The following is a 72089-nucleotide window of genomic DNA, read 5'->3' as shown; positions in this document are numbered from 1 at the left end:
TAATTTTGATTTCTTCTTCTTATAACTAAATTTAATATTTATTTATTCTACTTGAAATATATCTTAAATGATTAGATATTTTTATCTATTTAACAATTTGTCTAATTTAAAAAGCTGTGGAAATATTTATGAAAAATGTTAAAGTATTTGATTTCCTTGCAATTAGGTAAAAATAGGATTCTTATATATCATTTACATGAAATAGTTCAATAAAATAAAATTATGCTGAGTTTTTAATTAGTGTTTCAAATTGTAAATATTACAAAATTCATACTTAGCATTACCAAAATTTAAAAAAAAAATACAAGTTAAATTCAATAAAAGGCTAAGAATCATGATCTTTTAGGAATTAACTCAAAAAGAGACGAATAATGAACAACTTTCTTTGCCTCGAAGAAACAGAAAATGCCTAAACAACTTGGCATAGGATAAGTTTGAGAGTAATTCCAGTACATCAAACAAACAGCAAATTAGACGTTTAAGAAATTTCGAGCAGGCAACTAAGAAGATATTTTGAAGCAAAACGACTCCAAAAGATTTCGATGGCCAGAGAGTCGCAATCAATAAAAGCCTGTAAGGCCCCATTTTATCAACATGGGATGCTTTAAGACCACAGTTTTCACCACCTTAACAGCTGAAACTTTAGACCTTATATAAATATATATACTTAAATAGTTTTGCTTTGCTATCCTTAAACGTGAAAAGGCACCCATGCTTGAGATTACGTAAACCATTTCCACACTCTACTTTGATAATCTTTTTTAAATAAATCTTTTCAGTTATTGAATAAATATTTAAAATATGATAATGCTTCATTTTTGTTATTTTTCTTATATCATTCAAATATATTTAAAATTAAATATTTTTTATGTGGATGCGATCTGAATTAATAAAAATGTCATCAACTGGTCTTTCTTTTACTACATTATGATTAGGATGTGCAAATTATTCTAGTCCTTTTACTTTTCTTTTTTTCTTTTCTCTTTACTTGGTGTAAAAGTAAGTTCTTAAGGGAACCTAAATTTCATAGTTTAATCAGAGTACGAGACATGCACATCTTTATCTCCTAAAATCTCTGTTCAACCTTATCTTCACATACTATATTGCTTTGGGATTTTTGTGTTTCTTAATAAATGAGAAATAAATTATATTACTTAATTAAAAGTTAATGTGAAATATGTATTGCTTGTTAATGGAGCCTACTTTAAAGATATGGGACTTTTCTTTCCCCACTTCATGCATAGATTGTACTACTATACATTTATGATTAGTCAATAATGAATATCTCAACCTCAAATGGATTAATTCTAGAATTTTTCCTTGCAAGAAGTTCTTCACTATAAGAAATGGAAAATACAAGTCCTATAGTAAGAAAAGAATAAAAGAAATGAACACTGATAAAGCCCCATTTGGATTTGAGATGGGAAAAGAGTGCTTTCAAAATATTCTTTTTGAGTTTCCAAAACTACTTTTCATCTTTTAATTCTTCTTAGAAAACAAATAAATCGATATTTTCTCAAAAGTAAATTTAATAAGAAAGAGTTATGAAAACTTAAGAAATTTATTAAATTAAAATTAAAATAAAATATATTTTTTTACCACCTATCGACAATTCTAAACAGACTTTAAATAAAAAAATTAGAATAAAATCCTCCCATGAAAATTGATCAATGTTTCATAAGTAATTAATATAAATAACTTTTATTACAGACTTAGAGGTGTATATTGGAGAATAGTTATTTCATTAAATTCATATAAAAAAATGATAAAATGATTATCTTTATCATTGATAGCTAGCAACAGCCATATATTCAATAAAGTATTAGTGTTTGACAAAAAAGAAAAGTCCCATTTAAGTAAAACTAAACAGGAATTGATCAACCCAGAAAAAAAGAAAAGTAAAAGTAAAGAAGAAAGATGTGAAAGGGTACCTATGCCATTTATGCAAATGGAGGCAAATCTAAGTGTGGAATGGAGACATCCAAAAGGCAAAAGGTGGGCTGTGTGGGCCTAATTTTTAACCAAATTTAGAAAGCAACACAAAAGCCAACTTGCCACCACAATATCTCTATCCCAATTCAACTTTTTCCTCTCAATGTTTACCCCTCAATGCTCATAGATTCCTTATTTCTCTTCCTAATAGCCACTAATATTGACCCGAAAGTCATTTTATTTTTTAACCAAAGAATCCAATCTTGACACTCAAACCAATAAGAATATGACATGTCAAAATAATCAGCTGGGTTTTACACCCACTTGATTACACCTCACTGCCTTTATCCCCTAAAAATAAAACCCTAATTCACTTCTTTTTTCTATATTTAACTTACTGTCTTCTACTACTAGTAGAATTTTGAGAGAAGCTAAAACCTAAAACCCTTTACCAGAAAGAAAAAAAAAAAAAGAAAAAAAAAAAGAAAAAAAAAAAAGAAAACCCAAAATCAAAATTTAACCGAACCTTTAGAAAGAATTCACCTTTCCTATCTTATCCCAAATTTCTAATTTTTTTCTCTGGGCTGTAACTTTTTTCTCTTATTTTTTTCTTAAAATTATTGCCTTGGACATGGAAATTTCAACCTTACCGGAAAATTCAAGAAGTGGCGTCGCCGCAACCGGCAACCGTGAGAATGAGGAGAATGAAGAGAGGGTTAAAGTTGAAGAGGCTGACCGTTACTTAATGGGCAATAGGTGGCCAAGGCAAGAAACTTTAGCTTTGTTAAAGATAAGGTCTGATATGGATTTTGCATTTAGAGAAGCTGCTCTTAAAGCTCCTCTTTGGGATGAGGTTTCCAGGTCAGTCAGTTTTATTTATCTATTTATTTATTTATTTACTTATTTATTTCATTTCTAAGCTTGCTTGAAACCAATAGGTGTTTACTTTTCTTTGTTTTTTTTTATAAAAAAAATTATTACGTAATGTTTGTTACTTTGAAAATGATTGAAAGTAACTTTGTCTTTATCAATTCTCACTTATGTAATTGTTCTTTGAGGAAAATATTACTTGCCCACTTCAAAACTAACACCGAATTAGGTTCTTTTATGTGTTTTGTTCAGTTTATGTTTATAAGCGTTTGGTATGTTGGTATTAAACTGTCTGTCTTGTTAATTATTTGGTTATGTTAGATATTGCTAATTGGTTTTGACTAAGTTAAAGATTTTGAAGTGATTCCAAGGAATTCTTTCTTATTTTTTTATCATAATTGTTGCTATCAGGAAATTAAGTGAGCTTGGTTACAATAGAAGTGCCAAGAAATGCAAGGAAAAGTTTGAGAATATTTATAAGTACCATAGAAGAACAAAGGAAGGTAGATCCGGCAAGGCGAATTGCAAGTCATATAGGTTTTTTGAGCAATTAGAAGCTTTAGACAACCACCAAGTGCTCCTTTCATCTTCATCCCCGGATAAGGTGCACTCTTCCACAGTTGCATTCGCGGTAAACCCAGTAAATGTTGTTCCAAGTTCTATTCACAGCCCTAATATGAATTTTGTTGATAATCCCTCTACCTCTAGCACCTATAGTTCGAGTGAAGAATCAGAAGAAACACAGAAGAAGAAAAGAAAATTAATGGAGTTCTTTGAGAGGTTGTTAAAAGAAGTGATTGAAAAGCAAGAGAGTTTGCAAAGGAAGTTTCTAGACGCAATAGAGAAGTGTGAACAAGATAGGATGGCAAGAGAAGAAGCATGGAAGATGCAAGAATTAGATAGGATTAAGAGAGAACGTGAATTGTTAGTTCAAGAGAGATCAATTGCAGCTGCGAAAGATGCAGCTGTGCTTTCAATTTTACAGAAGTTCTCAGACCAAGCTAGCTCAGTGCAATTGCCTGAGAATCAAATAGTTCAAGTGCAACCGACTGAGAACCAAGTAGTTTCTATAGAGAAAGTAGTGAAAGCACAGGAAAATAATAATGTTGAGAATTATGTTCAGCTGGGCTCAACAAGATGGCCTAAAGAAGAAATTGAAGCATTAATTAGGCTGAGGACTAATCTTGATATACAATATCAAGACAGCGGGCCAAAAGGGCCTCTGTGGGAAGAGATATCAGCAGCAATGAAAAAGCTTGGATATAATAGGAATGCGAAGAGGTGCAAAGAGAAATGGGAGAATATGAACAAGTATTTCAAGAGAGTAAAAGAGAGCAATAAGAGAAGGCCTGATGACGCGAAGACTTGTCCTTATTTTCAGCAGCTTGATGTTCTATATAGACAGAAGACAAGGAAAGTTGATAAATCGGTTATTTCTGGTCAAGAGTTGAAGCCTGAAGAACTTCTAATGCATATGATGGTTGGACAAGAAGAACGACAGCAGCAGGGATCAGCAACAACAGAGGAAGGAGAAAGTTTAAATGTCGACCAAAATCAAGAAGATGATAGAGAAAATGACAATGAGGATAATTTTCGAGTTGTTGCTAATGATCCCTCTTCAGTGGCAATGATAGACTGATTAGACAAGAGGATGCTGCTATCTTTTAAGACCTAAACGCTGTCTGGTTTGTTCTGAAATTGTGGTCAGAGCCATTGCGGAGACCTTTTCACGGTTTTATAAGCATATTTAGATTGAAGTCCTTAGATGAACCTACACGAAGGCGTATGATTGAACATGATATCTATATCTATATATATATGTATATTGTCATTTTTTGTTGAATAAATGTATCACAGATGAAGAGAGAGTAGCAGAATTAGAATAAGCAGGTTGATCTGTAACATATAATTAATATACTTTTTTCGGTTTTGGCAGTTCACACATGTGCAGAAGTTGAGAATGTAGTATGCTTAAATTTCCTGAATCTGTATTGGGTAGCTTCACTTTTTTCTTATGGGAAGAAAGAAAATGTTTGGTTATTTTGCTGCATCAATCAATTACCGGAATTTCTGGGTACCAGTGTGGTTAGAGCATCCAAAGACCCCACCAACCCAGCCAAAAGGCACAAACCAAAGATGGGTGGGTAAAAAGAATAGCAGACAGAAGTGTGTTTAGGCCTTCCTGACTGTAGTATCTGGAAATTTCACCATTGCACTTTTCTTCAGCCGTCCTTTGGAAACTACAAGAATGGTACTGTGATAATTAACTTTGAATCTCACTCCGAATCCCTTAAAAATATTCATTTTGTCAATCATGCAACAGGGTGCAGCAATGTAGTTTTCCACGTAAAGGTGTTTGTATTTCCTCACTTTTCTTAACTTATTGTAAGCGGAGAAGAGAAATAAAAGAAAGCCAATAAGTCATTGACGTAGTTTATCTAATTGTTGATGTGAAGTCGGGCTAATAATTGACTTTTCTTTTGTTCTCCAGAAGAATGATTATTGTGGGGATCTTCTTTTAGAAAGCGGTGTGCTCCCCCTACAAGCTGCTTTCATCAAGTAAAAGTTTATTTGGAAAATTATAATAACTTATCGTGTTGGTTGGGGCTTTTGCACTTAAAAAATGGTATTTTTTTTAGACCTAATAGCTTAAACAATTTTAATTTTTATAAATTTTTTGTTATTTTAGTCAATTTTTTTAAAATTATCAATTTAGCCATGATTAGCAAATTGAGTATAATCTTGGCCTAGTTGAATTGTTTGTCAAAATTAAACAACGCAGAAAGTGACATGAATACCAATTAAAAAATAAAAAATCCAAATTGATAAATTGTCATATTATTTATACACGTTATTTAATTTTAAATTCTTATTTTCTAAATTGTGTCCACATTACCATTTACGTTACTTAATTTGGACAAGTAATTCAATTTGGCCAAAATTGCATTTAATTAGCCAAATCATTGGCTAAATTAACAATTTTAAAAAGATTGGCTAAGATAGTAAACTATCATAAAATTATGAAATTTTTAAACTGTTAGACTTTTTTTATGATAAAAAAGTACCTCGTGGTTTAATTTTTTTATATTTTACTATCTTATAAATTAATATCTTTAAATTTTTATAATTCAATATTAGAGTATAATATTTATTTTCAATAATAAAATCACTTATTAGGTGATATATCATATAATTAACCATATTAAATTTATGTCAAATAAAGTTAGTATATGTTTTTTAATTTTATTAGGAATGAAATGATAATTTTTAAAATAAAATCATAATATTCTTAAAAGTATTCTAATAGTTAATTTAATGGTAAATTATTTCTAAAATAATTTTATTATTAGAATATGAGTATTATACTAATATTAAATTATGAAAATCTAAAGATATTAATTTATAAAGTAAAAATATAAGAAAACTAAATTATGGGGTACTTCTTTGTTACGAAGAAACACAGCCCTTTAATTGTGAAAACGCCTAACTATAAAATATATTTTTGTAATTTTTTAAATTTGTTTATATTGACACTTTATTTGGATTGAGGTATTTTGCAAAATGAAATTAATGAATTTTAAATTTCATAATTTATATTAAACATAAGATCCTTTAATAAGGGTAAATTTGAAATAAAATAATGTTATACCAATCCATCATTCATTAAAAATGGATGAGATGGGAAATTAAAATATTTGAAAATGAGAAATTGTGGAGGACGAAAATATAGGTGGTCGGGTTCAGTACCGCCCAAGACTTTAGCAATTATATTACTGATCACTAAAACTCACACGAAAAATGGAAACGCCATTTACATAATCTGGCTAAGATAATCATTTTTTAACAACTCGAATTACTTAAAAAAATTAATTATCCATCCAGAGATTTGAAAAAAGCCAACTTCTTTTAGATATATGTATTTTAATTTTTAATTTTATTATTTAGCAATTTACTCTTATTATGAAGACAACATTGTATAATTTTAATTTAAAGTTCACTATACAATATTAAATTAGATAATTGGCTGCCCTATAGACGATTTAATTTTAATATCAATAAAAATTATAAAATTATTAATATTAAAATTAAATAATACTATACCACAAAGATTTAGCAAAAATACTAAATTAATTGACTATATAACTAACTAACTAACTAACTATATATATTATGTTGAGTCTTTTATTGGATATATAAATATGTTATATCTTTTTAAAATTTTAAAATATTTATTAATTTTGATGAGATAAATTCATTCGCTAATTCAATAATTTTCTACAGTTTGAACTCTATAATTTTCTTTTACTATAGTCATAACATCTATATGAAAATAAAAAAATAGAAATATCTCATAAAGTTAAATAAAATAAATATGTCATGAATATGAATCGAATCGAATTAAATAATTATGTTATAACTTGACTTATATTAGATTATTTCATTTATTTTTTAATATCTTTTTATTGATTTAGTATTTTATATATTTTAAGTTTATAATTCAATAATTTTTTCTTACTTTTATATATAAAAATAAAAATATTTTATGTTTTCTTTTTAATTTACCAGATTATAGAAAATCCAATCTAAAACTATTTTTTAATTAACTGAATTCTTTACTTGAAATTCAACTACATCAAAATAATTTCGTTGGAATATATTTAAGATATAATACAATGATGGATGAAAAGTGTAAACAAATATAAATATTATAATTTAAAAATAGTTCTTCAATTGATAAGATAATTATTCAACTATGAGAATAAAAAATCTTAAAAGGTCTAATAAAAAATTAAATATAAAGAAAAACTTGGAGGAAAAAAGGACTATTAAGTACTTAAAATTTATAATTAAGGTGTTGTATATTGTAATACAATATTTGAAAAGGAAATTATTTAAAGTGAAAGTTATAAACAAGAATTCAAAAAGGTAGAAGAATATGAAATAATTAAATATTCTAAATAAGGTGTTGGAAGTTGTAACATAATACTCTTTAAAATAGTAGAAAAATATGTTAAAATAGTTTAATTCTCTATAGTTTAGAAATCATATGACATGCCATGTAGGATAGAGAAAAGTAATATTAAAATAATGCTCTCACATATATATACATATATTTATTTATTAAATTGTATAAAAAAATTAATTAGAATTTTTTTAATAAATACATTAAAGATATTTTATTTATTAATATAAAAATTAATTCTATTTATAAAGTCCTTTTACTTGAAACTAAACTTTTTCAAAATAATTTCAATGAAATATATGTAAGATAGAATGAAAAGAGAGACGAAAGGTATAAATGAGTACAAATGTGACGAGTAAAAAGAAAAAATATTTTCTTAATTAATAAGATAATTATTACATTATGAAAATAAAAAAAATTAAAGAAAATAATTAAAAGTTGAAATTATAAAAAAATAATTTGAAAAAAGATTATAAAATAATTAAGATTTATAATTAAATTATTATATTGCAATACAGTACTTAAAAGAAATTATCTAAGGTGGAAGTTATGAAAATAATTTTAAAAAATGGAGAAAACTGAGATAATTATATATCATAATTAAGGTGTTAAAATTATAATATAATGCTTTATATAAAATAAAAAAATATTAAAATGATTGGATTTTTAAAAATTAAAAAAATAATTTAAAATTTATATAATATACCATGTGGGAGAGAAAACAATATTAAAATATTGCTTTCATATATATATATATATATATATATATATATATATATATAGACACTTATAACCATAGAAATATGTTTTTAAATCACTCGTATTTGCTTTATCTTTATCCATTATATTTATGAATATTTTCTAATTAACCTAATAAATTCATGAAATGAGCAGTTATTGAATTGATTTTAATTTGGATTAGTCTAACAAATTAATTAAGACATTTCACTGTGATTTAATTATAGCCTAAAAAGAATGAAGGATTACGAAAAGGGTATACAAGCAAATAAAAAATAATTAAAGAAAAGTTAACAAGTATAAATAAAAATTAAAAAGTTAATTGCAAAAAAAAATCATGACCTTTAATGCATTTTGTGAATTTAACATTACTTTTTATTTGGCAATATTATTACAGAAATTTTAAAATTTCTATAATTTAAAGCACCGTTCAAAAATTTGACAAAATTTTACTGATGTGACAATAGAGTTGGCTGAGCTACCCCACGTCAACGCCACGTCAAGGATTCTACTTTTGATTAATTTTAAAGAAAATTATGAACTTTTTTCCTTGTAGTCTTTTACAACTTTTGAAGTGATTTATTATGGGTTTCACACCTGTCTAATTACTTTATGAAAGATAAACCTACAACAAGTAGAAGTTTTCTTTGATAGAGTAATTAGATAAAATTTGAAAAATAAAATTGTGAATTATTTTTTACAATTTTATGAAGATATTTTAATTTTGACAAATTGATATAGAAATTTAATTATTTAATATATAATTCAATAAGAATAAATAAATAATAAATTTAAGTACAGTAAAAAAAATCAATTTTAAAAAGTTGATATGTAAATTTAATTATTTAATGTATAATTCAGTTACAATAAGTAAATAATAAATTTAATTATAACAAAAAAACACATACTTCTTAAGTCTTTATGAGGGATATTTATACTCATACCTACCTCTTAGAGATGTTCCAAAGAAACTAAACTCATTAAATGCAATTTAGGTGACATGGCAAGAAGTTGCATGTAGGCATGAAAACCGCTCCAACGACTCCAACGGCTCCAGACACGTAGTTCTGATTGGTGGTTGAGATTACAACAATTACCGACATCGCATTAAATGCGAAAACCGCCATCGCGCTTGTCTTAGTGGTGCTTTTATAAGTGCCCTCGCGCTCCCCATCGTGAAACCATCTACCACTTTGAGTCTTATGCCTCAAATTAGAGCACCCTCGCGCTTCTTGAGGTGTTGACCAGTTGACTGCCAGGTGTCATTCCATCATTGTAAAGTTGTCAGATGGAATTTTCAACAGCTTGGATAATTTTGACCACATGAAAAGCGCCCTTGCGCTTTTCAAGACTTTTTACAATCCTTTCTTGAAACCTTAGGGAAGCTTTGGCCAATTTGAAATCCTTTGATATTCTGTCATACAGACACTCAAACATGAAGTTAACAATATTCAATTTGGATATTAAAATCAAAATGGAGATCAATTGACTCTTAGGACAACAGATACGTTGTGTAATGATCCCAACATGAGCTGTGACTTAATGCAAGCTAAGTTATCACACAAATGGGGCATATAAGTGCCTATGTGGTAGTTGTATAGGGCTAGATCCTCAAGGAGAGAGGTTAATGAAGGTTAGCCATATGGACTCATACAAAAAGTGAACACTTATATTTCGTATTTGAAAGATATCAGTCCAGGTTAATGGAATTTCAACCCAGAACTGACTTTGATATTCCACCTACTTTCAAGTACTTTTATTTGAGCTTTGAGCCATTGGTGAATGGTTTCAAAGAAGAATATAGGCCTTTCATCACGATTGATGCTACCATATGAAAGGACCTTTTGGTGGATATATATTATCAGTAGTTTCTCTTGATGGTAATAAAGGAGTTATACTATTAGCAGTGGCAATTATGGAGAATGAAAGTATAACGAGCTATATGTTCTTTTTACAGATTATTTAAAATAATGCTTGAGAGATGAAGACAAAACAACTACCTTTTATTTCAAACAGGCAAAAGGTATAAGCTAATTGACTTTTAAATTAAATTTATGTGTTTCATATTATAAGCAAAATATTTATGGATGTCTAATTTTATGTAAGGAAATTAAGGATGCAATTGAATTTTCCTTCCCACGAGCTACTCATAGATATTATTGTCAGCATATATATAGGAACTTCACAAAGAAATTTCCTATACTAGTACTATAAAAAGAATTATGGATGGTTGCAAAAGCAAATAATAGGTTTGAATTTTGGAAGGTAATGAAATGTATCAAGCCAGTTCATGAAGGTAAGGCCTTTAATTGGCTATTAAAATACCTCTAAGTTAGTGGGCTACGCATAATTTTATGGATGAAGCAAAGAGTGATCCATGTGACTAATAATATGATAAAACCATTCAACTCCTCCGGTTTGCCTATTGTACATCAATAAACATACTTAGGCAAAAATGTGTGATAAGGCTGTATAAGAGGTATGCAAGGGCTTGCACTTGGGAGATCGCTTAACACCTGAAGCAATAAAAAGTCTTAATAAAATCATTAAGGATTGTAAGAAGTATAGTCTACTAGCTGGAAAAAATGATGAGTTTAAAGTGAAGGAAGGTCAACCTAAGTTAGCATTGAAGTTAAATTAGAAGACTTGTAGTTATTGATTTTGAGAAATTACTGAGTTGCCATGTAAGCATGAAACTTTGGCTATTGGTTATAAGCGTGTAAATATTGAAAAGTATTGTGATGAGTATTATAGTGTGAAAACCTATTTGAAAGTATATTTTGGTGTGCTTCACTCTATGTCTGATCATTGATCTAGACAATCTCTCAACATATATTTTACCACTTCCTTTGAAAAGGCCCCATGCATACCCAGAAAAGAGAGGGTAAGGGATAAAGATGAAGAAGCCTCTTCTAGAGTAAAGAAGAGATCATATACAATAAGGTTTCTCAACTACAAATCTTTAGATCGTAACAAAAGGACTTGTAAAGAAACACATGTTAATATGAATTTATATCTAAATTATTGGTTAGTTTTAAACTCTAAATTTTGTATAGTTAAACTCAAATCTTTTTTTGGTCTAAAATTATTGGTTAACTTTAAACTCTGCTATTTTGTGATCAATTGTACTAAATCATTAGTGTAAAAATTTTGTAATATTAAAATTCATTTGATAATTAGTGAAATTTTTATTTCATTATCGGGTTTCCTCTTCTTAATAAAATCTTACAACTTACAAGGTAATACAGCACACAGATTTAATGGGTAATATAATGAATGTTTTACATAATATAGGAGAATTAGTACAATAAATGTACACTAGAGGGATATTATAGTCCTATAATGTTAAAACCAAGGGGGATATAGCATAATTTTATACTTTCAGAAGGATGAAACAATTAATTTTTATTCATAAAACCGTTTTCAAATCTTTACATCACCGACTATAAGAAATATTTGCAGAAATGCCTCTAACTACTAACTTACTAATTAGTCACCTATCCAACACATATATCCAATGCTAGCCCTTTTCATGATCTTTTGAACCCCTTCCATCTTTAAGAAACTCCTTCTACATAATCTGAACTTTTTTAATGAACATCCTAACCAAGAAAATAAAAATGAAAATACTAAATGCTATGACACTATAATTAAAATTTTTAATAACCCTATAGTAATATGCAAAATCTCATACCGCAAATAGTAATTACTTTTTATTAAATTAAATTAAAATTAAAGTGTTAAAATTATTATCATTCCAATTCCTCCATCACAGCTAAGGTTTTGATTTACCTTGGCTTAATGTATAAATCAACCCCTTAACTTTAGAAACTTTAGTCTGAAATGCACATAGCACCCCAACCTTCATTTTTCCTTATGCAGACTCTAATCCTTTTCATGTTTTATAATTCATGCTCGATATTTAACAACGTCAATTTTTAGTTCACATATTTAGCTTCTTTCGTTAACTGGGATCCAGGCATTAAATTAAATTGGCTAAAAAAGGATTGTTGTTTATAGATATTAAGAAATAAGAGAGGAAGAGATTAAAATTTTCAAATTAGAAAACTAAACCCTATAATAAGAACACAGATATTGATTGAATTTTACGAATAAATCCTAAAATTCCCAAAAACTGTATTCTTAATTTAGGATTTAGTCTTCTAATTTGGAAATTTTAATTTTTTTCCTCTTTCATCCCTCAACGTTCACAAACAATAATCCTCTTTCTAGCCAATTAGATTTGATTCATGGGTCCCACACTTGCTTTACATGTCAGCAATTGAAGATTGGGTGCTATGTGCATTTCGGGCTAAACATTAAGCCGATTTACCTTAGGGCCGGCAAACAATTAAACTTGGGCTGTAAATTCTGGCCTGGAGTCAAGCCTGGCACAGAGAGATGTGCAAATGTTGACTGACAGAGGGACAGGTGACACAGCCACACAGCAGGGAAACGGTAAAATCTTCACAGTCCCGAGCCTTTTAACCGTTGATGTATGTAAAAAAAAGTTCACACCCTTGTGATCTGTGCCATAAAATAATTAAACAGAATATAAGAAACTCCATTAAACCTCTTCTACATCTCTCTTTTCTCAAATTTTCTCTTACTATTTTCCCCCACCTCCATAATGGCAGACTACGATGGAAACCACCACCACCAACAACCAATCCCTAAAGAAACAGCACTGCAAGCACTAAACACAATAATCCAACTTCATTTTGAGAAGACCCTCGAAAAGAAAAGAGCAATCGACCTACAAAAGAAAGAACTCCACAAGCTGTTCCTTCTTTTCTTCATCTTTCTTTCTCTTATGTTCATGGCAGAGACACAGCCTAACGGTCTCCAATGCCGCCACTGCTGGGCACCCATAATCCTCCTTTCTTTAGCACATCTGATCTTTTATGTATCTGTGGCTCAAACACTCAGGTGCATCAATGGGTTCAAGTACCAAAGAAGGTGCCATAAGCTCACTCTTGGGTTAGCCACAGAGAAGTTAAGAGAATTAAAGATGAGACTGATGGCCAGTGGGGGCAGTGAGTACGGTGGCGGCGGCGATCATGTTATTAGCGATGAAGGTGAACTTGAGATTCATTATCAAGAACCGCCTGAGAGTTATTTTGGTAAATTTAAAAGGAACTGGGCTTTGCATTTTGGTTTCTTGATCTTGATTTATGGGTGTATGGTTTCTTCTTCTGTTGTGATTCTTTGTTATTAATTGGTTAGCTTATATTTTCTGGGGTTTTTATTTTTGGGAAATTCTCAATTCTTGTGTAACAATGTGAAAAATTCTTGACTAGATTCAATTCCAATCTTGAATTCTTGTTTCTTGGTACATCTTGAGTGCTCCCATTTATTTCACTGAATGAAAGAAGATGAAATTGTAGATGGGTTTTTTTAATGATGAAAAGGGCCATATGCTTTGAAGGAATAATTTTATGTTTTTGGGGAGTACTTTTGTCACTTTCTCTGTGGTGTGTGAAAGTGGAACTGAAAATCTACTTTTTCAAGTCTGATGATGGCAGTTTGTATTATGAAAAGAGACAGAAGTGAATTTATTTATATATTTGTTTGTTTAACTTTAAAGTTTGAACTTTGAATAAAAAGGATCCGTTGAATCAAGTTAAGACCAACCGTACCTGATAACTACCTTTTCAGTTTTGTCACAGAGTGACATTGCCTCGAGTTGCCCTTACCTCGGGAGAGAGCCTTGGGTTCAAATTTTATTAGGGAAAAGGATAATTTTTTTTTTTTTTTTAAGAAAAAGGTTAATTACTATAACCTTCAGGCCGACCACGGATTAATTCAATTCAGTTATCTATAAATCACCAGTATCATACTAAATCTCGATTCTTTTAAAGTTAAATATACTAGTACCATACCAAACATAAAAGGATTTATACCGTATTGTACCAATTTTTACAGTTCAATACAGTTCAGTTCGGTACTATTTTCGATTTTAAAAAATTTTAAAAATATAACTTTAATCTCATCTTTAATCAAATATATTTAGAGAAAATATGATTACCAACCTAAAGAAATGAGCATGAAAATCTGAATTAGAATTGTAATTACATTCTTGAACAATATGTTTTGCAATTCAGTTACTTGTAAGTATAATAATTCATTGAATGTTCAGATATAAACTATTAAAATATATTACTGCTAGCATAAAAATATTTTATAGATGGTAATCATTAAAACAAAATATTTTTTACAGTTACAGCCAACAATCTACCCAGTAAAAACAAAAGTAAAAAAGTAAAAAAGAAAAGAAAAATATCCGAGACTGAGCAATAGTGGCACAATTATGGAAAGAGAGAGCACTAAAGAAGAAGACGTCTACGCGAGTCAATTCTTGCTTCTGCCTTTCTGCGAGCCAATTATGTGTGGTGCTAAAGAGGTACACGTCTAGGCGAGCCAATTTTTTCTTTCTTCCTTTTGATTTTATCTCCAGAAATTTATTTTAGGGATTTTGTCTTTCTGAATTGAAAATTGAAAGGTGCGGCGTTGTGTTCTAAATAGGAAGATGTCTACGCGAGCCAATTTTTTCCTTCTTCCTTTTGATTTTATGTCCAGAGATTTGCCTTAGGGATTTTATCTTTCTGAATTGCAAAATGAGAGGTGCGGTGGTGTGTTCTAAAGAGGAAGACAGTGTGTTCTAAAAAGGAAGACAGTGTGTTCAAATTGTTAAGTATAGGCTTGTAGTATATGGTAAGAAAATATATTAGGGTTAAGTTAGTAAATAGTAAATTATAAATTTAGTATTAGAATAATATATATTAGTATCAGTATACTATATGATATACTAAAACATAATTTATATTTTTTTATAGAGTATAAAGTACATTATAATATTATAGTTACGTGAATAACACATCTATCTCGTCTCTAACTCTTTCAATATTTTCATTTCCATTTTCTCAAAAAAAAAAAATTCATCTTTCTTTTTTCACGTTAGCCAAACACTATACTCTCATTTTTTTTTTCAATTTATTTATTGATATTTCTTTTTGTAATGATTTTAAAATAAAAGTCAATCATTAAATAGAAAAAAATCAGATATGAGATTTTCATTTTTCTTCATTGAAAGATAGATCGAGTAAATCTCAGTTTTTTTTTTTTTAAGTAGATCTTTGATTGTTTTGGTTGAAATTGAGTTATAATTGATAAATTAATGTCATCTTAGAATGTTGGTAGCAGTTTAAAGGGTTTTGAGTTGAATTTTGAATATCATAATTGAAAATTGCAAGTAAATGTAAAACCTAGAAAAATGGTGTATGTTTTCTGCAAAAATGTAGAAAATGGTATATCCAAATGTTGTAAGATTTAGAATCTTTTTAAAATATTTTATGAATCATTAATGTTAAATTACAAATTGAATTTATATTGTTGTTGAATTTATTAAGAATATAATTCATTTAATGTATAAGTCAATTTTATTTTAAAGAGAAATATGAAGAATAACTTTTTTTTTTTTTTACAAATGTACAATAAAAAATATATGTTAGGCATATTTTAGGTATATGTTAATCAAAATGTTAATTTATTTAATTAACATATTTTAATTTCAATAATATTTTTCTAATAGTAATAGAAATAAAATTAGTTTTAATTGATTGATTTAGTTAAAATTTATATATAATTTCACTACTATTAGAAATTAAAAAAATGTCATTACGATAATTATTTTATTATTATATAATGAAATTTTTAAAAGTCTTATATATGTGACATAATATAATAAAAAAATAGAAATAAATGAGATCTATTCAAAAAAATATGAAATACATTAAATATATATTTGATATCTGAAATATATATATATATATATATATATATATATGTATGTATTTTAAAGATAGAAAATTAAAAAAGTAAAACTCTCAAAAAATATTATACAATGCACTTATTTTAGTATCTATTGCATATATTTATAGTATACTTCAAAAATTTACTCTTTTAAAGAAAGCATAAAGTAGCACTATACGCTCAACAAATATATGGTATATATTAAATATATTTGGTATATGTAACTATTTTAATTTATATAGATTGTAGATTTATAAAAATAAAAATGTAAACTCTTAGAAAATAGTATATAATACATTTTATCTTTTATGTCTTAAGTATGAAATATGTATGTCAGCTATATGTTACGTGTACATTAGGTATTTCTCGAAAAAAATATATGTTAAGTAACTTTTAATCAAAATTTTTAATTTGTTTAACATTTTTTCATTCGAATTTTTTTTTAAGTAGTAATAGATATAATATTAATATTCATTCAATGTGATGGAATACCTTTAATTTATGTTAATATATGTTTCTTATATATAATATACTTACTATATTTATATCTTTACAAAAATATAAGTAAAAGTTACAGTATATAGTATATAGATTGTGATATATATATTTGGTATACGTATAATATATAAATGGTATATGAAACTGTTGTTTAATTTTTATTTTATACCTTTGGTATCTACACAATTATAAGTTGGATCACTATTTAAAAGTTTAGCTAAGTTTTTAGAACAAGTATATTATCAAACATCATCAATGTATAATATAATTACATTTAATCTAATTTATTGGCCAACTCAAATGGTCATTTCATTGCTTGTCCGTACTAAATAACTAGCCAACAAGTCTTGAATTAATGGTTCATATCGTCTCATTTCTTTACTAGTTGTATAATGATCCACTTACTCTTTTTTTAATCATTTTATATATTCATTCTCTTTCCTCTCATTCTTCACTATATATTTCTATACATAGAAATAAAAAGAAATAATAATGTATGCACAATATATATAAAAATTTCTAGCATATCAAAATAGTATTTATATATATATATTTTTTGGTATCTCTTAGTATATATATAGTATATGTATACTATTTCGAGTACAATATCAAATCCATCAGCATCACAACCATTAAAATTATCACTAAGAGCAAAATAAAATTCATTCGGAAAATTTATCAAACACCTTAAGTGCATGTTCAAAATATTAGTTGCAATCATTTATTTCTTTTACTACAAATGAACAAATCAAATTCTCACAAATTTCTTCTAAATTACTACATGTAACGAAGATTTATTCAGATAAAATTAGTTTGTCAAACACCCATAATACATCACTCACCATTTTCTTAGAAAATAGTAAAAAAAGGCTATAGCCAACTATAAGAAAGTAAAAAAATCCATTACTCTTTCGACGTATTCATATAAATCATTATTTATATTATTTCATGTTTCTCTCTTTTAATCTCTCTAATTACAAAATACCAACCCACTACTCATTTGACATTTATTTTGAAATCACAACAACGTCAAGACCCTTATAACATTATTTGCGTAGTCCTTAAGCTTGTGCATGTATTAGCCACAATAAATACAATCGAATTTTGATGATGAAACTCGAATTTTTTTAGTTTCAACTGAACATTTTTGTCCTCTTCACCTGGATAAGATTTAACCATTAATTTGTAGCCATTCTATTTGAAAGAAATTTAAGATGAAGTGAAAAAAAAAAAAAAGTAGGCTACGTATCAGCCTATTATCAACGAGAGAAAGAAAGAAAAAAAAAACTAAAAAAGAGTAGTGTTGAGTAGAATAAGAGAAAGAAGATAATAATGAAAAAGAAGAGTAAAAAAAAAAAGGTTATATCATATACAAACCGTAAAAAAGAAAAGAAAAGAAAAGTTTATAGTATTTTTGAAAAAGAGGCCAGTATGTATTTGAAAGAAAAAAAACACATGATATTATTTCAGAAAACACCATATTCTATATAATTTCCTTATAATAAAATGATAAGGCATTGAACTATCCGAAGTTACATATAATTAAAACCAAGTTAACAATATTGTAATCCTAACAAATAAAAGGAAGAGCAGCGCTGTTAGTGCTTGAAGAACATCGCCATGGGAGAGGATCCTCCAATGTGTAAATCCAAAGAGGGAATAGTTGTTACTATGCTTTTGCACTTTAGATTAACTCCAATCTAGAAAAATTGCAATTAAATCATGCATTGATATATAAATAATATTAGCTTTAAATAATAGAGTATGTGTTGATGATTCAATATCAAAGTATAGAATATCTATATATACGTGTGATATTCTTCTATTTATTATGGTGTATATATCAAAATTAATTAAAAAAATTCTATTAATCACTTGATATGTTCAATTATTAGGATTTATATTAAGAGTTATTTATGGGATAGTATTTGGTGGAGAAAATGATACCTATATTCTTATATATCATATAGACTTATATTGATATAATTATCTCTAGGGAGACTTACTTAGAGGATGACTCTTCTCTATATATATCTCTACAAACCTAGTTCTAGAAGGAGGAGAGCTTTTTCCTATCTGCTCTCTGCATCTGTCCACCATTATTTTTTTCACAGTTTTTCCATAAATAATTTAGTTTAGTTTTCATTACTGTTTTTAAGATCTAATGAGCTTTTCAAGAAGTGAAAAGTGATGACTAATCATCTTCCTACTTAAAGAAATTCTGGATCTATAGGGAGCTTTTACTTTATTATTTTATGCCTTTCTATTTAATACCATGATATTTGGATTAAATATGTTAGGCTAGTTGCTATAAGTGTTTAGTTTAGCCTTTTTATTTTTGTATGAATCTTGTTATTTATTTATTTATTTAATAAATGATTTCTTTACCTTCGTATCTTTATTAGTTTTAGTTATTATTATTAGTTAACCATTATATTAATTTAGCAATAGTAATTGTTATGAACATATTTAGGTTGAATGTATTAGAGATATTAACTTTGCTTCAATCTATACAGGTATAAGAAACTTTAATTACATTATTGGTTTGTGTGACTAAAGAAAAATGCACATCACCATCTTAATTATTAGATCTAGGCTTAAAATAAAACAAAGAAATTATTAAGAAAATTGCTAGATTAAATACTGTCTTTAACATATAGTTTAAAATCATAAGCATTTGCATTACATATTTATTTATTGTTTGGTTACTTTACTTTATAAATATTATTTTTTCAAAAATACCGATTTAGAGTATTTAGATTTACTTTTATTATTTATATTGATAATTAATTTTTATAATAAGTGACCTCATAGTTTCTTAAGAAATCAATCTCGTGCTAAAATTATCCTTACTACAGAAACGGTTCGTGCACTTGCGAATACTAACTTAGACACGTCATCAACCAATTAAAAGATTTACAAATTTTCTATTAATCAACCAATTAGAAAGCTAGTGATTTTAAAAAATTAGTGGGTCAATTTACACCCTCAACTTGTGTTAACAAAGTAAAAAGTCGATTTTGAACTTCTTCAGCAAATAACACCAAAAATTTTAATTTTAAGATCATTCAAATTTTGGTTGAATGAGAGCGTGTACTATAAATTCTATCTTTTAGTTAATTAGATAAATTGAAATCCATGTAATAATTTTTCTAATATTAGAAAAATCTTAACTTTTCAATTTGAATTTTTTAATTTAAATTATTAATAAAAAAACACTAAACCCACCACTGCTCTCACACCACCGTCACCACCTCTATAGCTTCACCACTGCTGCCATTAACGCCACCATTTCAACAACCATTATCACCTCTATCACACCGGTCGTTCCACCGTCAACATTACCACGCCAATTGCTCTATTGTCGCCCAAAGCCTCCATTCACGACACCCATTGCCATAATAACAAGAATAAATCATTCAAAAAATTTCATTTTTCTTTCTTTCTTATTCCAGTAAAGCAAACGCAAATCACTACCTCGCCACAAGCCACTATTACCACCACCTCACGGCATGCCACCACCACACCAACTATTGCATCAAAGCCACTATCGCAAATGAACAAGAAGTCACTCTTATCGCCCTAAAATTAAATGAACAAAAATCACTCCACAAACCCAGAAAAGAAAGAACCCATAAAACTCAAGTAAAGGTGTTGAAATCATGATTGTTGCGGTGGATGCCGGCTAGTAAGAATCACTTGATCACCCGCAAAATGAATAGAAGTCTTTTATTGAAAAAACCCAAAATAATGTAAATGAGTAAGAGACTTTTGTGGACTCGTTGCTTATAGTAATTACCTCCCTCGACATTACAGATGACGATGAAACGGTCGACGTTGTTGTTGGTGCTGTTGCTACCATGTTATCTTTGCAACAACAAAAGAATCTCTTCAAATGACGGCATAAATATAGAATTCATGATTGGCTTGAGTTTAAAATGGAAAGGAGAAGTGGTGTGGTGATAATGAAGTGAATTTGAGACAGTCGAAGTCGGAGATCAGGACTTTGAGAGGCTGAAGGTGAAGAAGATTACATGATAAATTTAAATTAGATAAGAACAATTTGTTAAAATTATATCATACATTTAAATATAAGAAAAATCAAAAATCAAAATTAGTAGAGTAATAAAATTAAAATATTTTTATGATATCTATCAGTAAAATTTTGGATTCGTTATCCTTCACTTTGTACATTTAGCAAAAATTTGGATCTAGCTCTAAAAACAAAGGCTGTAGACTTATTTGTCAAAACAAACTTGAAATACGGAAAATTTGATACTTTGATACAGATTAAGAGACCAAATTGATATTTGTCCAAAAATTTAGAGATGGTAATTTGCTCCGTACCCGTGAGTAAACCTGTAACGCGACCTAAACATGACTAGGAATATCCGCCCCGCTGCTAGTAACGAGGTGGAGATAGGTTTAAGCCACTCCGCCCCGTCCCTGCCTTATAATCCGCTTTGAATTATATCCGAAATATTTATATATATTATATTTTATATATAAAATATAAGTAATTAAATATAATTTTTTATAAAATATATTAATTATTATTTAAATCTAAATTTTATTCTTTCAATTATATTTAATAATAATTAAAATATTAAATAAATATATTAAAATAATTAATAAAAATATATTTTTAGCATACAAATATATAAAATAATTATAGTATATATTATCCAAACTTGGTCCGACCTCACTTTAAATAAAAAAAATTATTCCGTACTCGCTCCAATCCTTGACAGGACAGGAATGGAAAAGGCCAAACCAGCCCAATCCGCCCCTTGCCATTCCGACACAAATTAACTTAGTTCTTAATATATATATTTTTTTTTAAATGTTGAACTCATCTAAAAAAAAGAAATTATCAAACTAGATAACATTTTTTTTTTACTTTTAGCATAATTTAATAATAATGTCTAAAAATGCTTTTTAAAAATAAAAGCTTTTAGCATAACCTAAAGGTATATAGTTTAAAAATATTTATAATTAATAAAAAATATAATCTTGAACTCATAAGTATTGTGAGGTTTCCATAATATTTGTCAAAAGAATAGAATATAAAAGTTTTGAACCCATAAATATCTTAAAAAAAAAGAAAATAGTATAAGATCAGTAATATGGTATAAAACCTTTTTTTTTTTTTGAAACGCTGAAGTTTTTCATTATAATGAGATATAAAAAAAAGATTAAATTCTATGATTAAATTCTATCAAAAGTTTAAAAAAAAAATTACTCTTAACTTAAGAAAATATAATTTTAAACAAATTTAATATTTAATAATAAACTAAAAGAAATTAAATCATCGAACAAGTAGATTACCAGGAAAGAAAACAAAGACTTAAGGAACTAAATGACCTTTTTCAACACTAAGGTAAAATTATAAATATTGACAAAAGATTTATAAGATTTAACAATTTAAAAAACTCATTTATATTTTTAATTTTATGAATTGAATTACTGAAACTTAAAACATGTAGACATTGAAAGATTAATCATAAGGTCATGGGTTTGTTCATACTTTTGATTTTCTATATTCAATTCATGCCCTTCTTTCATTTTTTCCTTTTCAACAAGAAGTCAACAAGAAGTCAATTTTCATGGAGATCAAGAAAAAAGCCAAATTAAAATAAAAAATACCGTATTTAAGTCTTAGAGATCGTTGAAGTTCGTAAAAGAATAAAATAGAAATAAATGATTTCCAGTATTTGGTTCATAAAAAATCAATCCAAAATTAGAATGATATTACTCTATCAATGAAAATGGCCATTTCCTCCTTTTTCCTTAAAAAAAATGAAAAACTCATTCTCATAAAAATTAAAACTAATCAATTATAAAATAAAAATTTATCATTCATATAAATATTATTTTTTATATTTATTACATATAAGTTATAAGTTAATTATTATTATTTTTTAATTGCAATTAAATATTATTATTAATATTAGCGATAAATGAATTTAATTCTATATTTAACCAAATAACATATAAAATATAATTATTTTTATTCTCATTTTCCATTCCCATTTTCATTTCCATTTCCAACCTTCGAACCAAACCAAGTCTTTAATGAAAAGGAAACCCTGAGAGAACACCTAAAAAGACAACATAACTGTATTAAAATTACAGAATGATAGAAACATATTATAATTCACCTTCTGTCTGAGGATGGAGCAACAACTTTTAGAGTAATCTTTATTAATGGAAACAAACTTTTCCTTTTCCTCCAACTAACAAATAAAATATCAAATCCAATCCCAGCCCCTCCATACCAAGGGGATAAATTCATCATTAAACCTTTAGCCAAGTATATCATTTTATTTTAAAAGACAAAGACCAGTGTATAACTCCACTCCAGTACACTCTTTATATTTTATTCTATAACTTACTATTAATAATCTTAATTTAATCTTCCCTTTTCTTTCTTATTTTTACTAATAAAAAAAAATTACAAATATCAATTAAATCAAATATATAGTACATTTATTAAATATAGAACAAAGTATGAAGTTTGACTCTCCTTATATAAAGAGCTAAATTAACTTTATATTTTACATTTAAAGAATAAAAAGTGCATCACAATGTTATTTTATAATAGAACTCTATAATAGAACTCTTTAAAATAAAGGGTTTGAAAGAGTGCATTGAGGATAGTAAGTGAGTGAACTTAGATCTACTCTTTTATAACCTAATCAAATGAAGTAGAACCCATATCTGGGGATGGAAATCCTCAACCCAAAGATTGGCAGGTTAGGCAGCTTATTTCCATTCCAAGGAGTTTGCACATTACTATGTAGCAAATATAAGCAATGGGTAATAAATTATAATACACCTCTTCTAAGTTATTGCTGCGCCCAATGAAAAGAAAGTGTGTGCTCTGGCGACCTACTGTCTAAAATCAGGACAGTGCATCACACAATGATTTGTACGCATTGACGCAAAGTTTGAATTTTTCTTCAGCCTTCGCCTGCATAAATACATAGCTAACTATTAAAGGATTTTAAAAGCTTAAATTGCCCAACACACACACCTAAAACACACAGATTTCATTATTTAATTTAGAGTAACCACGGTAAAGAGAAGTTCGTTCCTTTTCTCATTCCTCTACTCGCATGCATAGACAAAAAGAAAATTGGGAAAAATAAATAGTGTCTAATTTGGTAAGTCATCATGCCGTCCTAAATTTGAATTAGCCAAACTCATGCAATTAAATAAAAAAAATTATAAGTACATAGCCTATTCGAAAATGACCTCTTTAAATCCTAGCAGCTCTATAAACACCTGTTGCATATCAAAATTCAAACCAACGGCTCTACAATCAGCAGAAAGTGATCAAATGAGGATAAAATCAGATAAAACTGGCTTAGTACTGTATGGTCAATGGTGTAATCAGAGGAAAAGACGTCCAAATGGAAAAACAGCAAGATAAAAGCTGAAATCAAACATTCATGTAAACTAACTGCGAGGAATAACAAAATAAATGCGATTACAGAGAACACAGAGGATGAGGACCAGAAATTTATCAACTCACCTGTGAAGGTCCTTGATGCTTATCAGGATGCCATTTTAATGCTGACATGCGAAAACTGCAATGTTTATTCCATTTTTTTTCAGATAATTAGAATTAAAAGACCAGCGAGTATACAGAAAGAAAAGAAATTTGTTACAATCACAACATTGAAATGCATGATTGTACTTTTATGGCAAAAAAAGAACTAAGGAGCTTACGCATTCTTAACATCTTCAATCCTTAAAGGACCACTTGCAGGCAAACCAAGGATCGTTCTGTCATGATAAGATCCTATAGAACAAGACTCACTGTCAGACTCAGTGTCAGTTCCAAAATTCCACTTTTTATCTCTATGATGTGTCTGGTTTGGATGCTCTCTCCACTCAAATCCAAATGTTGAACTTCGGAAAGAGGACTCATTGAAAGACCAAGTATACCATCTGTTTCCAAACGTTGCTTGAAACATTGTCTCAGGATCATCATCATCAGTAAAACTCTCTCTCCTGAACTTACCTGGATATATCATAAACAAGAGACACCCAGTTAGTTAAAATACACATAAAGGTAACCAATCATACATTTTTTTCTACTAAAAAAATAGTAGAAATTTAGACCTACCATTGCAAATCATACAAGGTTTTCATTTAGACTAGTGAAATTTAAAGTAGAATCTTGTGCTCTAATGTTTGTTAAGATAAACATAATGAGTAAAAGAAAAGAGAAAATCTTACGTTTCATTTTGTTGTGGTTAAATTTCCTAGAGTTTCGAGCAGAAGACTTTGGTTGCCTTTTCTTGTCAGTGCCCTTTGGTTGCTCTGGATCAAAACTCCATATTGGCTCTTCATCCTGTGTACGAGTGCATAGCAAGGCATGTATCACTACCCAGATAAAATAGTTTATTTGACCAGACTGTGGAGCATTAAACCAACAATAAAGTAAATGATAATACATATATATCTATTTTGACGAAAGGACAACAGAAAAAGTAGGATAAATGCATCATACCCCACACAACCTTCCTGTGAATGAGTGAGGTCAATCAAACTCTAAGGCTGTCTTTTCTAATCCATTGAAATTGTAAATGCTAGATCCTGTAGTACAAAATCAACTGATTCAAAACAATCAGTTGGTTCAGTTCAACCCCTCCTTGCCAATTTCAGTCTACATTAGAAATCACAAGTTGTGGTCAATAGACCCCAATCAAGTGAACAGGTTGAAACTATCCGAACCAATTGACCCAAAATATACCATGTTATGGTTATTTCTAAATGATAAATGTAGTACTATGCTGCCAGTTGAAATTGACAGTATAATATTTGATCATTGTACTGTACAATGAAAATAGAACTCGAGAACATTCTGTGGCTTTTGCTTTCAGTAAATAAACACTAAACATTCATATCATCATTTAACTAGTTTTCAGCGGCTTTATATGCTGGTATAATAATGTTGTAGGTCCTTTATCATTCATTATACAGCAAATTTAAGTTATATGTAAAACCAGAAAATTCGATAAGGAGTTTCGGCGTGCATCTCCTGGAGTATACTATAGTTGGTATATACATGAAGTCAAGACCATGGAAAGTGAAAATGTGTCGTTGTTCGACGAAAGAAAAAGTATTCAGCTTATTTGACCAATTTCAATTGCATGGTAAAATCCTCTATTGGAGAGGAACCTGTGCCTTGTAAGGGCAGTCTAGTTTGTGTCAGCCAAGAAGCGTATATCATAGTAGGATGTAACAGTGCGACTATGATTATAATGGTCAACTCAAAGCAAGCCACAAAGAAATGACGTAATACAACTGTAGCAAAACTGTCTTTCAAGAGTCTATTTGAACCAAGACACTCAAAATAGCATTCAAAAAGGCTACAGTATATTCACCTGGAATGAAGCTTTCGTGGCTCCACTTTTGAAGAGTAAATCTTTTAGCGCTCTCTTTGCATCAGCACGTTTTTGACGTACTGCATATCTTATGTAATTCTGGATGAAGATTTCAGTGTCAGGAAACTTTATTTGATTAGCAAATAAATGAATAAACGTATCAAGTAAACTACAGGAGACGAGAGGGTAATCAATAAATGTCGATCGAAAGATTAAAAAGACATTAAGACTATGAATAAAGGGTACAGGGAAATCTTGAAATTTTACACTAGCTACCTTGCAGCGGTTTTACCTTCACATGTGTGAAAAATTAAATCTTTTTACATCTCACTTTCCCATAAAGTAATACAAAAATGACTCATCATGTCAATCCCATATGTTAAAAGGAAAAGTATATACCTTAGATGGTTGCTGAAACCTTCTTATACCCTGCAGAATGGAAAATTAAAATCAATATGTCTCAAACAAAAAAGGCAATAGATACTTGCACCAAATAAAGAGAAAGAAAATAATGCTGATCCACCAAAACCTTGCAAAATCTCATAGCTTTGCCAAAAACAAGAAGAATTTCATAATGGAATAGGACAACTAGAGTTGTTTCACCTACTTAGCAAGAAATTGGTGCTTGAAAATTAAAATATATCATAACAAAACCCTTTTCCTTTTGAGCTTAAGACTCACCAAACCCTAGTAAATATACAAGAATTTATCCAAGCAATTTACAGAAGACATGAGAATACTGATAATGGAGAGAACAAAGATTACAAAGTGGAGTGTCAATAAATTAGGTGTTTTATTGCACTACTTAAAACAGACAACATATGAGAAGAAGCAGAAATGCATAATCATCATGATCTTCTATCCTAAACCTAGATATTATAGACTCAAGAAATTGGACCATTGCTGGAGGCATCAGTCATATAAACACGAACAAGATAAGAACCAGTGCTGGCAACTTGCCATCAAAATACAAAAAGCAGACAATAGCCACTTTCCCCTACATCCTGCTGACAAATATAATACCATTTCTTTTTCCATTTTCAGCACTATGATAAAATTTTAAGTTAACAATCTGCAGTTTTTTTAATTTTTAAAACTTCATAGATATTTTCATAATTTTTAGTTTAGATGTACTTTTTATGTAATTTTAGATTTTATTCTTCAACGAGCCTTTGTGGGCCTACAAGTCTCTGATAGAAATTGTCAACAGAAAACCTAAGGAGCTTCTTCCAATATCACACCAATAGCTTGAGTAACCAAAAGGCATAAAAAGGAGAAAGATGTCTCCTTGTTATCTGCTGAGCAGGCAAAAGGCTGTGTGAGTGGACCCTTAAACAAAATAGCTAATTAAATGAAGATCTTCTCCAACTTTCCTTAGCTACAAAAACCATCTTACCCAAACTATAGTTACAAATCTAAACTAACATGACCATAAACGTTTTCTACTTGTATTTTGCAATTAAACCAGAGTCTCCTCTTTTTCTTTAGTGTGTAGAACAGCATAAAGAACCATAGGAATGTAGAAAACAAGTTGGCCATATATAATAAATGTTATTACAAAATAAAACACAGACCACAGTACAAATGTACTTGAAATGATTCCTGAAAGCCTAAATCAAATGGAAGAACATCAAGCAACTATTAAATTAGTACTTCACCTTGCACTGATTTCCAATGGTGTATATATTTTAAGATCCATGTTATTATAATTAGCAATTGAGATGTCTGATGAATTGATATCATTTCAAATAAGCTAGCGATGAAACCTGGATTTGCTCCTGATATAAATAAATGTTCCATCCTTGTTCTATGTTCCATCCAAAGGTAGGATACACTAACTCCCTCAAGAACAAAAAAATTGAAAACTTTCCAAGTTAGGAGTCGGACTTTTAAATGTTGTCAAAGTACCTAAATGTCACAATCTCCGTATGCTTCCACCTACCCAAGGTCGTGGTATGTCACCGTCAAGTCAATGACTGTTCCAGCAACTACACTGCTAAGCATACAGTTTAGACCTGTATTATCTGGAGCACTGATCGCTGCAGTGCTTGTATCAAAAACAGGAATGTAGAACATCCTTGTCTAGAGATGTGGTAGGATAAGGTTAAGCTTCAATTGAATTGCTTAGTGGGAGCAAAAGACAACCATCTAGATCACATAGCTAATAAAAATTACAGAAAATATTAATTATCAGAACAAGACAAGACAATCACAAAGATTTTATAATAACCTAAAAAACAATAAAACTCATTGCAATAACAAATGCTATGTTACTTACTTTTCCGCTATAAACGATATGGAGTGACAAAATAGCTAGCGGGATTTAGAGAAAGTTGTTTAATGAACTATCAATAGTTGCTTTCAGTTTGAAATATCATTTCAATGCTCTAAATCATTAATGACCCATAATCTAGATTGTGAGATGCAGGATACAAATGGTTAGAAGTGCATGTTTATTGGTTATATTGGTTAAGACATTGCTCAAAACCTTATCTCAATTAGTGATTTGTTTCAACAAAGAGACTTTTAAAGCTCATTTAAGAAAGAAATATCACAAATAAAAATTACTCTTATGTCACAGCAATAAGCAACATACTAAACATAGAGTTGCAAACCTTGAAATTGCAATATTAAACAACCATTGAAGAATAAGAAGGGCAAAGTTTTAAACTTTTGTCACATGACAGTCTTATCCAAGAAATTTATAACATGCAAATTATCGAACTAAACAGAAAAATCCCATACTCCTACAAAATCTTAACTTTTTCCTCAAGAACATAAACACAAACTTTCAACAAAAGAAATTAAGCTTACTAAACTCACATCGTTCCATCTGTTCTTCCAATTTTCTTCGCGAGCGGGTGTAGAATGAATTGAAGCAAAATGGGGATTTGTTTTTGGTTGTGATAAACTTGAAACGAAGGTATTTTTGAGAATTGAAACATTCCGCCATCTGGGTATTTGCATAATCGAATAAAAGAACCAACTTTGTCGAAAATTAAGAAAGACGGAAACAGCTTTATCTGAGTAACTACGTTTAAAGAGAGAAACGTGGCTATGGTTCAGGAGAGAAAAGTGTTGCTATTATGGGTAAAAAAATAAATTTGGGGTCTGAGTTCCTTCAAACAGACGATTGACCCACGAAGAAGGAAGTGCTCGTCTTCGCTTAAAAGGATGACCTGCGCGACATAGAGGTCGAGCGGAGCCTGTTTGAAGAAGTGGGTCTGAATCTCAATAGAGGAGCTCCAGTTCCAACTAAGTTTTAAAAAGCTTACGTTTAAAGTAGGCTAAATATATAAATATCTCCTTTTAACTTGTCCCATTTTTTAACTTGTGCCATTTTTCAGGATTATCCGCCCGAATTTAATTTTGATCTAACAAAAGATTAAAAATTATTTATTTATTAAAATCTGATTTAATATATGATTGGATTATTTATTATATTAATTTTTAAATTCTTAATAAAATTAATTATTATCTCTTTTTGTATTAGACGGAAAATTACACTCGTTAAAATTATAATTTGATCTTTAAATTTATTATCAAGTATTAAATGTGTCATAAATTAATTTTATTATTAAATTAGAATAAAATTTTATTTTTAGCATAAATTAATAATGTCTAATTAAAATAATAAATATAATATTCTCTTATTTTATATCTTTTATTTTTTAATAGAATTTAATTCTAAAAATTTAAATATATTAAAAACACTTATTTTTTATTTAATATTATTATAATTACTATATAATTTAATTTTAAATAAGATAAATAGTTAAAAATACTACTTTTATTAGATACTAAAATTAAACTATATTAAAAATAAAATATTTACTCGTATTAATCTCATTTGAATGGTTGATAAAAAGTTTCATCCTTAACGTACAAGATTACTATGATCTTTTTGTTATTAGTGAATTTGTCAACTTAGAGTTTAGATTATTTCACTAGATTAAGACATCATTATTTAATTTAATTTTTATTTTTTATATAGTTTAATTAAAATATATAATAAAAATAACAATAGAATGATAATTTTTAACTAGAAGTGTTTATTTTAAAATTAAATCATATAGTAATTTAATAATATTATTGTAAATATAAGTAGTTTAAAAATATTTAAATTACTTGAATTAAATTGTATTAAAAATAAAAATTAGAGTAAAAAAATATTAAATTTATTATTTTAATTATACATTAAAATTAACTTGTACTGAAAATAAGATTTTAATTTAATAATAAAATTAATTTAGACAGAGCTTGATACTTGATAATAAGATCAATGATCAATTGTAGTCTTAAATTATCAGTTTAGTTTTTTAACTAACACAGAAAAAGGTAGTAGTTAGTTTTATTAAAACTCATGGGATTTTAATGTAATAAAAAAAATACAAGGATTGACTCATACATTAAATCAAACTACATGAGATAAATAATATTTAACTTTTAATAAAATCATCCAACTTTGTATTTATTATCTTTAAATCCTTCACTAGTTGTCGCTAATGTGTGAAATACATTGTTGTCTAAAATACGTTCAGATAATTTAATTAAAATTTTAAATATTATAAAAATGAAAATAAATTTAAAAATTAACGGAACTTAATATACGTTTTCACTTATGCATCATATCAATAACTAATTGACATATAATATAGTGACTAATATTTAGTCAATTAATATATTAAATAATTATTTTATTATTCTATTTTTTTAATTCAACTCAACTATATTAAAATCAATTAAAACTCACTTGCTAAATAATCAAAACACAAAACACAAAATTATAGCTTTCTTTTTATTCTTCGTTTTTGTCTCTTTCTCCTTCTTTCGCGGCATCACTCTCACAGATACGACCAAAACATATTGCTACATCTAGAAACAACAACGGTAATTTATTTTTGCTATAGTTTTTTTAGTTTTATTTATATTTTCTCATTTATTTATTTACATGTATTAGACTTTCTTTTTCAGTTTATTACCAATGGTAAGTTCTAACTATGTAGAAGTAATATACCTTGATAGTGATAGTGAGGGAAATTTGGAAGTGGTTAATAGTAATGAGAAATTAACAACTAATCAAGAGATTTCTATTGCTAATTATGTGAATGAGTTAAAAAATAAATTATTGAAATGGTGTTGCTAGAAGTGAGGAAGAGGCATATATGTTGTATTGTAACTGTGCTCATACCATGGGATATAGTGTTCAAAAAGCAAAATAATATTATTGTAACAGCCTGATCTAGAGAAGCGATCCGACAAGGGTAGATAATGGACGTCGTGGCAAGGATAAGATGTCTAGATAATGAGCGGTTCTGGTAGGCTTCTAGGATGACAGCACTCTAAGGTATGGGGATACATGAATGAATCGAATTGCACATCAAAATAGTGTGGAGAATGGTTGATAACATATATGTAAAAAGTTGAATCTAATCACATGAGATGTTTTTTGATTGTTTGGCTGTAGAGTTAGAGGAACTTCAAAATTAAACGTGCTTGGTTCAGAGAAATTCCAAGATGGATAACTTCTTGGGAAGTTTTCGAACTCACCAAATGGACAAAATCGTGAGGTCAGTGGGGGCAAAAAGCAAACAATATTTCATATAATCTGGTTCTGGATCATTATAAATGGTATCAAAGTAGGACCCTTTTAGTGGATGTGTGGTTCGAGGATGAACTAGGCGAAAGCTGGTGGGCATGTAATAGCCTGACCTAGAGAAGCGGTCCGACGAGGTCGAGAAGTGGACGCCGGGCAAGGATAGGATGCCTCGACAAGGAGTGGCTTCTGGCAAGCTTCTAGGATGACAACGCTCTAAGGTACGGAGGTACATGAATGAATCGAATTGCATATTAAAATGGGACATGGAGTGGTTGATAATATATATGTAAAGAGTTGGAACTAATCACATGAGGTGCCAAACAATCTCGAACCAGGCGAAAGCTAGTGGGCATGTGACAACTTGACCTAGAAAAGTGGTATGACGAGGGCGGGAAGTGGACGTCGGGCAAGGATAGGATGACTGGGCAAGGAGCGGCTTCCTGGGAAGTTCTCGAACCTCCCAAATGGATAAAACCATGAGGCCAGTAGGGGCAAAAAGCGGACAATATTTCATATAATCTAGTTCTGAGTCGTTATAAATGGTATCAAAGCAGGACCTTTTTAGTAGATGTGTAGTTTGAGGACGAACCAGGCGAAAGCTGGTGGGCATGTGACAACTTGACCTAGAGAAGCGGTCCCACAAGGGCGGGAAATGGACGCCGGGCAATGATAGGATTCTTGGACAAGAAGTGGCTTCTGGCAAGCTTCTAGGATGGCAACACTCTAAGGTACGGGGGTACATGAATGAATTGAATTGCACATTAAAATAGGACGGAGAATGGTTGATAATATATATGTAAAAAGTTGAAACTAATCACATAAGGTGCCAAATAATCTCGAACCAAGCGGAAGTTGGTGGGCATGTGAAAGCTTGACCTAGAGAAGCAGTCCGATGAGGGCGGGAAGTGGACGCCGCGCAAGGATATGATGACTGGACAAGGAACGACATCCTCGGAAGTTATCGAACCTACCAAATGGATAAAACCGTGAGGCCAGTGAGGGCAAAAAGCAGATAATATTTCATATGATATGGTTTTGGGTCGTTGTAAATGGTATCAAAGCAGGACCCTTTTAGTAGATGTGTGGTTCGAGGATGAACCAGGTGGAAGCTGGTGGCCATGTGACAGCCTGACCTAGAGAAGCGGTCCGATAAGGGCGGGAAGTGGATGTCGGGCAAGGATAGGATGCCTAGACAAAGAGTGGCTTTTGGCAGGCTTATAGGATGGCAACACTTTAAGGTACGGTAATACATGAATGAATCGAATTATACATCGAGATGGGGTGGGGAATGGTTGATAATATATATGTAAAGAGTTGGAACTAATCACATGAAGTGCCAAACAACCTCGAACCAGGTGAAAGTTGGTAGGCATGTGACAGCTTGACCTAGAGAAACGGTCCAACGAGGGTAGGAAGTGGATACTGGGCAAGGATAGGATGACTGGACAATGAACGACTTCTGGTAGGCTTCTAGGATGGAAGCACTCTAAGGTACGGGGATACATGAATTAATTGAATTGCACATCGAAATGCGGCGGAAAATGATTGATAACATATATGTAAAGAGTTAGAACTAATCATATGAGATACTTTTTGGTTGTTTGGTTATGTAGTTATAGGAACTCCAAAATTAAACGTGCTTGGTTCAGAGAAATTCTATGATGGGTGACCTTCTTGGAACTTTTCAAACCCTCATACGTGGGGGCAAAAAACGGATAATATCTCATGTGATCCGGTTCCGGGTCGTTACAATTATTTTACATGTAGTAAAAGAATTAACTTAACTTTAAACAATATGTTTATTAAAAAGAAGGAATTAAGGATGACAAATAAAGCATGAATGGGAATCCTTCATCTCTAAAGATGGATACAAGGATGAACTATAAGGTAATGATTTGGTTTGTAGAGGACAAAGAGCATAACCACAACATGGTGAAGCATTATAAAAGGCACCTATTAAGATCCACAAGAACAATATCAAAAGGCAATGAATGTGTATTAAAATCTATGTTAACTTCTAAGATTTCAATTACTAGTGTGTATGACTATATGGCTAATGAAAGTGGAGGTATATAAAATATTAGTTTCACAAAGAAAGATGCATAAAAGTATATACATGACTTAAAAGAATCACAAATTGGGGTAGGTGACTCAACTATTTTAAAAGTAAGGCCAACAAAGACTTTACTCTAGAAATATAGGCCATTTATTTGCTTTAAGTTCTGAATAGTGGATTAAATGCATTGTTAGAGCACAGTCGCAATCACCACACCTTATTCGCGATCATAACTTGCTTTTCACGGTCGAGACTCCTTTGTTGTAGTCACGGTTCTTTAAGTAGCAACGACTATAATCCACATGGTAGTCCATGATTCACCTGTTAGAGGTAGCTGTTGGCAATCTTCCTTATAGATATGATCTTCGCGGTCGTGTAAGCTTTTGTGCGGCCATGAGCTTCTAAAGTTAGAGAATTTAAAATAGCAGGCTAAACCTACTGTCTTCATTCTTCACTTTTTCACAAGTGCGATTGCTTGGCTTGCGGTTACGATCTCACCTTCATTTGCAATAGTCATATGAATATGAACGTCGCGGTCGCGACTAGCTGATGGCGGTCGCCAGTTAAGAGGCAGAGTTGGATTGTGAGTTTTCCAAGATATAAATAAATTCTTCAAGAAACACACTCGAAAACCATGGTTAGAAACACTTAATTTAATTGTCAATGTCAAAATCAAGGGTGTCTATAGTCATGAAAAGGACTTAGGCTAACATATATACTTTCAACAGATGATAAAATAAATTATATATTAATTTTAATATAATATCATTTTTAGGAAATCTTCATATACTAAAAAAATTATATTTTTAGTGAATGAAATTAATTATTTACACATTTGACAATTTAAATATTTTATCAATATGTAATTGATAATTCCATAATAAAAAGTATTATATTTTTATGATGGACATTAATATTCATCATTCATAGATATAATATCCATTGTTTAATGTAACAATGTTTATTTTTTATTACATCAACTTTTAAATGTTCATTGTTTTAATAAAGGTTGTTCATTATTTATGATCTGCATTTCATTAATTTGTTCTTATTAAAATCAGTGGTTATAACTTTATATATGTTTCCCGTATTACTATAAAATATTACTTTAAATGAAAGTAATGTTGATTCTTTATGAAAGTTAGATTCACTATTTTTGTGATGCATAATAAAATATTTTTGTGATTGACATAAACATTCTTCATTCATAAGCATAATATTCATTAGTTTGTTATGGGTATTCGTCATTAATGAATACCATATTCATTAATCAATTGGACATATATAATATAGACATAAGATAAATCTTTCTATAGTAAAAAAAATTATATTATTAGTGAATGAAACTAATTTTGACAATTTAAGAAGGCTCAATATATCTATTGGCATCTCAACTTGCATAAAAAAAATCTAACATTCTCCTAAACTTTTGAAGCAACCTTTCAACCACCTAAACTTGTATATTTAATCACTTTTAAATCTTTTAGTGCTGACGTGGAGGCGTGTCTTATTCAAGCGGGTTGACTGTTTCAATAAAATTGATGCCGAATATTATATTTGATCCTTATGACTTTTAAAAAATATTCTTTAACCCTTCAGAAATTTTTTATATTTTATAAAATATCTTTTTAACCCTTCAGATTATTTTAACATAACTTTTATTAAATATTTATTTGAAGCCTCTAAAATTTTTAAAATTATATATTTTTAGATTTATAAAATTGAATAATGTGTTTTAATAATGATAATGAAGTTCTTAATTTTTCTTTGTGCTTGCAAATTTAAAAATATAGTCGAAATAGAAAACTTAAATTCTTTATTTATATTTTAATCTTCATAGTTGAATTATTTTATTAATATATTATCCTTTAAACTTTATGATTTATCTATCATCTTTTTATTAATATTAGTTATATATGATAAAAATTTTAATTTGATTATAAGCTATAACATTCAACATTATAAATTTAACAAATTAATATTTTAAAAATTTTAGAGGAATAAAAAGATATTTTATAAAAATTATAAAATATTCAAAAATCATGGAGAAATTGAAAAAATATTTTATGAAATATTAAAAATAAGGGGCCAGAAAAGATATTTTCAAAATTTATAAAATATAAAAAAAAAACTTGAAAAGGTGAAGAGATATTTTTTAAAAAATTATAAGGATCAAATAGAATATTTTAGCATCAACTTTGCTGACATACTCTGTATATGTGCATCTACGTCAGCATGAAGGTGTTTAAAAAACAGTTAAATATAGAAGTTCAAGTGTTTGAGAGATTTTAATAGAAGTTTAGAGAGATAATATCCTTTTTTTTATATAAGTTAAGGTATTTACAAATGTATTCAACATTTAAGAATTTCATCAATATATAATTGATAATTCCATAACTAAAAGTGTAGTAATTTTATGATGGACATTAATATTTATCATTTATAGACACAATATTTATGTTTATTGTAATGCTATTAATTTTTTACTACATCAACTTTTAAATGTTCATTGTTTTAGTGAAGGTTGTTTATCATTTATGATCTGTATGTTCATTAATTTATTTTTATTAAAATCAGTAATTATAAGTTTATATATGTTCCTCATATCACTATGAAATATTATTTCAAATGAAAATGATATTGATTCTTTGTGAAAGTTAGATTCACTATTTTTGTTATGCATATTAATATCTTTTTTTGATTGACATAAGTATTATTCATTCATAAGCTAATATTCATAAATTTATTAATGGATATTCATTATTAATGAAAATTATATTCATTAATCAATTTAAATGGACATATATAATATAGACATAACATAAATTGTCCTTACAGTTAGTAAAAAAAAAAAAAGTCAAGCTAAAGTTATGCTATAATTATTTATATTATTGTACAAATATTTTTTCAATAAAATAAAGTCAACAAATAATGAACATTTATGTTTAAAAATGAACATTTAATGCATGTTTAATAAATATCTAGTACATATTTAATGTATCTATTATTTAAAAAAATAAGCGTCAAAACTTTGATGCACGTGTCTGAAATTTGACGCGTGCATCATAATTTTGACGCACGTGTTGTACTGAGGTCGAACCATAATATAATATAGGCTGGAGATAAAGATATAAGGCTTCTATAATATTATTATTTATGTAGTGGCTAGATGAAATACAATAACTTATGCATAATTTCTTAAAGTGGAATGGTTAACAGTATTTAGATGGTGGTGTTCAAATAAAATGAAAAAAATAATTACTACTCTATTAGTATCAATTTTACATATTGCTTGCCACACAATCTCTTGAAAAGATATATATATATATATATATATATATATATATATATATATATATATATAAATATAGATGATATAAATTAATAGGAGAGTGCTTGATTCAATTTCCTCAATCCAAAAGATTACTTGCCAACCAAGCAACAAAGAAGACCTAACAATGGCACTGATCCTACCCAACATTTCTCAACAGTCTCAAACTAACTTCGACATCTCTATATTGCTTAAGTGCCCTGCCGCCGCCACCTAAATAATAACCAAAAAACTGCTTCGATATCTTTTATCAATCTTTTCTTTCTAATATTTTGAACAGTGATATACAAAAGATTATATGGGTCAATCAAAATTCTTCATCAGATGGTAAAGCTAAGATCGTTGTTCATTTCTGTATTAATAATAAGAAGACTAATAATGAAACTCTTAAAAAGATGTTAAAGAAAAAAATCAACTCTTGAGACCTAAAAGAGTTATCTACAAGAAACTTTTTACTGATAAGTTAGGTATTCATGCAGAGTTGCTTAAAAAGAATGAGAAGACTACCGTTGGACTTATAAAAGAAGAGATTGAAAATAATATTTTGGTCATCACTGATGGAATCAAATTGCCGAGAAAATCCAAGAAGATGATACCCATGAATGTGCAAAAAATTCATAATAATTTCTTTCTTAGTTTAGGGTTGTCTTCAATAACGTTTGATTCCTATAAAGTTCAAAGAGGAAGGTTTAATGTCTTCAATAACCTTTGTTTCCTACTCTAGAATTGTCTTAAATGACCCTTAATTCTTACAAAGTTCATGAAAGGAGATTTAATTTCTTTCTCCATTAATACAAGTTGTTAGTTATTATTATTGTTATTATTTATTGTTACTTAACATTGTTCATACTTTGTGAAAGATTAAATTACTTTCAATTCATTGTAGGATTCCTATGATATATTATAGATATAGATATGTTATATTGCCAAGACAATAAGCACAACAATACCTTCATAAATTAAAGTTACATTAATTTCTAAGAAAATAATTTCTTTTGAAACTGTTCTAATAAATTAAATGTAATAATACTTTGAGGTGTACTAAAATCTTGAATAACCTTTGTTTCATGGTCTAGGATTGTCTTGAATGACCCCTAGTTCTTCTTACGGAGTTCGTGAAAGGAGAGTTTAATTTCTCCTTCCATTAAAATAAGTTGTTATTTATTATTATTATTATTTACTGTTAGTTGGTCTTAACATTGTTCATAGTTTCTAAAAGATTAAGTTACTTTCAATTTATTGTAGGATTCCTATGATCTATTATAGATGTGTTTATAATGCTAAGATTATCAACACAACAAATCCTTTATAAATTAAAGTTGTGTAATTTCTAAAATAATTTCCTTTAAAACTGTTATAATAAATAAGATTTATTGGTACTTTAGTGTTATTATGGACAGTAGTTTTTGGGTGCGCATCTAAGTGTTTTTAGCGACTACGATATTGTAAGGCTTTTCAACCTAATCGGGAACACACTAACTAGTCATTAGACTAGCACGGAGGTGGGAGTTGCCACCCGAGTAATCATTGGGACACTTTTACTAATGAGTAGCGTTTTTCAGATTCCATAAGGAAGCCTACGCCACAAATCTAGAGATGGATCCGAAAGCCAACTTCCTTAATTATGTATATTAGTCTTAATTTTATTGTTCAACAAATCATTCCCTATAAACACGAGTAGTTCATACACAAGCATACCAAATAATACATATAATTTACCTAGGTCTAGCCCATTTTATTCAAGCCCATTCCATATTGGAGTTCTTAGCTTAATTTACTAGTTAATTATATATGTAGCTCACCTAGTCTTACCCAATTACATATTATGCTTTTGATTTCCATCCATTATACCTAATATACTACTTATTATGATAAGGCTCGTTCTGTATGAACCTAATTCTAATAAAGCCCAATCTAACTGAAACATGCTAAGGCCTACTAAGTTCTACTTTAATTTTAGAGTTTAGGCCTAGTTAATGTTAGGTAGCCTATTAGACTACAATATTCATGTTGGGTCCAATTTTAACCCTAAGTCTCTATGGCTCATTTTGATTAATTAATCACATAACACATATTTAATCAATCATACAGTAAGCAAAATAAACAAAATAAAAGACAGGAAATAAACCTAATTGTTACAACCCGGTCTATAACTAAATTGCGAAGTAAAAAGACCTACAAATCTAATATAGTATATAAATACGTCAAATTCGACCAAACCAAAAATGGGACTGAATATTGCACAACTGATTGGCTCTAGGGTTCCTTGGGGGTTTTCTGGTGATTCGTCAGTGTATCTTGCATTCTACAGAGCCTAATTTCACATGCACAGAGACTAAAATTCATTAGATATTAAAAAAAAGAATGAAAACAAAAATAAAAACAACCAGAATCAATTGATTGATAAAAAACCCTAAAAACTAATAAAAACCCTAGAAACTAAAAGTACAGTAATAAAAAAGATAGCAACTTAATCAAGCAATCCTATTAAACATATTTAATTACTGAATCCTAGTGAGAATAAATGTAATTATTAATCCTATTGCATGTGTATAATCAGATTTAAAATCCTAACTAGCAAAGTTATCAGATTTAAAATCCTAGTGTCCTTATTATCAAGTTTCAAAACCCAATTAATGCAGATTCAAACAAACCTTAATCTAATCATTCTAATCATAAATAATAACAATAACTCTAATCATGTTTCTAAAAAAATAAAATAAAAAGAAACATAATAACCAGTTTAGAATGATGAAGGATGCATGTTTAGAGGAACCCTCAGGTTGTTACTATAATTGATGGTTCTGCGAGTCTTAGGTGATGAGGATGCAGTCGAGTCAAAGACTGGCAGGTAATCTAGTTTTGGAGGGAGGTTGAAAATCTTTTGTCGATTAAAAACAAGTTTTCAGAAAATGAGATTTTCTCTTGAGTGGCTTCTTCTTTCTTAAGGACTTGACTTTTCTGAAGAACGACAATAATTTTTTCCCTTTTTTTTCTCTGGCTTTTTTCTCTGGCTTTTCTCTTTGAATGTTTTCTGTTGATTTTTTCTTTCTCTTTGAGTATCCCTTGTTCTTTTAACCATAGACACCTCTTTCTATTTATAGTCGTAGGGTTTCGAAAAAAATCCTAAAAGAAATGATAATCTCAAAATAAGTTAATAAATATTCAATTTTAAATTTTTAAATTTAAATAATTATCATTAAAAATCCATGATTATCGTTAAAACCTTCTAGAATCTCTATCTAGATGTAAAATTGTCGAGAAAAAAAGACGTTGAAGTGCAAGAACCCCAATCGACACAGGGAAAGTTTAAGAAAACTTGCAATTGGGTCCTTGAATTTATAAAAACTACCGTTTTGACCCTCAAATTTTTTCTTGACAATTGAGTCAAAATTGATTTTAGAAAAGGTAATTCCAGCTGGATTAGCCTCTACCCTAGCCTCGGATTCGCTTGGTCTTCATCTCCCGAGACCCGAGAAGACAGTAACTTTCATTATATGGTTTTTCTCGATATCTAGATCGAGAAAATGAGTGTTGAAAACTATTATTATTTTTCTTTGGATTATTTTAGTGAATGTAGCTTTTATAACTTTAAATAACAATAAAATTATAGAAATAAATAAATAAATAAATATATATATATATATATATATGTATGTTCCAATCATGAACCAGGATTCACACTTGTGAAGAATGTTCCTCTCTGAATTCATAAAAATCACATAAGACTTCACGACCAAAGTTTCCAGCCATAAAATAAGGTGTATGCAACCATGAATCAAAGTTCACAACCGTGAAATTAGGTTTTTCCAACCGTGCATTTTTGTTCACGCCCCATGGTGGGTTCTAGAATTTTGAATTTGAATTTTATGTTGAAGCTTCTCGTGAAGGAGGATTTCCACCTACTGCACTTATAGAGGTTGTTGAAACAATTATTATTTTTGTATTTATTGAAGCCCTAACAGTTCTAGGGAAAGCAAGAGAAATTACTTTTGAGCCACCACTTGTATTAACTCTCAACAACCTCAAGTTCTTTATAAATTTCGTCTTACTTTAAAGATTCAATATTAGGCTTGAATCTTTAGGTAGTTAGTGATTAACTCTTGTATTCAAAGCTCACAGGGTTAGGTTGAGTGTTTAGGTAAGGGATTGATTACTTTTGTAACAAAAATTAAAAATCTTATATTGGGTTAGAATGTGAACCTTAGGAAAACACTTGGGTTTGTTCTTAGCCATGTGAAAAAAAAACTCAACTAGAGTTAGGTTGTAATTCTATTTAATAATGAAAATCTCAAGAGGACTCTTAAGGAGTAGATGTAAGCAAGTGTCGGCCGAACCACTATAAAATCCTTATTTTTATGTTTGTGCTTGATTCTCTTCTTACTTAGTTTTGGTTTTTAGTTCTTGAGTTCAACTAATTTAGCCCCTCTTTTATTGCATCCAAAATTACATTTGGTATTAGAGCTTTAGCGTTCTTTAATTAAAGATTTAATCCTCATCTTGAAGTAAAGGTTTTAGGAAACCACATCCAACCATGATGGAAAGGGTCAAGCATTCAATAGGCCTCCCTTCTTTGATGGAACTGACTATCCATATTGGAAGAATTGTATGAAGATATCCCTTGAAATTGATGAAATTTGCTTATCAGATATAGTAGAAGAAGGGATATCTCTTCCAACAAAGAATAAGAATGGTATTGAAATGCTCAAGAAAAAGATGGAATGGTCTTCAGAAAAAAGAAAGCTTTATTCAAGGGATAGAAAGACTGTGAACATCCTCTATTGTGCTCTATCTAGGGAAGAGTATGGTGGAGCTGAGCATTATCTTTTCACAAAGAAGATTTAGGATTCTTTAGCCAACAAACATAAAGGAATAACTCCAGTCAAGATCAAGAAAATCCAAATCTTGGCACATAAATATGAGATATTCTAAATGGAGCTAAATGAGAAAGTTTTTAAAATGTATAGTCGGCTCATGAGTATCATCAATGCCTTGAAGAAGTTTGGCAAGATGTATCAACTTGAAGAAATCAATAACAAGATTTTGATAATTCTTCTTCGAAAAGAGTGGGAATCAAATGTCAACTTAGTTGAGGAAGCAAACAACCTCTCTACCTTTTCTACTGATCTCCTTATTGGCAAACTCCTTACCTATGAAATTGCTAAGGAATTCAAGGAAGAAAAGAAAGAGTCAATTACTCTCAAGGCCAAGAAAGTCATCTCTAGTGATAGTGAGAGTGATTATAGTGATGACTATAATGAGGACCTTCTCTCATTTTCAAGAAGCTTATAAGCATTCTTGTGAAGGAGAAGTTTGGCAAACCAATCAAGAAGCATGATAACAACAAAAAGAAATCCTTTATATGCTTTATTTGAAATAAATCGGGTCACATCAAAATGGATTGTCCAAGCTCAAAAAGTATCCCAAGAAACAAAGCTACTTGGGAGGACTAATGAACTCGAGGATGATAATGGCTCAAGTGAGAATGAAGTGGCAGATTTTTGCTACTTGGCAATAGAGGAACCTATAAATGATGAGGTAATTGACTTTAACTCCCTTACATGATGAATTTGTTGAGATGTGTGATATTACCATGCATAAGTATGATTAAATAGTTTTAAAGAAATTTTTAAAAAAAACAAGGTAAATGAACTTGAAAAAAGTATTGATGATTTGAAACTTGAAATTAGTTCACTTTTCAAATCTAATGTAGAGTTGACTAAATCTTTAAAAGAATGTTTATCTAAAGGAAAAGTGGCACTTATAGAACATAAGAAAGTGATTAAACTCAATGAGGACTTAACCATTGAAAGCTTGAAGTGCTATAAAGATTTGAAAAATGAGCTTTTAAAAATAAACTCTCAACTTGTTAAGTTTACAAAAGGCAAAGAAAAACTTGATGATTTAATAAATGTTCGGGATTTGTATATGTTTTTTCTAGTAAGAACAAAACAATTTTTATAAAACTATAAGATTTTCTTACATCTTTCTCCAAATCCAGCAAAGGAGCTTCTAGCTTTAAACCTAGAGAGGCTTAAGCTCCACCACTTAAAACCCAACCCAAAAGTGCTAGTGGTCAAGGAAGGCAAATGTAAGGAGTTTAAAACTCTAAAGCCTCACAACATAGGATGAAGCATGATCATAAACACTTATATTCTAGACCTTTGAGCAATGGGCATATGCATTAACATAATCATCATCTTAAAGATGTCACTTGCTTAAGTGTCCAATAAGGATGAGCCATTTTTGTCACCTATTTGGAAATACATCAAAGACTAACAATAAAAGACTTATTTGGGTACGTAAGAAGAAGTGAATTATTTATTTTGTAGGTGTATTTTAAGAGTACCACAAATGAGAACAAGTGGTACCTTGATAGTGGTTGCTCAAGACACATGACGGACAATCCATATCTCTTCTCACACCTTGAGATGAAAAGTAAAGGTAAAGTAACCTTTGGAGATAATGCCAAAGGTAAGACTATTGGCATTTTAAAATTGGTAAGAAAGACTCTTCCTCTATCAACAATGTGTTATATGTTGATAGTTTGAAACACAATCTTTTGAGTATTAATCAACTATGTGATAAAGGATACAATGTAACCTTTAACCATTAAAATTTTTCTATCACCCGAAGGAATGAGAAAGAAGTTGTGTAAAATAGGAAAGGATTAACAATATATACATGGTTGACCTTGCTGAATTGACTAATCAAAAAGTTGAGTGCTTATAACTTTAAATGATGACTCTTGGATGTGGCATATAAGACTTAGGCATACTAGCATGGAGCTCATTGGAGATTTGTATAAAGAGAGCATGTCATTGGCCTTTCAAAAGTCAAATACAATAAAGACAAAGTATGTGGAGTATGTTAAATGAGCAAGCAACACAAGAGCTCTTTCAAGGCCAAAAACAAGATAATTTCCTCTAAACCTCTTCAACTTTTGCATATGGATTTATTTGGACCTTATAGAGTTGCTAGCTTAGGTGGTATGTAATATGCATTTGTGATTGTAGATGATTATTCTAGATACACTTAGGTAGCCAAAAGGTTTGAAATATTTTTAAGAATTTCAAAAAGAACTCAAAATTAAGGGTTTTAAAATTCTTCTATTAGAAGTGATCATAGAAAAGATTTGAAATGAAAGTTTTAAAACCTTTTGTGAATAAATGGGCATCTCACACAACTTGTCTTCTCCTAGGACACCTCAACAAAATGGGGTTGTTGAAAGGAAGAGTAGGACATTGGTATTGATGGCTAGAACCATGCTCAATGAGTACAATCTTCTTAAGTACTTTGCCGTCAATACTGTTTATTATATTGCAAACCGTGTTCATATTAGACCTATTTTGAATGAAACTCCTTATGAGCTTTGGAATACTAGAAAACCTAAGATTTCATATTTAAAAGTATTTAGTTGCAAATGCTACATATTAAATACTAAGGGCAACCTTGGAAAATTTGACTAAAAAACTGATTAGGATATATTTTTGAGGTGTGCTGCAACTAATAAATCTTATAGGATCCATAATAAGAGAATTCAAGTTGTTGAAGAGTCTATGTATATTGTATTTGATGAGTCTAATTCACTTGATATAATAATTGTAGTTGTTATTGATAATGATGTAGATGTCTTTGACACTCCCTCAACTTAATAACAAGTTATCACTTCAAATAAGGATCAAAGAGGAGAAATAGACATGGAGCCCTATAAAGTGGAAGTGGAAGTGATGCCTCCTAGCCAACCTTAATATAGATTGGTAATTCAAGAAGGATCAACCCAAAGATCACATCATTAGTAAACCATCAAAAAGGGTAACTACTAGATCTTCTTTTAGAAACATCATTAATTTAACATTTATCTCTCAAGTTGAGCCAAAGTCTATTAATGAAATTGATAATTGTTGGGATTGGATTGCCTGCCAAGTAATACATTAAAGGCCAATCAAGACCCTAAAGATCACATAATTTGAGAGAAATAAGTTTTGGCAATTAGTTTCTAAGCCTAAGGATTATCCTATTATTAGTATCAAATATGTGTTTAGAAACAAACTTGATGAAGATGGTACCATTACTAGGAATAAGACTAGGATAGTAGCTAAGGGTTATAACCAAGAAGAAGAAATATATTATGTTGAAATCTTTGCCCCCATTGCAAGGTTAGAAGCCATTGGATTATTGCTTACATATGCATCTCATATGAATTTCAAATTATTTTTAAATGGATGTTAAAAAGTGCTTTTCTAAATGGTTATGTTGACGAGAAAGTATATATTGAGCAAACTCTTGAATTTGAGAATCATGAATTATCAAATCATGATTTTAAGTTACAATATGGTTTGAAACAAGCTCATAGAGCTTGGTATGAGAGATTAAGCTCATTTCTTTTGTCAAATGATTTTTTTTAAAAAGAAAATGTTGACACAACTCTTATTATTAAAAAGCATAAGCATGATATGTTAATTATACAAATAAATATCAATGAAATGCTATTTAGTGCTACTGATGAATGCTTGTGTGATGAGTTTTCTAACTATATGCAAAGTGAGTTTGAGATGAGCATAATAGGTAAGCTCTAATACTTTCTTGGACATCAAATTAAGCAATGTGATGAGGGCATCTTCATCAATCAAGCAAAGTACACCAAGGAGTTTCTTAAAAAGTTTGGCATGGAAGGAGCAAAGCCAAGCAAGACTCCCATGAGCACAACTATCAAACTTGATAAGGATAAACGTGGTAAGCTAATTTGTAGGAAGAAATATTGAGGTATGATTGGTAGTCTTCTTTACGTTACTGCTAATAAACTGAATATCATGTTTGATATGTATTTATGTGCTCAGTTTCAATTTTATCCTAAAGAATCTAATTTGCTTACAGTAAAAAGAATTTTAAAATATCTTGTTGGCATATTGCATTTAGGTCTTTGCTATCCTAAGGGTAATGCATTGAAATTTGTTAGTTATACGAGTGTGGATTATGTGGGTTGCATCCAAGATAGAAATAGTACCTCTAGTACTTGCCAATTCCTAGAAAATTTCCTTATTTATTGGTTTAGCAAGAAATAAAATTCAGTTACCTTATCTATGGCTGAAGCTGAATATATAGGTGCTGGTTGTTGTCGCACTCAAGTGCTTTGGATTAAACAACAATTCTTAAACTTTAAAGTTTCACTTGATCAGATTTCCATCAAATGTGATAATACAAGTGTCATAAACATTTCTAATAATCCTATCCAACACTCTAAGACCATGTATATAGACATTAGGCATCATTTCTTGTGTGATCATATACATAATGGTGACGTTGTATTAGAATTTATTGATACAACACATCAACTTCTGGACATCTTCACCACATCTCTTAATGAAGAGCGTGTGAATTTGATTAAAAGGGAAATCAATATAATTAGTGGCAGTTATTTATGATTTGCTTGTGCTTTCCTTGATTAATTACTTTAAATATTGTGAACCTTGAGTGTTTATATATTTCTTCATATATATTTGGCACTCTTGTATGGTATATTCTTAGCATATATTAATTCCAATGAAGCCTAATCTAAGCTTAGACTTGTTTGAAATGTGTTTTAAAACCTTTTAAAAACTTATATTTTTACTCTTTTTCACGGCTCGGAATAATTTTTCCCACCTGTGAAGTTGGGAACTTCACAATCGTGAATTTTTATTCACAGCCATGAAGATAGTTTTGAATCAAACAGATTTTGGCAGTAGATTTCACGGTGGCGTCCCATTCGTGAATCCTAGTCTTTATGGATTGGCGTCCCATCTATGAATTCCAGCCTTCAAAACTGTGAATCATTTTTCATGGTTATGAATGCTACGATTTCTACAATATTAAAACATAATGGCTATTTAAAAAATGCTCAAATCCACTTTCTTTCTCTAAAACCTCGCCATTCCAACACATTTTATGTCAAATAACATCTTTTTCTCAGAAACTCACTCATTTTGAGAATCTCTCACTTTAAATTTTTGAAATCCCTTTTTTTCTCTCCTCTCTCAAATTAAAATCCCTAATTTCTCTTCTCTCTTCTCTTCAATTGCGAAGAGATTCAAAACTATCTCTAAGAAGGAGAAATCGATGAAATATGTGGACCATGTGGTTTCTTTACTTAATGAAAATCACAAGAAAAAGTATGCCTATCTGAAACTAGGACTATCACTTTCTCTAGAAGATTTTTTTGGGATTCCGTAGCAAAGCTATGCTTGAAAAAGAAAATGGTTGATATGCTAACTAGGAATGGATGGACAAGTTTTGTGATTGTTAGGGAAGACACCTATAGGGAACTCACCCTAGAATTTCTTTCTACCATTGAATTGAAATCAAATGGTAACATATCCTTTCAATTAGATAGTGAGGAGAAAATCCCCATTGCCTTTTCATTTACTACAATTTTTAGTTTGACTTATGAGAAAGCTCTCTAAGAGTGAGAAATTGTAGAATTCACCCCAGGTTGTGCTTGGCAATCCCTCGCCACTAGTGGTACTTGAGATGTTAAAACTACTAAAGGCTCCTATCTATAAATACATTCATAGGTTTATGTCATTTTCAATTTATAGTATAGGTAAGTGTAATGGTTCGGCTAAGGAAAACCAAATTATTTTTCTTTAGTGTATGGAAAACAATAAGCGTGTTGCATATAGTCAATATCTTGTGGATCAATTGTACTCAATTGCACAAAAAGAAAATGAGTGACATTGTCATATGGAGTTTAGTCACTAAGATTGCCCTTGTCCTTGTGTGTTTTAATCCTAAGGAGTATGGATTTAAGCAACTCAAAGTTAGTGAGAATATGGCTATCGATCTCTCTAGATTAACTAAATGGAAGGGAACAAGGAAGTTGCCCTTAATGAGTATCGCTTTCTTAATGCTAATGAAGGACATATTTGGGAACAACAAGACTTAGATGAGTTTAGGCAAGGCTGTGGTGATTCTACTTGGAAGCGTCTAAGAAGCCATGTGTTTAGTGAATCTTTTTTGTCTCCTTCTAACTCTTGGGTACAACAAATCATTACCCATTTTGATGCTAAATTTGATGCCAAGTTTGAGGAATTGGATGCTCGATTTGATTGCTTGGAAGGTAAATACAATACTCTTCAAGCCAATGTAACTTTTATTAAGAAGCAATTCTTTAGTCTACCATAGTTCTTAATCTTGTTTTGCTAACTTTCAAACATTTCATGTTTGTAGCTTTTAGTGCTTTGGAAACATTTCTTTATATTAGTTTATTTGCTTTCTTTGTCTTTTCTTTTGGCTTATGTCTCTTTTATACCTTTATTTATTAATTATAAATTTCAAATTTTGTCTCAAATGGGGTTTCAAGTGGTACCTTATGACAATTATTGTTAATAGTTTTTTTTTATTGTTATTGCGTAAACTATTTTATTTAGGGGGAGATTCTCCATTGCTTTATCCTTTTAAATTGGTTGTTTGTCACCATCAGAAAGGAGAAGTTAAACCTTGAGGGTTATTAAACATATTTTGATGGTCACAAATAATAAGTATATCTAAAAATTTTAATTGTGTTTATGTGTAAGGCAAGAAAAACCAAAAATCTTCGATCTTCTTAGAACAATATAGATTCACGCCTGTGAACTTTTCTTCATGCTTGTGAATCTTAATTTTCTAATTGTGAAATAAAGTTCTCACCCGTGAAGATCTTACAGCTCAAAGACAAAAGCAACAGTAGCATTCACAGGTAGGCTTCCCAACCGTGAATGTGAAGTTTCACGGCCATGAACCAGAATTTATGCCCGTGAAAAAACTTACCTCCCTAAATATAAAAAAAACCATATAAGGATTCATGGTCAGCTTTCTCAGCCGTGAAGTTGAAGATTTACGGCCATGAACAATCTTCCCAGTTGTGAAAAAGAGTATTCACGGCCATGAACCCTTATGCCCGTGAAGAATGTTCCTTTCCAAATTCACAGAAACCATAGAAGGCTTCACGGTCAAAGTTCCCAACCGTGAAATAAGGTATTCTCAGTTGTAAACCAAAGTCTCCAGTCTTGAAATCAGGTTTTTCCGGCCGTGTACTTTTGTTCACGCCCATGACGGGTTTTAGAATTTTTAGTCTTTTTTTTTGCACCGAAACTTCATGGCATGAAGGAAGATCCCCACTCGTAAAGCTGCATTTATGAAGATTGTTAAAACGGCTATTTTTGCATTTATTGAAGCCCCAACGTCTTTATTTCACTTAGAACTACAAAAGCTTCACTTTAAACACTTATAGGGGAAGAAAGAGCAATTATTTTGAGCCATCATTTGTATTAACTCTAAATAACGTAAATATATTCATTAATTTCATCTTACTTTAAAGATTTAAGATTGGGCTAGAGTGTGAATCTTGGAAAAATATTTGGATTTATTTTTAACCTTGTGAAAAAAAGCTCAAATAGAGTTAGGTTGTAATTATATTTGATAATGAAAATCTTAATAGGATTCTTGAGGAGTAGATGTAAGCAAGTATTGGCTAAACCATTATAAAATCATTGTGTTGTGTGTTTGTGCTTGATTCTCTTCTTGCTTAGTTTTAGTTTTTGATTTTTGATTTCAACCAATTCGCCTCCTCCCCCTTTTGGTTGCCTCTAGAATTATAGAATTTAAGATCTTGAAGTTAATGATGTCTTTAAAAGTGTATCTTGAAATATCATCGGGTTAGAGTAGTATTTTATTGACTCTACAAACAGAAAGAAATAATATAAATAATATTAAGACTATGTTTGGCAGGATCTAATGAAACATGTAATGGGATCACCATATATTCCATGCTTCATTATTTTATTTATTAATAATATTTATGTAATACAATAATAATTAAATCATATAATCAAGTATCATTAATTTGATATAATGCTTAATACACAAAAAAATCTATATAATAAGGATTAATTACAATATTTTTATTTTATTTATTTTATTTTTTATCAATATAATTTAAATACCTTCAACCACCACCATTCGGTGACTAGTGACCAATTTCTGGCGACCAATGACTAGATTCCGGCAACCAATGACATTTTTAAAAAGTAAGTTTAATATGTTAGTTCTATATCAATTGTTATAAATAAATTAAATATTAAAATAAAAATTACAATTATATTACATTACATATATTTTTTGTTATAACCAAACATAATAATGGAATATGAATATATTACATTCCATTACTTTTTTGATTTTATTATATTAATTGATTATATTATATTCCATTACACTCTACCAAATATAATCTAAGACTGTAAATTTAGAATTCAAAAGTTATCTTGATAAATTTTTTTAATCAATTAAAAATATAAAATCTTAAAAAAATTAAACCTCAATTTTGTGAATATAATTATTTCATATAAAAACAAGCATTCCATTATTAATAAAGTATAAAATTTCTTAATTAGCAATCTATTTGAAGATATCAATAAGGTGTTGAAATAAAAATAAGAAATATACAATAAAAGTAAGTTAGCATGGTAGAATCAAATAAGAAAATTCTAATATTTTTAAAAAGAAAATCCTAATATTTTGAGAGTATTATAAAAGTGCCATTGTCATTTATCTTATTTAATATAGTTATATTAATTTTAAAATATGATACATGTCTTATTTATAAAGAGAAAGTAAAAATAAGGTAACAAAGAGAAAGTGCTTAGCACTCCTCGTGCTGTTATTCATTTCAAACTTACTTTTGCAATTAATTCTTTTTTTGGTGGATCGTCTTGTCAATACTGCTGTTAAGCAGATTTGGCCATTAAGTTTAGTAAGAGAGTGTTGGCATAGCCATTGGAGAGGAGCCGATAACTTGTTACGACCCGATTTGTGGGCCTGTGACGGGCGTTTGAAAATGGATAGGCGTAAGGCCATTAAAACTGATAGCAAACCTGACTAATTAATAATTTAACTAAAATATATTTATATCCAACATGTTAGATATTGCGCTTACAAATAATCAAATATTTATATGTCAGATATTTATATCATCAAACATAGTTACTCCATATATTTATAATGATATATGACTACATCAACGTATTTGGTTACCATATCATTAAATAGTTTAACATGCTAGTCATAATAATAAGTATTAAAATAAATATTGCGAAGTATCTAGAGATTCAAATAGCTAAGAGTACAATGAAAAACAATTACATTGAGCCTGAGGAAGGAAAAAGTCGGGTTGTCAAAAAGAGAAATTGCAGAAGACCTAACTGTCACCTAAGAAATTAAATTTTCAATCTCAATAGTGAGTTAAAATATATAATCCGAAAATAATGCAACCATCATACTAAAATAATTATTTTAAAAAATATAAATTATTATAGAATAAATAAATCACGTGTCATGTCATTAGTTTTAAAATTCTAATTTTTAATAGATACAGGAGGAAAACATCAGTAGAACCTTATATTCCAACTCTATCAACCAATGGGTTATCTTGTTTCCAATAAGACTGATGTCTTGAGAGCAAAGCTTCACTAAAATTCTTAAGTCCAATCTGGTCACTTAATTACCAATACAGTCGTCGCCTAGAGAGCTATGCTCGACTAGGGACCTTTTCTCTAGCAATTCTAAATTCCGTAAGCCGAGAGAGCTATACTCAAGTAGGACACATCACACGATTATACCTTTGTTACTTATCTTTGATTTATACCGGTGCACACACAATCCTAATATAACCCATTAGGTGATATGTTCTACTACCATCCTCATGCCGAGTTATATTAAGATTATAGCATCAATGATAATTAAAGTAACATGAATCACGGCTAATCATCTTATTCAGTTTAATATTAAATATTAAAATTAAATAGTATTCGATTATATTGCGGACATAGAATTTAATTTGTAGTTTTTATGATAGTAGTAATAATGATAATAGTAAAATAACAGTAAATCAAATACCATAATATTAATAATAATAAAAATGATAATAATGAAAATAATAATAATAATAATAATAATAATAATAATAATAATAATAATAATTAATCAAATAATGTTGCATTTAAGTAATGATATATGACATATGCACAATTACCTATATAACTTTAAGTTATAGTTCTGCCGAATCTTCTAGCTGCTCTTACACCTCTGGCGGAGTTGGCTGAACCATCGACTTATCTATTCATGGAAATAATTTTTAATTAATAAAATATTATATAATTAATCCTAGGACTAAACTCTTAGAATTAGACCGCCTGAAAATCCAGACTATCCCGACTTAGAAATTCTATCAAAAATTATGTAGGACCTCCTTTAAAATACAGACGTTTAACCCTTTATAACGGGTCCAAAACCTGTTAAGACACTTCTAATAACCATTAAAAATTTAACAGGAGTCAAATCACCCACATTCGCATTATTTCTCTACAACGCATCACAGTTAAGAATCAAACCCAACTTAATTATTCAATCCATAATCAACTCACAAATAATTTTTTTGATATGTAATTTAATTATTCATGACTAAGTATTTATGACAATATTGAATAACAATTAATCACAATAATGAATATATAATATTTTATAATTAAGCTATTAATTAATTAAATTAAATTAAATTATTTATAATTAATAATTAATAAATGAAATATTTGCTAATTATATTATATATTTTTTTGGGTCCAAATAAATTTATACCCAGATGAAAACCCATAATTACGCCAGTAAAGAGAACACTAGGCCCGAAAGCCGGTATACTCAATGGTGTCGAAATTTGAATCCAAGATGCTCACGCAAAGCTTGAGATGTGAAGAGTTTGAAAACACCTAGCCTAAATCTTGCCGAAAAACACCGAATCACGTCAAAAAGTTGCTGCTCCAGTGAGACGTGTACACCATTGTCATGGGAGGAAGAAAGACAAGGAAGTTGTTTCTGGCGTTAGGTGGAGCAATGGATGGTGGCAAGGTAGCGATTCTGTAGTGGCAATAAGGAGGGCGGTAGCTCCTCCCTTAAAACACTACTCCTTCGACAGCTTCAAGCGAAACCGACGGTAGGGACGAGCTAGTAACATCAAGGTTGGCTTATACCAACCTTCAGGTGGTGAATGGTGGCCGAAAATGGGAGGCGTATGGGAGGGAGAAGGAGATGTCGACGAGGGAGGGAGAGGAAGAAATGGAAATTTAGGTTTTTGCTTTCACAGACCAAATGCAACATTTGATATATAATGAAAATTCCTTTAAGCCCCTGATTAATATATTTGCTACAATAACATCTTATTTTGATATTATTATTATTATTATTATTATTATTATTATTATTATTATACACACATATGCACTTAATTATTCCAATAATTTAACACTAGTTTAAGTCTCATTAAACTATGGTGAATTAGTTAGCCTTACCCAGAAAAAAGGTCTGAAAATTTGCCATGACCTTAAACTCCAAAGACAACTCAAATGGGAAATGAAAAAGACTAGGCAAGAACTAGGTAGTTTTTGTAACCAGTTTGAGTATAACCCCATAGAGCCTTCCTCTACCTGCAAAGGAAAATGCAAAGAAAATTTTTCCAAATCTTTTAAGAAAAAACGTTTTTTCAAAAGTAGAAGGATTCCCAAAAACAAAGAGAATTTCTACAAAAAACCATCTTCTTCTAAATTTCCAAAACAAAATTCCAAAAAGGATTTTAGCAAAATTACTTGCTATAAATGTGGCAAGAAAGGCCATACTTCAAAGTATTGTAAGTTTTCTAAAAAACTCCATAAGCTCCAAATAGAAGAAGAAGTTTTAAGAAAAATTTCAGCTCTTCTTGTTGATTCCTCTGAATCAGAATTTTTGAATAATGAGGAAGAGTTTCAAATTGATGAAATCAAAACCTCATTCGATTATTCTGAATCAGATTCTGAAAGTATTTCAAAAAATATTAATATGCTCACTAGGCAACAATAAGCTCTTCTTGAAGCTGTCAAGCATATTAATGATCCCCAAATCCAAAAATAAGTTTTGAAAGAAATCCTAAAACCTGAAACCCTTGTCCCCTTTTCTAGTAAGAATACTTATGATCTTGGATAAAGGGAAAAAGCTAAAAAACCCTCTTCCTACTGTTCAAGAACTTCAAAAAGAAATCGAAGCTATCAAAACAGAGCTCAAAGATTTGAAAGAAAAACAACAAAATGATTCTGTTTTGCTCCAAAGTCTGATCCTCAAACAGAATAGTGATTCCGATTCTGAAGAGGAAAATGATTTTCAAAATCTTGAAGTTTCTGAAAGTGTTCCAGAAAACTTCATTAATGTTTTAAAGGAAATTACTTCAAGAAAATATTTGATTCAAATAAAGCTCATTTTCCCTGGTGATTTCCAAATAGAAACCATTGCTTTATTTTATACAGGAGCAGACCTTAACTGTATCAATTATGAGCTGGTTCCTAAAAGATATCATCAAGAAACTAAAGAGAGGCTTACTTCAGCCAATAGTTCAAAGATTAGAATTGCGGGAAAAACTGAAGCTGCAATTCTAAATAACAAAATTGCTTTAAAAAATATTTTTATTCTTACAAAAGATCTTCAGCAAACAGTTATTTTGGGAACTCCCTTTATCAATTTAATTACTCCTTTCAAAGTAACTACTGCTGGTATTATTTTTAAAGCCAAAGATTCAAAGATTGTTTTCCCTTTTATAGAAAAACCCAAAAAGAGAAATCTCAATCTTATTAAAGCCCACTCAATTTATAATTTTGAGATGAATGCTTTGATCAAAGGAAAACAAACCCAGCTTTCCCACTTGAAACAAGATATGGGTTTGAAAAGGATCCAAGATCAAATGCAAAATGATTTTGTCCAAAGAAAAATCTCTGATTTGCAAAAGAAGATTGAAAATGAAGTTTGTTCTGATCTTCCTAATGCTTTTTGGAGACGAAAACAACATATGGTAGATTTACCATATGAAAAAGATTTTTCTGATAAACAAATCCCTACCAAAGTAAGACCCATCCAAATGAATGAAACTCTAGAAAGCCATTGTAGAATAGAAATAAAAGATTTAGAGCAAAAAGGTTTGATTACCAAGTCTAGATCCCCCTGGTCATGTGCAGCTTTCTATGTCAACAAAAATAGTGAGATAGAAAGAGGAACACCTAGGTTGGTGATTAATTACAAACCTTTGAATAAAGCCCTGAAGTGGATCAGACACCCAATTCCAAATAAAAAAGATCTTCTTCAAAAGCTTCATTCTGCTTTTATTTTTTCAAAGTTTGATATGAAATCAGGATTTTGGCAAATCCAGATTCATCCAAAAGACAGGTACAAAACAGCTTTTACAGTTCCATTTGGCCAGTACGAATGGAATGTAATGCCCTTCGGATTGAAAAATGCTCCTTCTGAATTTCAAAAAATCATGAATGAAATTTTTAATCCTTATTCAAAGTTTTGCATTGTTTATATTGATGATGTGTTGATATTTTCAAATTCTCTAGAGCAACATTTCAAACACTTGGAGACATTTTTCTATGTTGTTAAGAAAAATGGTTTAGTAGTTTCAAAATCCAAGATATCTTTATTTCAAAGAAAAATTAGATTTCTTGGACACTATATCTCCCGGGGAACTATCACCCCAATTGAAAAATCTCTAGCATTTACTTCAAAGTTTCCAGAAAAAATTTTGGAAAAAATGCAATTACAAAGATTCCTTGGTAGTTTAAATTATGTTATGGATTTTTATCCAAATTTGAACTGTCTTGCAAAGCCCCTTCATGATAGGTTAAAGAAAAACCCCCCTGCATGGACCGATGAGCATACAAAGATTGTCCAAAGCATAAAAAAGCAAGTTTCTGAAATACCATGTTTACACCTAGCTGATCCATCTGCATTCAAAATTGTTGAAACTGATGCATCAAATCTAGGGTATGGTGGGATTCTTAAGCAAGTTCAAAACAACAAAGAATGTATTGTCCAGTTTACTTCTGCACACTGGAATGATACACAAAAAAACTATTCAACTATCAAAAAAGAAATTCTTTCGATAGTTTTGTGCATTTCAAAATTTCAAAGCGATCTTTTAAACCAAAAATTTCTTTTAAGGATTGATTGCAAATCTGCTAAAAAAGTTTTATAAAAAGATGTTCAAAACATAGCTTCCAAACAAATTTTTGCCATATGGCAAGCTATTCTTTCTGTTTTTGACTTTGAAATCGAATACATAAGAGGGGATTCGAATTCAATTCCAGACTTTTTAACCAGAGAGTTTCTTCAAAACAGGAGTGAAAATGCCAAAAAAGTCAAAAGCAAAAGAAGAAAAGTCGACAGCAAGTTCAAAGCCTGTCCAAAGTCCAAAGAAGAAAATTTTGCCTTCTTGTTCAAAGCCCATCAGAACCTGGACCGAAATCATCCAAGAAGAAATTGACCAAAACAAGGCCGATCCGTACCAATAATTGCAAATTCGGGGAATGGCTTGCCCAAAGAAGATCCCTGAATTCCTGAAAAGGGTTGAAGAATATTCAAAGCAAATGATACAACTTTAGCCTGAAGCCTCTCCAAAGTCATCCTCCTCCTCCAACAAGGGTAAAGGTATACTTTCTATCCCTTTTTCAAAACCTGAGATAGAAATTTTCCCTCAAAACCTATCTCAGAGCTCTAAAAGCATTTCAAAGCCCAACTCTCAAGAAATAGTTTTTTCACAAACAAAACTTTTTAAATCCAACGAATATATAGAAAAACAAAATTTTTAAAACATTTTGACTATTGAGGAAGGATTCACATGTGAAAGCCCTGATTTCAAAGATTTTCCCTCCAGGATGGTATTTCAAGCCCTGGAATATTTCAAAGCCTCAATCCTATTACCAGTCTATCCTTGAGGTAACTGGTTCTGCAAAGTTCAAACATTTCAAAAAACACAAAGACCATAAAGACCCTGCATATTCTACATGCACCATACAAAGAATCCTCCACCCTACAGATTGGGGAATGGATTTACACTCTTCACGCTCTTTTCCAACTACTCTCCAAAGAACCTACCCATCAAGCCTAAACACTTCCTTCAACTATTGGGATTACCAACAAGCTTGGTTTAATACCTTTCTTCTTCAAAATGAAGGACAAAGCCATTCTTGGCTTTTCTACTTCGATACAAGCTCAATTCAAACTTCAAAGATCCCCTATTGGTTTAAACAATGGTGGAATTTTTATGGCAATGTTCCTGAGACCATAATTCCAGAAGTTCTACCTCTGCTTAACCTTTTCAAAGCCCACTACAAACCAAACAAAATAGAAAGACGTTTTCCCCCGTTACTTCTATTTTGTTCAAACTTTTTTCTCCCCTGGGTATGTGTTTGGTATTTCCATTTTAATCAAGCAACAGATGGAGAAATCATCCTTACTCGAAGGTTCAAAGTCAAATGGTGGGATAAATTTAACCACCAAGATAAATTATCACTAAAGTTGGTACAAAATTTCCTTTCCAAAAATAGCTTCTTGCCACCTCCAAAAGAACAAACCACTTTCTTGGCACAAAAGTCCTTCATAATTCCAAAGCTAGCAGCAGCCCAAACAGAAGAGGATTTCTTACAGTTGATCAAACAATTGTCAGAAACCGCTTCTTCCAAAGGAAAATCAAAAGCTTCATCTTCCTCTTCCCGCACCGTGACGATAGACCTAGATGGTGACTCGAATGAAGATATTTGTTTTGGGATTTTCAAGCCCATTAAATGACATCGGGTTGAAAACCGAAATGGCGGTAAAAATATTTTGTAATGGGCCAAAAGGCCCAGTGAAAAAAAAAGGAGTAATAATTAAGTGCAAATGTGTATGTAATAATAATAATAATAATAATAATAATAATAATAATAATAATAATAATAATAATAATAATATCAAAATAAGGTCTTACTATAGCAATTATATTAATCAGAGGCTTTTAAAATTCCTATATAAAATAAAACATACTTTTTTATTTTATTTATAAATTAAAATAATATATCATATTTATTTAACATTTTTACTTATTAATATAAATTTTTATTTTATAAATAAAAAATTTAATATATATTTATATTATATAACATTTATATAACTAACATTTTAACTCACTAAATTACTAATATTATGTTTTAAAAATATAATAGTGACGAGCTATTAACTATCAATTACCAATAATAACTATCACTTACAACTTAACCTATTAAATCCTAAAATAACATATCAAGTGAACTTTCAGAAATCAAAATTTCTAAGTTTGTTGAAAACATATAGAATTTATTAGATTCAGACTAGACATGTCCAAACTCAAACTTCTTTTAGGCAAACCGACCAGCTACCAAAGCTTATCAACATGTCTGTGTGGGGAATGTAACGAGAGACTTGGTCATTCAGCAGAACTAGTATATCCATACGAATATTTAGTCGACCTCCACTCATTCCTTTGGCCAGCATTAGGGTTGGAGAAGAGAAGCATCTGCTTTGTTAAAATCCTTATTAACTTAGTTTTTGTAAATTATTAATGAAGGTTTTATATGAGAAAAGTTAGTGGTCTCATAGGCCAACCTGGAAGTAGGACCCCCTACTATATACAATAGCCAACTCGAATGCAATGCTGCTCCCCCATTAGCCTTGTATCAAAAATAATTATTAAACAAAAAATGTCCCCTCAATATTGCCTTAGCTGTAAATACCCAAAACCATACACATTAATATACTCCAAATTAATCATTCTAATTTTTTTTATTGTAATTTTATAAAATTTATGTTTTAGTTGTAAAGTTCAAATTCAACTATATCTATAGGAAAAGAGTATAAAAGAAATAATAATAATAATAATAATATAAAACTTTCTATATTTTTTCAATTATAAATGTAAAAATAGAATTCGAAGGTGTTATTATACGTGGGTGTCATTATATTTTTTTTGACAATGATGTTCACGTGGAAAAATATAATAAATCATATTAATGAATATGATCCTATGTTAATCAAAATAAAATTAACAAACAAAAGTCAAGATTAAACTGCTGCAGACTATGACATCATTAAATTTCTAGTATGTTTTAGGCATTCACGTTAATGTTTGATTTTTGATCAAACAACAATAAAACAAATTTCATCTAATCTTAGTGTTATATATAATATATAAAATTGAAAAATAAAAAACCCTCAAAAATTCCTTGCTTAATGAAAAGCCGTCCGTTTCTCCCTCTTTCCCTCCACTAATGTCGCACTTCCCCTTCTCAAACCTTCTCTCTCTGTCTGTATATTGTATAAGGTTACAGCCTGTGACATCTGTTGCCATAATTACAATACACACCCATTTTAAATATTACAGATGAAACGGGAAAAACAATCCAGTTTTCCATAACATAAAATAAAATTTTCAGAGCTGTTTCTGTTGTCCTTCTGTCTGTCCATTCTATATATGTATATAAATACATTTCTTTCTATTTCCTCTTCACCACAGAACGAATGTCGGAACCAAGAAACCCTTCTTCCTTTCTATAAATTTACCTATATTCTCTCTCTGTCTCTCTCTGTCTTAACGTAAAAGAAAACAATTTGATCTTTTGTATAAACATAACAGGAAAAAGAAGAAAAGAAAAGAGAGTTCTGTTTGTTGGAGAAGATGGGAGCTTGTGCAACCAAGCCAAAGGTGTTAAAGGAGGAGGGCCAAGCTCCGGTACCCGCTCCTGAACCGGCGGCGACTGAGACGACTGTGGTGGTAGAGGACGTGTTTGCAGCTGGCCAGGTGGCCAAGACAGAGGATGTGCTCCCTGTTCTTGAAGAGGAAAAGGAAAAAGAAAAAAAGGTTGTTGAGTCTGCAGGTGGGGGTAACGTTCTTGTTGATGATGATGATCAAGGCAGCAAGAGAAGATCACTAAGTCACTTGTTTAAGGAGGTAATTATTTCTCTCATTATTAGTTTTCATATAATTATGATATGATTAATAATTATTATTATCCTTTTATATTTTTTCCATATTATTCAATATGATTATGTTTATTCTCAAAGAAAATATGATTATATTGGTGAAGAAAACAAGGCAGGAAATGTCAAATTAATTTTTTTTGTTTTCTGGATTTGTTTGTTAAAATTATTTAAAGTCATTGTTATGTTTGAAACTCTTATGAAGTTCTTTTCTTTTCTTTCTTGAAGCTTCAATTAGTCTTTAAAAGTGGTCAAAGTTTTATTTTTCAACATTTCTGTCATTTTCTAGGATTGATAATTCTATGTTTATTGTGGTGTTTAAATTGCATACTAATAATTTAATTTTAATTAATTAGATTTTAGTATCAATGAAATTACATAAATATTCTGTCCCAGGCAAGAAAATATTTCACATGATAAGACCTGTGGGACTAAGGTATTGCTTTTCAGTTAGTAATTGTACTAGTGCCATAAAAAATGAAAAAGAAAATGATTGCATATTTTAATTTTGCAACTGTGTATAAGGTGGCCCTTCTTCCTGTGCTTGCCTATATTGGGGTGTGGTTTTCTAGGTTAAAGGCTAACAAAAGTTGAAGGCTATAGATTCTATGAGACTGGAGTATCAGCATTAAGTATCTTCAACATTGATATTCCTTTACCTTCCAATTGGTGACAAGCAAAACTGGTCCTCTTTTATGGTCCTACTTCTTGTTTGATTCCTTTTCCTCTGTGTATATCTGTCCTCTCTGCAAAATTTACTGTTGGTAATTTTTGTTTCATACCTGATAGAGGTAAAAAAAGTTTTAAATATTTTGTCTCACAACAAAACTGGTCTAGACTAAAATTTGTATGAATTTAGGTGTAAATATACCAACCGTCTTACTGATTTTTGCCCATAATTTTTAATTTAATCATAAAATTTTAATTTAATTTATTTTAATTATTCAACTTCAAATCTATTTTAATTTAGTCACTTCTATCGTTAAAAAATTGATATGATGTATAATAGCTAGAAAAGAGTATATCAATCTTTCAACAGGGGAGATGAATGAATTGTAACACAATTGAAATGAGCAGAAATCTTAAAACTATATCAAAATGAAGTGAGGTATCCGTTTATTAACATGTGACAGTTTGGTAGGAAGGCTAAGTTTAGGGGGAGTAATTATGAAAGCAACATTTGATCAGTAGATATTGGATTTGTGCATCATATGTACTGCCTGCATTGATGATTTTAACTGACTTCACTGAACAATTTTAAAGGATCCATCAGTACAGATTGTTTGTTGTTTGTGATCCTTGGATTATTTGATTATTTGTTGGCAACCGACTCGGTTAATGATGTAAGATGGTTGGTGATAACTGTTAAGTTTTGCACTATTGCTCTCAACCTCTTTGCTTTGTTTTCTTCCGGCAATTGCATATACTTGGGCTATATTACTTATGTCCCACAAAATGACACCACCATAATGTATAATCAGTTGGTGCTGATACATGTATTATTAAAGCTTAAATTGTGGTTTCCTTCCAGAGAGAGGACCTTACAAGTACACTTGTGCAATTTGTAGCTGCGTCTTTAAACAAAGTGACAACCCCCCTAGAAAGGGCAGGGGAAGCCTTAATAATAAGGACTAATCTTTTGCGACCTTAGCTAAGTAGGGACCCTTGTTCCTCTGTGTCTCTGGGGACGGTTCCTTTATAGTTCTGTAAATGATAATTTCTGTTTATTGGTTGAAGGACCAAAAAGAGTAACAATTGTGAGGATGAAAGATGAGGTTTTAGGACTAGTGAAAGTTGGGGAATACAAAGAAAATTAAGTGGAGGTATTTCAGCTGGGGGGAAAGCCAGGATTTAAATTCAAAGGGATAATTGTAATGGGGCAACTGTACTTCTATAAGGGTATAGTTGAAATTTATATGAAAACTTTAGAGGTATTTTTCTTTCTGAAAAAACATAAGGAGTTAATTGCCTTCTTACTTAGAACGTGGCTTCCTCACTGTTTATCAGACAAGAACTCATAGATTTGCCTTATGATTAGATTAGCATTTTTTTTTCCTTCAGAAATTTATACAATTAGACATGTATGCTCTGCTGCTCTTTGAGCCACTTGGTTTCTTTGGTTTTTTTTTTTTTTTCTTTTTGTGGTTAAATTAGTATACACTTTGCAGAATGAACATGAGAAGGAGGCAGAAGAAACTGAGAAGACACCTGCAGAAGTAGTGAAACAAGAATCATCAGAGACTGAAAAACCTAAAGAGGCAACCCTCGAAGAACGATCAGTGAACCCATCAAATTCTACAGAGGTAGTTACACCTGAACCATCACTGGTCCAAGAACCTGTGGAGCCAGTGGAACAAGAAAAATCAGAGCCTGAAAAAACTGAGTCGTCTTTGAAACAAGAACAATCAACAATGGAAAAACCTAGAAATGAACCAGAGAAACAGGGGCTAACACTGACTGAAATACCTGTCGAAGTGGAGAAAAAGGTGGAGCCAGTGAAACAAGAAGACCCTTTGGTGACTGAAAAGCCTGTGGAGTCAGTAGTGAAACAAGCAGAACCATTAGTTACTGAAAAATCTGTTGAAGTCTTAGAAACCAAGTTATCAACAATTAAAAGATCTGAAATTCCAGTTGAACCGACTGAATCCTTAGCTGTCGTTGATGCTCCTGGAAAGGTGGAAACAGAGAAGGTAATTGAAGCTATCACAGCAGTAGAGCCCAAATCCAACAGTGAAATATCTGTGGAGAAAAAAACTGAAGAAACCAAGGACTTGACAGTTAGTGCCTAAAGACGTTGATTTTATGAAGCTTCTCTGATCAGATTGATACCAGACAAGATTAGCTAAAGAGATGATTTACAAAACCAAGTTCTTTTCGTTGGCTTTTTTGTGAGTCAATTTGTTTCTATTGTTTCATATAAATCTTTGTCTTCTTTCGGGTTTGTTCAATATTTTTGTGCTTCACGATGGCAGATGAAAAATTATTATTAGATTATATATAAAAGCATAGATTGATTTATGCGCAATTTGTGATTAAATTTTGTTTACAAATCTAAGGTTGCAACCTTTTTCTGGTTATTGAAATATTTACAATTTTATTTAAATTTATAAAATCTATTATAATTAAATTAATTTTTGTCAAATAGAAATGATCTTCAAATAAATTTCATATTTATCGGGTGAATTCTAAAATATTCTAAAGCTTAATGCCTATTTAGCATCTAAACTTTTTTTTTTTTTTTGTCAAATGCACACTTAAATTTATATCTTAATCTATCAGGCACCTTGATTTTGTATTTCTCTAACATTTAAACACCTTTTGTCCTAGTCAGATTCTCGCTTGATTACAAATGCGAGGAGACGTTTTAGACTGAATATTATACTGTCTGGGACTCTAACGACTATTTTATTCATGGAATCTAAAATTTTTAAATTTTTTACAGTTTAAATAAATTTTCTATTCAATCTCTATCTCTCTTCTTCTCTATCTTTTCTACACAATCTCAAATCTTAGTTTTTACCAATTCTTAATCTGCCACATAACTAAAACCTATATTTGTGTTTAAATTTATTGAAATCAAGGTAATATAGAGATGAACACTAATAATTCGTCAATCCCATTTGTCATTATGGAAAAACAGCAGTTTTAAGAGTGTTTTTAGACGAATAAGAATCCAAGTTAGCATTTTTTTGGTTTGCAATCATTTTAGGATAAGTGAAATTGTTTTAATTTGAGATTGATTTAGTTTTCTTGATTCATTTTGAATTTCTTTTTGAATTTCAGGGAGTAGGTACTTGTGGATTTTTTCTACAGCTTGATCCTCCTATGAATGACCATGTAAAAATGTCATTTTGAGGTTTGCTTCAAAGAGCGAGAATATTTGATATGGATGAGGAATAATTTAAGAAGGCACTGTTATGGATGGATTTTTTTTTTGAGGCTGTTAGTTGGTTATGTATAGTAAATGAGGTAGTTTATTGTTGTTGTTAATGTCAGTTTTAGTGAGAATTGTTTAAATACTTCCAATTTAGCAAACTGAAATTAAGTGTAAAGAAAATGGATTGCAATGTGTAATACCCGGAATTTTAATATATTTAATAAATGAGTTATTTTCTATATCCAATTAGTTTGAAATTTTAAGAAATTATTCAAGTAAATTATTTAAGGAATAAATTATATTTTTTTATTTTGGTTATTCAAATTTTCCCAAGAGCATATTTATATAAGTAAAATTATATATCGGAAAATTTTGGAAGAAATTATAAAGGATGTTTTAATAAAAGAATTTTGGGAAAGTTGGTATCAGAGCTTAGGTTTAGATTTCCTTCGACCTAAGTTAAGATTTTTCTTGGTACTGCGGAGTTAGGATCAAGTTTGTCTTGTTGTTTTCATTGACTCCAGTGTCTCAGCCTTCATTGTTAGAGAGTCAGTCTTTCCTTTCTTGTAAGCTTGTCTTTGGTGCCGTGCTGAGAATGTGCTTTGTAGCGATGGGAGGATCCGAAGCGCGATAGACTCGTGATGTTTCTTCAAGTGATTAGTGCAGTCCGCCTTTAGAAGCTTTGATTGTGGTTTCGATGGTGGGCACCGCAGTCAGTTTTAGTGTAGAGCGTGGTTGCAGTCATGTCATGAGCTGCCTCGTCATCGCATCAGGCATCGTCTTATTGAGTAGCGCCGAAAGTAGTGCCTGGGAAGTCGAGTAGATGTCAGAGCTCTATGGTTGAGTTTTGGTGATTGTAAGAAGCTTAAGAAAGGTGGCAGGAGTGATTTCAGACACTCAGAATCCAGAGAAACTTAAGCGAACATTATCTATTTTTCTAAGTAGAACAAGTGTTTTAAAATACAATGTTGTGCCCAGTCCTGTAAGAATGCATTATGGCATTTCACTGTTAGGCATGCATAAATTCATTTTAGGACATGCATCATACATTGTGCATTGCAACCCTTGGTGATAGGGGCATCATCACCCTAGCGCGCGATATTGTAAAATTTTATATAAAGAAATGGCTAAAGGTTTTACGATTTTATAAAAGTATTTTTCCAAGATAATAAAGCTTTTATTAGTGATGATTATAAAGTAAATAAATAAGTAAATTTTTCAAAGTAAATAGTGTTAGCTTGAGAATTCTCTGGATGACAAGCTGAGTTGATGTGGGAATGAATCTGTGGCGTAGTAGGCCCCATGTTAGATAATATAGGACGCTTTTGGATTTTAGTCAAAGAGGAATCTTGTGTCATGATGGCATTGTTATATCGGTTGATGCGATCAGATGGATGTTATGTCGTTGATGATGTGATGTGGATGTTAAGAATTTTCTGCGTGTGTAAGGGACACGTCATTAGGAAGGAAATTTGGTGAGTGAATTTTTAGCAGGATCAGAATTGGCCCTTCTTGTGTGGAAACCCTTGGTTTTGTCGGCAGGTTGGTGAGGTGGAATGTAAGTTGGACTTGCCGCCAAGTAATGTTCTCTGAGGTTAAATCCAGTTGTCTGTCAGTCTGCTTGCCCCGTATTTTGTGCTGTGTGGCGGAGTCGGAAAATAATGAAGTTTGGGGACCCGACTCCCGTTGTTTAAATTGTTGGATATTTGGAGTGTTTTTCTGGCAGGTCCTGGACCCGTTTTTATGGGGGGTAATGTTCGTGTTGTAGGGGAGGTTCTGCCGAATTTTCGGTAGTTCCTGAGTCGAGATTCTTAGACAGTCAGTCCTAGGAATCTAGACCTAGGATCTATTGTAATTGTTTCATCGTTTTGATAAATTGTTTTCCGTGACTAGATTGTCAGTTCGTTCGGCTCGCTCCAACCGAGGCACCGGAGCAGAGCTAGGAGGTCGCCAAACCTGTGAGTTAAAGTCATATATCGCTTATGCACGTGTCATGCATAAAATTTGATTTGCTACTGTGATTATTCATTTGCAATTTTAATTTTTCATTTAATTATTATCATTATTTTCTTGATGCTTTTAATTATTATTTAAATATGTTTTTCCTTTATCACCAATTTTAATATTGCATGATGACTCAGGATGGGACGGCAGTAGAACATAGGAGTTGGATGAGTGTTCCAATATAATATGAGAGAGATAGGAAAAGGGTAAAGAGGTAAAAATTTTGAGAAAGAAAGATTAGGACTACCTTACGGTCGAGCATCGCTCTCTGGGCTTAGTAGAGTGTGGTTGCCGGGAGTAAGGTTCTGGTCGAGCATTGCTCTCTGGCTTATTTGGAAATTTAAGTGACCGGAGGTAAGGTCCCTGGTCGAGCTATGCTCTCTGAGCGATCTTATTGGATAAGAGAGCCGAAAGGCTAAGGCCGAGAGTTAAGTGACCGGAGGTAAGGTCCCTGGTCGAGCTTTGCTCTCTGGGGCGCCCGATCTGTTGGAATGAGAGGTTTGAAATGTTAGAGTTGAGGTTAGTTGAGACATAAGTGTTGAAATAAATCGAGATGTTAGAGTTGGGATTAGGGTTATACTGAAGTACTTCGTCCCGTTGCATGTGGAATAAATTTTGTTTAAGCATGGCATGACACATATGTTTTAACATGACACGTATGGTTCGCGTGATTTATTAATTATTTTTAAAATTAAATGAATGTGATATTGAAATGTTGAAAACTGTTTTAGATATATGATTTTAACTCACTCTCGGCGGTCTCCACTTATATTTTTGATTCGTATTTAGTTCTCCATGACTCTTATTCGATAACCTGACTCCTTCATCATCGGGTGATGTATTTGATTTGGTATGTAAATTGGTAAATCTTAGATTCTCCGCAGAGTAATAGTAAATGTATCGGTTGTAATTTTCGAGCTTGAGGTCTACGCTAGTTTTTCCGGCATCAAGTATTTATGTAGAATGTAGCTATTAAGATAATTTGTGGTTTTAATAATATTAATTTGAGATGAGATTTGTTTAAATCAGTGAGTGTCAGGCTTACTACGGGTTTCGGTAGCCTTAAGCCTACCCATTCCCTAGTGCCGGTTACGGGCCCACGGGTGGGGTCGTGACACAATGAAATTGACTTTTATTGCTAATATGTTTTTCTTGATAAACTGTTGTATATATTGACTGTGTACACAATTTGCAATTCACAGTGTTTATAGTCACTAATTCACAATAATTTAAAATTATAAATTTGAGTTGTAATATCATTTATTCACAAACTAATTCTCCTATATTCCGTACAAGATAGTAAAAAAAACTTGCCACAGTTAACACTACAAACAAACAAGCCATAGCTAATTGGAAGCAAAATGACATAGCAATACTACAAATTAAGCCACAAATCACAACAAAATTTCTGCAAGCAGTTGCACATATTCTATTAGAAAAAACAAAAGTGAAGTCACTTCTATTGTGTTGAAGATAAAAAAGTATAGGTTTCACTACATTTTAAGTGGCAGGAGTAGTGTTCTTGCTTTCTGTAGTTGTGCTTGATTGTGAACTAGCACCAGTTACTTTTTGCTTTATTATTGAATCTCCTTGCCAATGCATCTTGCTGAAGTTGCTTGGAAGTTACAACATTTTTCCCTTTTCATTTCAAACCATGAGGTTTGAAGCCAATATCTATTGTAACAATAGATGACCTAAAAATTGTGCTTGGTGTGTAGACAACTGTTGCAGTTGGTAACCCATAATTTTCTACTGCAGCACCTATTCTTTCATTGATATACACTCCATAGCCTGAAAATTTTCGTCTCCTTAGTGCTGGTTGAGTTATTAGAGTAGCTTCAACGATACTTTTCCTCCACCTCTCCCCCTTCCTCTTCCTCTTCCTTTTCCTCTTCCTCCACCTCTCCCCTTTCCTCTTCCTTTTCCTCCACTTAGCAGTTGGTTGCAATACCTATGAACTTCCTTCACCTATTAGTCCAACACTTTTATATGTACCTCTTCCTCTTGTATTAACAAATACATTCCTAGGCACTAATCTATTGGGAGCAAGTGTGGATGGCATAGTAGTAGAAGCACTTGCTTGGGTAAAACAATGAGAGAAATTCAAGGTTGCCATTTATGTTAGGCTTGCCCCTTTTTATATTAAATTGGTAACAACTTCAAGTTATAGATATACATCAATAATAAAAGATAAATACAAGAAAAAATTACTATTAGATTACAATTACGCATTTCATGTTTATCCTTTTCTATATCTTTTATTTTCCCCTTTAAGCTGTGCACAGGGAACTATGCCCAGATTGTTTCGTAGCCTTTGGAAATTAGAACTCAGTAAGCTTTTAGTAAAAAATCGGCCACATGCTCTGTACTTTTGACAAATCGAACTGCATATCTCCCCATTGGACACGCTCTCGTACAAAATGGAGGTCTATATCAAAATGTTTTATTCTTGCATGATTTATTAGATTTGTTGCTAAGTAAGTGGTTGATATATTATCACAAAATACTTCCACATGCAAAGGAATTTGAATATGAAGATCACTCAATAAAGATCGAAGCCAACAAATTTCTACAACAACTGCAGCAATTGCGTGATACTCTAATTCAGCATTACTGCAAGAAACCATGTTCTATTTTTAGCAAGCCATGATACAAGTGTAATACCAAAAAAAAACCATTGCAGACCTTAAAGTATCTGGACAACCAGCCCAATCCCCATCACTAAATGCCACGAGATTATTGAGAGAAAAAGGATGAATAGTTAAGCCATAAGTGATAGTCCTTTTAACATACCTTAAAATCCATTTGATAAGTTGCCAGTGATATTCAGTCGGATTATGCATCTATTGACATATAAAATTGACCGTATATGCAATATCGGTTCTTATGAAGGTCAAGTATTATAGTCCTCCAGTAATACTACGGTAAATAGTGGCATCTGAAAAGGCTTTTTGATATAAAGGAACAATAGGTTTATAAGGAAAAGGGGTACTCATCGCTTTACAATCTTGCATTTCTGTTTTCTCAAGCAATTCCTAGGCATATTTTCTGTTGTGTTAGGATGATTCTATTCGTTTCCTTTTTAACTTCAATACTGAGATTATGAATTTTCCCCAAATCTTTCATTGCAGACTTTTTAGCTAACAACTCGATAATTGATCCAAGCAACAAAGATTATGATGATGTTAGTATTATATCATTAACATAAAGGAGCAATACTGCCATCTCCCCATTCTTATGGTAAATAAACATACTATAATCATATTTGCTGCCCAAAACCCCATAAACTATAAATAAACTAGGAATCAGTGATACCATGCACGTGGAGCTTGTCGTAACCCATAAAGAGCTTTGTTTAGCTTACAAATAAATTCTGGATGTCTTAAATCTATATAGCCTGGTGGTTGTCTCATGTATACATCCTCCTTAATTTTGCCATGAAGAAACACATTTTTTATATCAAGTTGGTGCACTTGCCAACCCTTTGATACCGTTAATGTCAAAACTAACAGAATAGTAGCTAGCTTAACCACTAGTCTAAAAGTTTCGGTAAAATCAATTCCTAGCCTTTGCGTGTACCCTTGTGCTACCAATCTTGCTTTATGCCTTTCCATCGAACCATCAACTCTATGCTTTGTCTTATATATCCACTTACATCCTACAATATTAATTGGTGTGTTCGGCTTAGGAACCAGTCTCCATGTTTTGTTGGTAATAAGAGCATTGTACTCTTGATTCATTGCCTCTCTCCGATACGGGTATTTGATGGCTTGGGTAAAGGTTTTAGGCTCAAGTGAGGTTTCTATGAGTAGAGAAAATGTTTTTTTTTTATATTTATTTTTTAGTTCTATCTTGAAGACGAGTAGTCATTGGATGTTATTTTGCCATTGGTGGTTTGGTGAGAGAACAATGAATAGCTTTGCTTTTTCTTATCTTTTCAAAACTGTTCTTTATAATTGGAAGGGCCACTACTTGATCTGTTCCAGTGAAAGCCTTAAGGTGAGACTTTATAGGAATAAGGAGGTGCCCTTTCTCTTAAATTACAATAGAAAAATAATTATTTGACTCATAGAGGTAGGGGTAGAAGGGATTTCATTAGAATGAGTTGAACTAATTAGAGCTTTGCCCTTCCATTCCTTCTCGAAAATCTATTTGGAATGTGGTTTGGTTGGAATGAGATTTTATGGTGACAAGGGATTATGTGATTGGATTGGATTCAGATGGTAGGTTATTGAGGTGGAAAACTCTTGTGGAGAGGTTAGAGTTGTAGTTAACTAAGGAGTATGATTGATGGCAATTTAGTTTGGATAAAGGATAGGAATTACATGTGTTGGATTATGAAAAGATCCCAAAATATTACAATTTTGGCCAAAATTAGTAAATGATGCAAAGGCAACATTCATGATATATAGAAATTCATTTTCAAGAAAGTAGACATGTCTTGAAATAAGAATAGTGCTAGTATCAAAATCATAACACTGATAACCTTCCCGATTGGTGGCATACCCAAGAATAGACACAACTTTGTTCTAGGTTCTAACTTATTAGGTTTAGGATGTAAGATTTATGGATAACAACTACACCCAAAAACTCTTAGCATAGAAAGATTGGGTTTGTCCTTGAATAATAGTTCATATGGGATGCAATAAGAGATAATAGAGTGTGGAATTTTATTCAAGGTGTACACAACAGTTGACAAGGCTTCTACCTAAAATTGTGGAGGCAAATATGCTTATAAAAGAAAAGCTCTTGTAGCATTGAGCAACGTATGATTCATTCTTTCAGTAGCACCGTTTTGTTGCGATGTATAAGGGCAAGATATTCGATATTTAATTCCATTATCATGAAATGATTTGTTGAATTTTGTATTTAAAAACTCACCTCCTCCATCACATTAGGACTTTTTGATTTTTATGCAAAATTGATTCTCACCATTGTTTTTAAAATGAACATACTTGTCATAAACCTCAGGTTTTTGAATTTCAAAGGGTAAATCCAACAATACTTAGAATAACCATCAAGAAATAAGACATAATATTTGTAACTAGAAAAAGATGATACTAGTGATTGCTAAACATCTAAATGAACAATAGAAAAAGGTTTATCATCTACATTTATTGAATCTGAAAATGGCAATTGAACCTATTTACCAAGATGACAAGCATAATAATTTCTATCTAAACTAGCAGATGAGAAAATACTTAAATTTTATTGAATGAATTTTGAAAAAACTAATAGTCCAGGATGTGCAAGATGTTGATGCCATATAAAAGGTGAGACTCGAGATGCAACAAGTGCATTAGTTGTTATGAGAGATTGTTCATGGAAAGAAAATGGATTGAGGCTACCTGAACTATTGCAATGATGTAGAGTCCTCTTGTTGGAAGGATCCTTCATAGAAAAACTATTTGAATCAGAGTTTATTGAATAAAAATTGTCCTTTGTAAATCAACAGACAAAAATTAAGTGTTTTGTTAATGGAGGAACAACAAGCACATCTTTTAACAAAAAAATGAGAATTTTAATATTTAATCTTTTTAGTTCTAATATGAGTGGTAGGAAGGTTAGTTCCATCACCAACTTGCACTGTATCATTGCCCAAATAATTATGCGTGGCTCTGGTGTCGGCATGCCAAGCACCAGTTGTTATTGGCTCTTGTATATAAATACTAACATCTGGTGCAATAGGATGGTTTGGACAGTTCTTTGCATTGTGATTATAATTATCACATAATTGGCATTGCACTAGAGGAGAGCCAAGAAGAGATGCTTGATTTGAATAGTTTTAGCAAGGATCTCGATTGAAATTATTATAGTTGTGAAAATTGTTGAATCGCTCTCGGCCTTGATTGTGAAAAGATCTGAAATCATTGCCATGCCCAGAATTATATCTACCATGATTCTTAGAAGAAGAAAAGAATGAATTATTTCCTTGTTGTCCACCACGTTGATTATTAAAGCCTCCATTGCGTCGAAAGGAATTTCCACGACCTCTAGTGGTGATTAATGCTTGATGAGATTCAAAAGGGACATGTATATTATCACCATCTCTAGTGGTTAATAAAGCTTGATGAGATTCAAAAGAGACAGGTGTGTACTTTTGTATACGCACCTCATGAGCAAGTAAAAAATGTCTAAGTTCCAAATACGAAGG

At 30.6% G+C, this 72089-nt stretch overlaps 4 protein-coding genes across 4 annotated transcripts; 3 read left to right on the top strand and 1 right to left on the bottom strand.

Annotated features, from left to right (window-relative positions):
- Positions 1–2188: 2188 nt before the first annotated feature.
- LOC8275123 (trihelix transcription factor DF1-like) lies at positions 2189–4742 on the top strand. The gene is made up of 2 exons (XM_015721161.3): positions 2189–2793; positions 3214–4742. The coding sequence occupies exons 1-2, from the start codon at positions 2564–2566 to the stop codon at positions 4439–4441; spliced, it is 1458 nt and encodes a 485-aa protein (XP_015576647.3). The 5' UTR covers positions 2189–2563; the 3' UTR covers positions 4442–4742.
- Positions 4743–13004: 8262 nt separating this feature from the next.
- Positions 13005–14082, top strand: LOC8275124. Its single transcript, XM_002522156.3, has one exon. The coding sequence runs from the start codon at positions 13134–13136 to the stop codon at positions 13719–13721; it is 588 nt and encodes a 195-aa protein (XP_002522202.1). The 5' UTR covers positions 13005–13133; the 3' UTR covers positions 13722–14082.
- A 9198-nt stretch (positions 14083–23280) lies between these two features.
- Positions 23281–29479, bottom strand: LOC8275126. Its single transcript, XM_015721166.2, has 7 exons — positions 29035–29479; positions 26611–26640; positions 26212–26310; positions 25061–25175; positions 24548–24842; positions 24351–24405; positions 23281–23786 (listed from the first exon to the last, which is right to left on the bottom strand). The coding sequence occupies exons 1-7, from the start codon at positions 29176–29178 to the stop codon at positions 23718–23720; spliced, it is 807 nt and encodes a 268-aa protein (XP_015576652.1). The 5' UTR covers positions 29179–29479; the 3' UTR covers positions 23281–23717.
- Positions 29480–59310: 29831 nt separating this feature from the next.
- On the top strand, positions 59311–63079 carry LOC8275127 (110 kDa antigen). Its single transcript, XM_002522159.4, has 2 exons — positions 59311–60025; positions 62223–63079. Exons 1-2 carry the CDS (start codon positions 59753–59755, stop codon positions 62841–62843), a joined length of 894 nt encoding a protein of 297 aa, XP_002522205.2. The 5' UTR covers positions 59311–59752; the 3' UTR covers positions 62844–63079.
- The last annotated feature ends 9010 nt before the right edge of the window (positions 63080–72089 follow it).

This window comes from Ricinus communis, chromosome 7 (assembly GCF_019578655.1).
Source record: "Ricinus communis isolate WT05 ecotype wild-type chromosome 7, ASM1957865v1, whole genome shotgun sequence".
NCBI classification, from domain to species: domain Eukaryota; kingdom Viridiplantae; phylum Streptophyta; class Magnoliopsida; order Malpighiales; family Euphorbiaceae; genus Ricinus; species Ricinus communis.
Note: the sequence above shows the minus strand (reverse complement) of the source record. Positions and strands in the feature narration are given on the sequence as shown.

Coding starts and splice junctions, on each gene's coding strand:
- LOC8275126 (XM_015721166.2), bottom strand. CDS start 29,178: ATGCAAATACCCAGATGGCGGAATGTTTCAATTCTCAAAAATACCTTC. Junction 26,641..29,034: donor GGAAGAACAGATGGAACGAT/GTGAGTTTAGTA, acceptor TCCATTCTGCAG/GGTATAAGAAGGTTTCAGCA. Junction 24,843..25,060: donor TAACCACAACAAAATGAAAC/GTAAGATTTTCT, acceptor TGATATATCCAG/GTAAGTTCAGGAGAGAGAGT.
- LOC8275127 (XM_002522159.4), top strand. CDS start 59,753: ATGGGAGCTTGTGCAACCAAGCCAAAGGTGTTAAAGGAGGAGGGCCAA. Junction 60,026..62,222: donor TAAGTCACTTGTTTAAGGAG/GTAATTATTTCT, acceptor TACACTTTGCAG/AATGAACATGAGAAGGAGGC.
- LOC8275123 (XM_015721161.3), top strand. CDS start 2,564: ATGGAAATTTCAACCTTACCGGAAAATTCAAGAAGTGGCGTCGCCGCA. Junction 2,794..3,213: donor CTTTGGGATGAGGTTTCCAG/GTCAGTCAGTTT, acceptor TGTTGCTATCAG/GAAATTAAGTGAGCTTGGTT.
- LOC8275124 (XM_002522156.3), top strand. CDS start 13,134: ATGGCAGACTACGATGGAAACCACCACCACCAACAACCAATCCCTAAA.